Genomic DNA, 62,974 nt, shown 5'->3' on the forward strand with positions numbered 1-62,974 from the left:
AGACAGGGGTTGTTTCTCTTAATCATCTGACTTCTGGCTTATTTAGTCAACAGCATTTGTAAATTAAGACTTTTGAATGTGAATTCCTTTCTTGAGTACAAAGTGGATTGGAGTAGTTAGGCCACGGCAGCCTCTGGGAGCTTTGTTACAAATGCAGAACCTTGAGCCCCAGCCTGGACCTCCTAAATCAGAATCTGCATTTTAACAAGATTCCCAGGCAATTTATATGCATGTTACGGTTTGAGAAGCACGGACTAGAGTATTTATGAAGCTCCTGGAAAGGTGTATTAATGGATAATAAAATATGGATGGTTTCCTTTCAGGTTTGCAACAGATCTTAACCTAAATATTGAGTATAAAAAAATTAAGTTCAATTTAAAAGAATGACACAAATAATAGACTTGTTAATATAATAAAATTTGTTTTCAGTAATCAGTTCTCAAATCTAAATAAATTTTTCTCACCAATAGTTCAATATATATGACATAAGTTAGGCAGCTTCAAACACCCTTTTCTGACATGAAAACATCCTTATTCTTAGAAGTCTGAAGACTACATGCTCTTCCCATTAAGTTTCACAGCTGTACACATTAGAATTAGTGGCATTTTAAGAGGTTGAAAAAGTACTCCATATTATTGACAAAGGCAGATTTTTACAAAAGCTAGAGTTGAAATGTTTCCATGGTCAACAGGGGTTACTTTTGGGAAAAAGAGGGGGTGGGCAGGGAGGAAGAAATATCGATTAGCAGTTAAGATTTGGGTCCTTGCTCAATCTACTGTGCGACTTTATCCAAGTTACTGGACTTCTCTGAGTCAGCTCTCAGTGTAAAATAAGGATAATAGCACATTTGCTGCTGAATTATTACAGGATTAGAAGATATTCATAAAAAGTGCTATCCTAGCATTTGGACACATTAAGTGCTGAATAAGTATAATCCATTAATAAAAAATTAATATCGAAATATTGTCTCAAGGTGTCATTCTACATAATTTGAGAGCGTGAAGACACCAGGATCTTGCTCTGTCTCTGTCCAGTGCTAGTTCTAAGAGCCTGCAGAAACCACTTCATCTGAGCTGTACCTAGAAAGATTCCTATCTTTAGCTAGGCCAGCCTCATTGGCTTAGAGGGAAAATAAAAAACCCAAAGTACAAGCTGGCAAGGCTGAGGCCAAGGTCATAGTTCAGGCCAGGAGGGGGCAGAACAATGAGGAGAGGTGTGCATGAGTCCACGTCATGCAGAATATGCAAGGACAGAGAATATCTTGGGTGGCTGTGTTACGGTGGATATTCCAGCCCTCTTGGCCAGAATCCCCCGTTTCTATCTCCAGTGAAGGGGAGTTGGCAGGCTGGAAGCCTTGGGGGAAGAGAAAGGTATGTGTTAAAGATGAATCAAGAAGGGGAAGGAGAATAAAAAGAGGGAACAAAAGCAGGTGTGAGCACAGAAGGGGCAGGTGTCGCATCATTGCTGAGTTCACGTTCTGAGAACACAAACCAAAGTAGTCTTGGCATCACCACCCAAGAGCTATAAAGGGCAAGTCAGTTAACCACTCTGAGCGTCCCTTCTTTTTAAGTATAAAATAAGGGTAATAGTACTACCCACCTCAAAGATTTGGGATGATAATTAAGTTGAGGTAATATGTATAAAGAACGAAGCTGGGTACTTCACAATGGTAAATGCTCCCTCAGCGGTACCCATCACTATCTATATATGGGCATCCGCAACACGATAATAATACATATATTTACTGTAGGTTCAATCCCTGGAGTCAAGGAATTTGATGTGAATTTCAGATCAGTGGAGAAACTGGGTCTCTTCTGGACCCTTATCAATGAAAGATTATAGGAGCCTTTATTATAACTGCTGCAAAAGCCTCGTCATTCTCCTCAGCAATGAAACAGTGGAAAGAAAAGGCATTAGAAGTTGGCTGAAAAAACACTATAATTTAAGATTCATTAGAACTAGTTGAAAAGTGGGAAAAGACAAATCCTTTCCAGTGTAGCAAAAAGGTTGTAAAAAATATAATGTCTGACATAAGTATAAAGTTTAATTTGAGACCTCATCTCACTAGACTGTACTGGTTGGTGAGTACTACACTATGTAAGAAAGGATAAATCCACAAAAACAAGGCTGAAAAGAACAATTGGTTTTGGTGGGTAGTCAGATTAGAGGTGACTTCTAGATTTGTTGGTTATCTTTGTAAAATCAGGGTATTTTTGTAAACTCCCGGAAGATCAAAGGGAAGAAAATGTATGATGGGCTAACAGTCTCAGGCATCGTGAGAAAGGAGTTGGGGTGTTTACCTAAGAGCATTGGTTTCGAAACCCTCTTTTAACTGCAGAACCTTTTCTTTTTGTAAAGAAAATCTTGAGACCCTGATATATGAAGCAGATAAAATGCTGCTTTTATTAAGTAAATCCATTTATGTGTTCCACTTAGGTCTGTACATGAGAGCACAGGTAACTACACGGCTTGAATGCACATTTGAATAAAGACATTTGATATGTTTTTAATGATTGGAGATATTTGTAGAAGACAAAATTCCAATTAGAAGCTTATAGAGGTCCGTTCCTGGGAAGGTAGTTCAGAAACATCTAGAGAACTATGAACATTGGGGCTAGCCAACTGTTGGGTACTTTTCGATACAGACCCAAGGCTTGCCGTGGATTTCATGCACGAGTCCTTTGTGTTCGTGTGAAGTGGGGAAGAACAGTGAGCAGTGGACACCGCAATGTCCTATGTTTAACGAGCAACCCAGAATAGCACAGAGGGGCATGGAAAAGGGGCGAGCCTGGGGACCCTACGACAAAGGCCACATCTGTGAAAAGCTGCCAGATCCCAAATGAAAGGAGGGGACAGGCAAGTCGTACCTGGGCAAGCTTGGATTTGCAGGGCAGAGGCACAGACACGCAGGCTGAGAACATCTCCCTAGGAGCATTTGGGGAGGAAAAGGAGGCCTGTGACTTTCCTGTTGGGTGGGGCTGAGTGGGATGGTGAAGGAAAGCAGAAAGTAACGTGTTGGTTGACACGGCCCAGGCAAGATGTGGAGAAAGGAAAGGGAGACATGGCCACTGAGAAAATGGCCCTCTCTGCAGTCGTAGAAAAGAGATGTGTAGGAATTTATGATGGGAAAAGGCAAAAAGAGTTGAGTATCTAAGAACTGTGGAAAACCTTGTCAGGGGAGGTGCAGAGAGGCTGGCAACAAGAATAGGTGAAGTAGCAAAGAATTCAAGACAAGTGCAGAAAGAAACAAAGTAAAGGCGGAGAGTTCAAGGTTGCTTTGAAGACCTAAATCCACACACAGATAGTGTACAGCAGATTTTGTAATATAATACAAATGGCCCAAGAAAAAGGGAGACCAGAATTTTAGCAGGTCAAACTCAGGAGAGGAAATGAAAGCCCACTGATTGGATTTACAGAGTTTTGATGTGATGAGTGTTGAAAAATTATTTGCCTCGGGAGGGAGGCTTTGGTTACTTGCTGGTAAAAAATGTGTAATAATCCTTTTTATAGTAATCTGTGAGGATCAAACAAACATGTATATAAATGTAACGTCCTACATAAACATATGATGGTATTACCAGAAAAGCAAGAGGAAGTCATATTCTCGCCTGGGCTGCAGAAATTCAGGAGGAAGAGGGGTATTATTTATGAGGGATGATCTAATGGCAGCCTTTAGGAAAGAAGGATGAGGAAAGACAGAATTTAGGAAGGCTACATGGTCCTGAGAAGGAAACAGAAATGCCCGTGGTTTGAGCTTTTCATGTCCTGCCCTTGGATCCCCTGCTGTAGCTGGTTGCAGAGCGGTCTTCTATGTGCCAGGCACTTTCCCTACATTATCCTGTTCAGAACTAAGATGACCCTGAGAGAAGATATTCTGGTGCACAGGTTAGGAAACCAGAGCTTGGACAAGGCAAGCGAATGACCCAAGGTTATACAGCTAGGAAGGGTTGGAACAAGGGTTCAAACCCTAGCCCAGTTGACTCCTGCTCCCCCAGCCCCCCAATCCGCACCTGGCTTTCAGGTCCCAGACTCACACCTGAGACACTCCCCCCTTCATCCTTCTAGGCTCTCTCAGGAGTGGCTTCCCCAAGTGGTAGTAATCTTTCCTTCTTTGGGGGTATTTTGTTTTATAAAGATCTTTAGTGCCATTCTGGTAAAAACTAGAGGCAGATCATCATAACTTGAAAAGTATGAAAAGCTTCTTCCATCATAACACAAATAAGCCAGATAAAATGATGATATACCATGATTTCTTGGACAGAAAAGCACTTTGTCTTCTGTCTTACTTAACCCTCTCCCTAGACTAGAACTTCCTGGTGGCCAGGGGCTGTCTTGTACAAATCCTGCATACTCTATGGCCAGCACAAGGTGATATACATCGTAATCAGCTAATGAAAATGAAAATTTATTAAATGAAGACCTAAAACAATGACATGCAAGAAGCCAGAGCATTTCAGTTGTGCAATCCACTATAAGGCATAGTACCCATAATTAACAATATTGTATTGTATACTTAGAAATTTGCTAAGAGGGAAAACAATTGCTGAGAGGATAGATCTTATGTTAAGTGTTCTTCTCACCAGAAAAGGATGATGATGATGATGATAATAATAATAATAATAATAATGTAGTATAGGAGAAACTTTTGGAAGTGACATATATTTATGACATAGTTTTGGTGATGATTTCCCAGATGTATATCTCCAGACCCATCAAGTTGTATACATTAAATATGTACAGCTTTTTGTATGTCAGTATCTTAAAGTAGTAGTTTTAAAATAAAGAAAAAGAAAAAAAGAAGCCAGAGCACAAGTATTTCTAACATACAGAAATTACACTTTTCTAAAGTAAAAATTTATCACTCCTAACACAGGTGGTTTTCCGAATTTCATCTGTCTTTCCGAGGGGAATAAAATACTGCAGCTGGAGGTAAAGCCAAGGCCACTTAAGAGTCTGAGGATGGAGGGAAGGTGTCTTGGCTTTTCAGCAGTCTGATGTCACCAAAGCCATGCTCTCAAGTGCCAGCTTGGATAAACTTATGACCTCTGTCTGGCCCTGTGTTCCTAAAAATTTTATGGGAAGGTCACTAATAAACTAAGTGTGTAAATGCTCCATCATCTAGTTAAAAAATAATAACCTCACTGCTACTGGAGCTGACTTATACTAAATATTTTCTGCAAAACACATTTGTTTACCTTTCCTTCTAATAAAACACACCCAGCAATAAATAAAAGGCAGTAAAAGTATCCATGGTTTGCTATTAAAACTTGATATGTTTTTAATGACAATTTTTAGTATGCTATGTTTGGATGGATCAGGTATTACTTGAAAATAAGCACCCAATGTGGACATGATTAGATTGGCACTAAGGTACAAACAAAACAATTTGTCCTAAGTACAATGTCTATACTCAGAGAATTTAAATGTCTCCCCGTGAAAGATCAGATTGCACTTTAAAATGGCCCATATACTTCTACCAATGAGTCACTTGCATTAAAATGCCACCATAAAACACATTGTTTTTTTGAGGATTTTTTTTTTTTTTAAGTTGAAACTAAAGTCTAGTGAATTTAGTTCATCACACTCATATAAATGCTACAGTGAAGGGTGAAAGTCTTTCGGATTTCAGGGATTTTTTTTTTTTTTTTCCTTTTTCTTTTTGTAAAGAAAGCCTTTTGAGAGGGTATCCAATCACTTTTTGGAGACATAATCATATGTAAACAAAAGTGAACCAAATAAGGGAGGAATTTAAAAAACAATCCTTAGTCACTCTAAATTTATTTTTCAATTTAGGCTGATCCTTTTATAGGGGCTCCTAGCAATTAGCTGGTGATCTCGTCCTGTGAGTCTGAGGGATTAAGCTGAAGCAAAGGACAAAAAGCACCGATTTGCTCCAGTGTCCCTCAGCCCTCCTTTCCTATCAGACTCCACTTCCCCTGGGGCCCTCTTTACTCTACCCTTTCTTCCCTTCCATCCAGGGTCTCTTATATTAGGCAATGCCACCTAAACAAAATCCCTTCAGCATATACAAAGGTTTGAAAGTGGCTTCTGAAACTAGAGAGTGGTTTTTTTGTTTTCTCATTTTGGAATTCTGAGTGAAGAGCAACTTTTTTGATCATTGGCCTTGGGGGGTGGACAAACAAACAAATGGGTACTAGTAGGTAATAAGCCACCCAAGTTAGGTTTAGACACACTCTTTTCTCTTTTGCAGACTAGGACAGTGCTCCCAGAAACTCACCACATTAAAGGGAGCACAGCCTAGGAACAGCAGACGTGATAATCTGTCGAACTTACTGTTCCATCTGTCACTGACGCGGGCCACATATAAACCTCTAGAGCTGTTGGGGACTTCAAGGGGCCTGTTAATCCACTCCTTTTCCTTTACCCTTAAGCCATTCCAAACAAGAAGGATCTGCCCTATTTTTAAAGACCTCCAAGAAAGAGTCCACAATCACTCTTAGGCAAATATTTAGAAATTAATTTCCCTATGGCTTTTCCCCACTGCTCTGCAGACACATTCCTTCTCATACTCCTGGTGTAAAGAGGAGGAAAATACTGTAGCCATGGGCTTTGAGAAGACCTACATGAAGACAAAATCATTCTTCATTTTACCCAACAATCAATGCCATGCAAATATACTCATGAAAATCTAACTCCCAGTTTTAAATAAGTTTCTTCTATTCGATCTTCTTCTGTAGAGAGTGAAGATTTGAAATGGGTACTTACCTATTATCCTTACTTGGAAGGTCTGTGGAACTGCTGTAGGAACCAAGCCTGACAATATATAATTCTACAGGATGGGTGTTAGAAAAACACTGATTAAGAAAAAAAAAAGTTTGCTTTTAAGACCTAAATATAGGGAGTTGCTAAATCAAAGAAGGACTTACGGCCCAAACAAGTAGGAGACCTAGTCAGATTAAACCCCATTTCACACACACAGCCTCAGGAACAATGTCTATAACTACCCCAAAGGTACCATGGGTACTAAGGCTCAAGAGTTAGACATAGAAAAACATGGGGACCACTGATTTTGTTTCTTCAGGCCACCAGTGCCCATTTTCTTTTCCTTTAAACAGCTGTATAGTACCAAATGATGCTAGTAATTAAAGGTTTGGTGAAAATATTGATCTACCCAGTGGCTCGCTTAGTAATTTATCTGCAATCCCAGTTAAAATGTAAACTAGAAATAAATCACGGATGTTAAAAATCTTCAGTGTTGATAACTAGAGAAAAAAACATACTAAAATGACATCTAAACCCAGTGACTGACAAATACAGCCTGTAAAATGTGCTGTCAAAATAAAGACGTGAAAATCAGGAAGCAGATGGCAAAATTCTTTCTAAAACCTCATTTAAAGGGAACATTTCAGGCATTTCTGACTGCTGTGCAAATGAAAAGAAGGATGTTTCATCGAGTGTTAACTCTAGCCGAGTTATGATAATAGCTTGCTCCAACACTCTTTACTTGGCTCAGGAAGTAACTGGCTTAAATGGGAAAAACAGCTCTCGGTGGGGGACATTAGACCTTAATGTGCAAGGTGAAAAATCACTGCAACTCAGGATGAACTCCAGAACAGTGAGAAGGCAGCACGCTTCCTCAGTTCTATAGTTCTTAGTTCTACAGCTGATAACGCTTTGTGCCAAGAAATCACTTTCTTTATCTGAGAGATTTCTTTTAGGTTTTTGACCCAATTTCTCACTGCCTAGACTGGGTCTACTACTGGTGAACCTTCCAGTTAACTAGTGAATAACAGTAACTACTCTCGTCTCAGCTCTCCATCACTAATCTTTGGAAGACTTAAAGGAAACCACTAGTTTTGGTGTCTTAAACCTGCAATCACATGTGGCTAGAGAGAAGTTTCTGAAACATTTCAACATAAATGATCAAAACAATCACTTTTGGAGCAGGATGAACAACATACAAAGCCAGGTTGGGGGATGTCTATTTCACACAATTCAATCTGTTTCTGACCTGGATGGAATCCTGCTTAAGTGCAAGAGAATTCTCTATATTCATATATTCTCTGTTCAGGTTTAAGAGCTTTGCATTTAGGCTTACATCTTACTAATTCACCAACTTATGAACTTGAGAATTAAAACTCTCAAAACCAGGAAACCTGCCTTTTGGTAAAGAGGAAAAAATAAAGACATTTAAGTGAAAACAGGTATCAGACCAAAACTTGAGTAATATCTCTACTGTACAAGTAACAAACTCTGAGGATAACTGAGGGCTGAGGGGACCAAAATGCCATATAGTATGATAGATGGAACATTTCAAATTTTATAGACAGGGAAACTGTCCTCAAGAGGACAGCTCTCCACCCATACGGCTTCCATAAGAGCAGGCCTTTCTATAGACCATAATGTTATAGGTGATTCAATGAGCTGGGTTATAAAACAGCCTCTTTTTAAGAATGGGGATGATACAAAATCAGTTTCTGTCACTATCTTTTCCCCCTGAAAACCTTTTACTCTCAACCTAAACTTACTCTCCCCTTTGGGAATTCCTGGTCTATTCCTTTGACATGGCCTCCACTTGGTAGCAGAGCCTACAAAGAACCAATACTCAGAGGCTACCTGTCAAAGAGCATTTTTTTGAGGGTGCTCAAAATGAATACAAATCTACGCAAGTATACAGCTGTATGCAAAAGGGAAACTAAAACAAGAGTACTTTAGTTTTGGCTTAACAAATGCTCTCACTCAATCTGTCTTATCTACCTTATAGAGTATAAATACTCTTTGGGCTTAAAAGATATGCAAAACAAATTTTTAACGATGCACAAATCATCTATGAAAACATATTTTGCATTTTGTTATGCCTCTCATTATTCCTCAAATCAGAAAACCTGAAAAGGTGAAAATCTAAATACAGTAGTCCCTCTCTACATCGCGGTTCACTTATCGCAGCCTCACTGTATGGCGGCACTTTTAAAAATATTATATTTAATTATTTATCGGGGATTTTCCGCTATATCGCAGGATTTTGCGGTACTGTATGCGTATGTTGTTAAAAGTTACGTAGGTTTAAGAGTGTAGAATATGTTTAAGAACATAAGTAGTGTTTATACAAGTGTGGAAAAGGTTAATAAGGGAGTTGGAAAGGTTAATAAGGGACTGGGAACAGTTTATAAGTGTGTGGGAAGGGTTTATAAAGCCTTAAAATATAAATACTAAAATGAACGTAAGGTTCCTACTTCACGGATTTTCACCTATCACGGGGTGTGTGTGTGTCTAGAACATAATACCCATGATAAGTGAGGGAATACTGTAGTTGAAAACACCAGCAGAATCAAAAATTGTTAAACTATGTCTTGTACATGATTTACCTGGATGCATTGCTGGGGCTTTGAGAACCAGATTCGGAAAGGTAATTACCTTTTCATAAAATACTCCTTCATGCTTTATATAAACATACAGTTCTGTCTATTCTTGGCATGTTTTAAGAGTTGATTATTAGTATTTACCAGAATCAGAGCCAACTGATTTTCAGTATCTACCATGCCAACCCTTAAGAAAGTCAGACATTGGAACGAGGTGGGAGGGATGGATTCAAAGCTGAGGCCAGCCTGGGGTGTGTTTTTGTTGATCCTCACACCTGAGAATCTTGATACCTCAGGCAACCAATTAAATTATCACTTCTAATGGTCCTGAAATTCCCTTTCATTAGTTATTTCTTCTTCTAAATATGAATAATTTACACATAAGTGGAGTATATTCTAATATAAGAATATAGAGAAGGCCAAAAGAAATTTCATCTGTGCGTCTAATGACTCATGATGGACCCACAGCCAAGTCAGATCGCTTATACTTACCAAGAATGCCAAACTAAAACTCGTTTTTTCTTTAAAATTCTGAACAGATTTGATCTCATTAGTAAAGATATTCATTCTTATCATTTTTTAACAAGTAAATCTTAGTAACACCTTTTATTCTCACACAAAGCAATCTGATTTTTGGGGTGGGGGGAATAAAGGAATGGCTATGCCGAATCCTTTAAACATAGTTTGTATAATTCCAAATGGTAACAGGTAGGAAACATGAGGAACCCCTGTGGTCATGGGTGAGCACTGGCTGTCCCTTAGCCCAGAGTCAAAAGCCAGGCTATTTGATAACCTTGGGTGAGTAACAGTGGTTCTTCAATGACCCCTTTCAAGTAATTTATTTTAAAGACCCACATTTTTCTGAAAGGGTTGTTCTTAATATTAAGCCTACCAAAGGGAGACAGAAAAGAATGAGAAAGAAGAAATGAAAAGAGTGCAGTATAAACATTTCCATCCTGAACACTAAGGACCATAGGTGACACATGGTACCAACTTCATGTGTGTGAAAAGGCTTTAATTTTTAAAACACTTAAGAGGAAAAAATCATCCTCATAAGTACTTTTAAAGCATATCAAACTATAGGCTTACATTTGACAAAGTCTTATGAACCACCAAATATGTGGGAATAGGAATTCCAAATATTTCAGTTCTCAGAACCAAATAAAGCACAAGGACCTAAAGAATAAATACAAAGTGAGTCGACAATGTTTGCAGTAACATGATTTAGGGCCCTTCTGTTTTGTACTGTAAGACTATTTAAATAGTTCTCTGTTGCACATGTGCACGTTTGTTCAGGCTGTTAGAGATATAGTCATTCTGAAACTTACAACATTATAGGCTACATACTCTTCCAAACTCTATTGTTGATATAATTCAATTCAAAATAAAAAAATCTTCAAAGAAACTTTCATGGAGCCCCTGCTTATCTATTGCAAAATACAACTTTCAAACAAGAACATAATATTCTATTATTTACAATAATCAATAAATTAGTTAGAATGATTATTGCCATGTCAATCTAAGAGGCTCTCCGTTTTCCTGTTCGGCTTTCAAACAAACAACACGTCTGTGCGTTGTTACATGCTTATACCCTTAAGAGACGTCTTGTGCTCACCCCAGATGCTCACCTGCAGCAGGTAAGTGAACATGTGCAGCCATCACACCATGGAAGTGCTGGTTTGTGTGTTATTTGACCATTTTGCTGCATTTTTTCTTTTATATTTTATTTGAGTTAGTGGAAGAAGGAAAAATGTCAAATGGTTAACATTGTAAGAATCACTGGTCTCTAAATTCAATACAATTAAGGTAAGAGTAGAAATCAGGAGGAATGAGGACTCTTTTGCCTCAACTGGGTGCTCATAGGACTTAAACCAGTTGGCTGAGAAAAGAGGCTAATGCAGAGAACATGCAGAAAACATTGAAAATAAGTTATCTAAGATTATGTCTTAAAAATGAAGCATAACTAGGAATTCCAGGATGATTTCAGATCTACAACTCCTCCCTATTTTAGTCCATTATCTTTTGCAGAACCAATTTTCACATACATTTCTAGGAATGTACTGAGTGTCATAAAAAAAGAAGGGAACTTCCTGTGCTGAAAAAAAGAAAAAAAAACTGGCCCAAGACTAATTCATTTTATATTTACTGAATAATTCTGTATGAATCTGTATGAAGATGAGAAAAATATTGCCATAGCAATCAACAAATACAAACTAAAATTAAACCAATCTACAGCAAAGGATGCTACACAAGAGACGTTTATTAATGTTCTGTTGTATTTACAGTTTTAACATAGCAAACCAAGGTGAACCACTTGGCAGAAAGCACATCATTCTACATTTATAACGCATCAGTTTCTGCTAACACATTGTAAAAGCAAGTAGTACATACAGTATGTTAGGGATCATCTCAAAAGTTCCAAGTTAATTCTTTCTTTGCTCCTAGTAGCTAATCCCCTCCCTGTTCTGAGCCCTTGGCCTAATCATCAGGAGATAAGAGAAAAAGAACAGGAAAAAAAAAAAAAGGGGGGGGGGGTATAGGGACTCTAATACAGAAAGTAACAAGAATTGTATTTTAGTAATTAAGCTGTATTTGTCTCTGTCCTTTCTATTTTATACAGTGACAACACATTTACAGTTCCTTAGGTACCCAACAAAGAACAACAGGTACTGCAAAATTTAGAATACAGACTATAAAATTAATGCTTATTATTTACCGGTTAAGAACATATTCTTGACCATACCTTGAATGTATTTTGCACTATGGTTTTGCTTCCAGGTGTTCACAGGACAACTGAATAAATTTCTAGATTAATTTTAACAGCAAATATGAATTATGTGCACAAATGCAGTCATAAGGAAAGTTTTAACTTTTGAGAAAACCCCTTTAGAATGGCCAGCATTACGGGTCTCTTACACTAAAATATTTAATTTCAGTCATTTTGAGATGGACAGTGAATAAAGCAAGACTGCCCCCTACTGACTACGGGGACAAGGTTCATGCTGTTTAAAATGACTACAAACAATAGATAAGGCATTATTAATACATCACAGACTTGATTGCGAGAGCCTTTTCAAACATTAACCACTAATGATTCCATGATTACAGAATTCTGCATTAACTATTAAAATTTTACACCTAAGAACAAATAGAGAGAAATGATCTTTTTCAACAGTTCTTTATTTTTTTTAAGCAGGTGATTATTCATCTGTGTTCTGCATCTTGATTCACTTCCTGCAGGTGTTCTCCTGCTTCTGGAGAGAGAATTCATAAACGCAGGAAGACCTTTGCCAGAAAACATCTGTCGGAGAAGGATATTGAATATTGAAACTCTAGTTAGCTTGCTATTTTGGCTGAGAGAAGAATGTGGTCACAAAAGAAGGCAGGATGTTTAGACACAAGAAGTACATATGAACATCGCTTTAAGATTACCATACACTGACATCACAACATTCAATAAACATTAAATTTTCAGTTCTTCCAGTTATCAAGGACTCTAGAACTAGAAAGAACTTGAATGCTTTCTTTAAAACCCATGAAGTTAAGGGTCTCATTCTCCAAACCTCCTAACAAAAGAATGGAATGCAAGTAGCAATTTCTTCATCGGATACTCAACCTCAACAGCAATGACTGAAACTTGGGGACAAAGAGACAATAAGATCCAAGTGCATAGGTCATTTTCCTAATATACCTGAAGGTACTGTTTACTCCGCCAATTCTGTCAGATTTCACACAAGAAAGGTTTCCAGTAAGGATGCCAATGATGTCATGCTGTCTGAGAGCAGGGCAAAGCTAAAAAAATGACTTGTGAATTCACAAGTATCACATGTACTTTAAAAAAATCAATTAGAAAAAAAGTCAATGTGTTTTTGGGCATGTCTCTCTTTAAAGAAAAAAAGAAGAGAAAGAAATCTGTAGCCCCAAACTATTGCGTTGATCAGAAAGTTTTAGTTTTTTCTGTACATGGCTCTAGTACAGAATTTCACTTGAAACAATTCTGTTAAGATTGTATTGTGACAGCTGTCATATTAGCGTATTACTTTTAAAAAAATCAAAATTGGTGATTTTTGTGCAGCCATTTTAATATTGAAGATAGAAGAATATATGCAACAGTTTTAGCGTACTATGCTTTATTATTTCAAGAAAGGCAAAAATGCAACTCACATGTAAAAGATTTGTGCAGTATACGCAGAAGGTGCTGTAACTGATCGTGTCAAATGTGGTTTGTGAAGTTTCTTGGTATTACTAATTCTTTGCTATAGGGCTGTCTTATGCATTGGAAGATGTTTAGCAGCACCCCTGGCCTCTACCCACTAGAAGCCAATAGCAGGAGATAGCTGGCATACTCAAAATATCCAAATCAATAAAGCTATTGGTGAAAACAAAAATTGTGTCTTTTATTTTCTGGAAAAAAAGAAATGGACTTTTGGCTAACCCAATATTAAAACAAAATGTACATGACTGAAATAAATGCTCTCGAATATAATGTCCATATATTTTGTTAAATGCAGTTTTCATCCAATACTTCAAGGCATAATATAACAGTTTTGGTTCTCATGGAAATAATGGGGGAAGTATAAATAACCCCCTATATTAATGCTTTAAAAAGCACTAATTAAGAAAGTACTTTGTGCTACTCTGCACCAAGTGAGAATTGGATGGGTTCATATACAGGCAGGCTCTTAGCTTACTTTTCCATCTTCCCAAATTACTGTAAAAGCCACAAGCAGCCCTTTTACATCTTTTCTGATAGGGTTACTCTGTATGTCTTTAAAAGGCTGGCAAAAAGCAGAGAAGCTATAATACTGGAGGAAATCAAAATATCCTTTTCAAACTGTTACTATTTCTCCAAACTCAAAACTCAATTGGTGTTTTAATTTGAAGCAAACCAATGATACTGGCACAAGTGCAGCTCTTCTCTAGATTGAGGGACCTCAAATGTTCAGGGACAGAGACGTAAGAATTTAAGGAAATATAAAAAGCCACACAGAAGCTAAAAGAAAACTGGTAGACTGATGTCAAATGGGTTTTTTTTTGCAATGCGCCTAGATCCAATACAAACCTAAGTAACTTCGGTTTTATCAGTTTCCATAGATTTTAAAAAAATAATGAAATCATTATTAGATCAAAACACTAGAGCTTTGAAGAACATGTAATATGGTCCAGATGACTACCTAGCCACTTTCCTTAGTTCATGCTGCTTGCACAGAAGTTGATTACCTTTAATGGATCTCTCAAAATCAGAGCCACCCAACAAACATTAAAATTCCACTAAGAGGACCTAGATGGATTACTGTGGATGATCTTAATCACCATACAGACTCCAAGTGAAAAGGATTGCTTAAAGAGACAGGTTTTAGGGACTGTGGACATCTTTACTATATTGAAGATCATGCTTCAGAAGCAAAAGGAACCCAACAGCCTATAGGTCATTTAATTTCAAGAGGAAGACACCATTGCTTCTTGAACACTGTGATTTTCTTAAAAGCAAAAACTGTACTGGAATCATTTCTGCTGACTGGCTACTTTATATCACAGTCCAATAAATCACACTTTAACTTGTGGTGAATTTTCTCTAACAAGAGAGGTATGGGGGGTGGGTAGTACAGAGAAGGGGAAAAGAAAGCATTTGGGAAAAGTTAAATTACCTGATGCCCAGCATGTACAGCTCACCAGGTCATAGCAATGACTGCCTGATTACCAAGGGCCCTATTATCTCATTAATGCCGGAGCTTACTAATTTTTCTTCTATTTGAGATGTTGCTGAAGTAGCAGAATTTAAAATCTACTATGTTTCATATGCACAAGTGCTTCTTAGATGCCAGTCAACTGTGTTACCATCTTATAGCTACTTAATTACTCCTCAATTACCTGGAACCACCAGAGAAAAGTGACAATCCATAAAACTTATTTTTCCAGTTAACTGGTAAATAAGTAGGAACAGCTTACATTCTGAGCATTTCCGATACAGGTATACAAAGTCTGTTTCTTTTTTACAACAGAAGGAACATTTTGTTTCTTCTGCTCCTTCACAGTCACACCTCCCCTCATGTGAATGTCCTACCTCTAGCTTTTCTGGCTGTAGGGTAGGAAACCAGATTTCCTTTTCTAGCCTTAAATGGGCTGCAAAAGGGAACCCGAAAGCTGCCCCTATGATACTGACTGGCACGTGAGATTAGTGTTGGCTTTTTGTAACATCTACTTTGGCCTGTGTTTGCCTGTGTGCGCGCACCATCTTTTGGGGAGCCTAAATAGAAAAGCACTATTCTTATACCCTTTTTCAGTAAAATGCTAGATCTTAGTACAACATGGAAATTAAGTTATTATTTTGTTATAGTAAAGTTATTTTTTAAATTCCCTACCTGTGTCTTTCTGGCAAAAAGCAAGCCTCCAGCTAGCTTTTACCTAGTGACATCTCCATTAAAGAAAGAAGTCTCAATGAAAGAAAATAAAATCTTTATTCTATACATGATGGTTTTCTTACACATCTTTTAAACTTAATTAAACTAAATTTCCTCTGAACTACAGAAAGAAAACATTCTACATTTGGATCTGGGTGAACAGTTCTTATCCCTGTCAATGGACAAAAGAAATTCAGTCTCATGGGACATTATGGCTTATTCCCTCTGGGGATACTGAAAATTTGTAAGGAAGTCATTAGAATTCTAAATGCTGCTCTAAATCCCCAAACCCTTAATTTAGAGCTCTGAATCCTCTGGGCATGTCAGGAATGATTTCAAATCAACTAGAATAGCAAAGTCAGGCAGAAAGCAAAGAAACCCTACTCTGCCCTCCAATGGGGATGCTCACAGATCGCTGAGTTTCTGAGAATGCCTAAGGCACTGTAAGGCTTCTGACTGCAAAATACAGAGACAGCACAGCTTCAACAGCATTAATACCAAGGACTTGCTTGCCTAGTTCAAACCATCACCCTAAAGATGCTTTATTTTACACTTAGGATACTCCCATGAAATCTTTCAGAAAATCAAAACAAAACTAACCAATTTATAAAACCTTACATAAAGTCCCTAACAACTCAGGAACACTGAGAAGTTCAGGCCCGCTCCCCACCTGGCTGTTACGTGTCAGAAGCAAGATGAAGAAGGTGTGTCATCCCCAGTAAAGATCGAAATCTCTCTCTAATATAAGAATGACGAAAACAGACAGAGGTATGCTCTCAACCCGTTTGGAAATTCAAAGCTACCTTTTGACAAGACTTGAAAAAAATATATTTTTTAAACATTCGTTCCCACAGTATATCCTGGATTAGGGAATATCCAAGTCTGTAGGTGATTTCAGTGCCCTTTGTAAGAAGGCGAGTGGCAGCAACCTCAAAGAATTAACTTCTGAATCTTGGGTAGGTAAGAGTTAAACCCGAGGCTTGGAAGTGACTATAAGAGATAGTAAGACAGAAAAAAGATGGCAATGGCAACTGCATAAAACTACACAGAGCATCTGATAAGCCTCTTACAGTTAACATGCCCCAGACACAAAGAGCGAGCCACCACAGGCATCAGGGTCTAGGCCAGCAGCCTTAATGTGCACCTGTGTCCAGGCTTTGTAACTTGATTCAAACTCTGGACACACCACACACTTTTAAAAATGCAACAAATGATAACCATTCTTTAAAAAAATCATAAAAACACTGGTATTCTTAACTAAAATTTTATTTCAAATAAAGTGCATATTCCCTTGAAGAAACCAACTTTAACCAACACAAGGCTAAGTTCTTTATATACTTTAACTTTTGTAAGAAATGCCTTGCCAGATGGGAGGAGCATGGGGGAGACTGGATGAAGAGGTGAGGGGATTAAGAAGTAGAAATAGGTAGTTACAGAATAGCCATAGGATGTGAAGTACAGTATAAGAAATGGAGAAGCCAGAGAGCTTATACGCATGACCCATGGACATGAACGATGGTGGGGGGTTGCTTGAGGGAGTGGGGGGTGCTGGGTGGTGGGGGCAAAGGGGGGAAAGTCAGGACAACTGTAAGAATATAATCAATAAAATATAATGCCTTATGAATACACCTTACCCTGAATGTATCTGAGCTTATCTATCACTAAAGCCTTTTGTTACTTGCATAAAAGTACATTTAACTATACACATAAAATGCTTAATACAATATCTGATATATGGAAAAGTTGATGTTTGTTACATTCAAGTTCTCATCATATTATTCTTCTGCTTAAAAACTTTCCATGCTATCCCACCAACTGGCAAATTAAATATGATGAATACTTTCTTTTCTAGAAACACACATTCTGAGACATAAACAAATCTTCAACATTGAGAACTCTACCCTTAGCATAAGATTAGCTATATAAACTATGATACCCCAACAGTGAATATAAAACAAATTGACTGATGTTCACATGGGGTTAGCCTTGAATTGAGCCAACAGGTCACCAGGTTTAAATGCTGCTCTATGAATCCTATTGGCTCCACTGCAAATGGGCTTAGTACTCAAGATATTTGAGAACAGGACAGCCAGTTGTTCAACCTGGCTTTCTAGCCTTGCCCACCAACATTCCTTTATGCTACGATCAAAGCTCTGTCCTCCTTGCGCAACCTTCATACCTCTCAGCCTTCTGCTCTCCATTCTGCCTCAGGTGATTCTGAAATTTTTCCCACCCTAGCTAATCTCCACTAAGATAAACTTTACCTATCCTTGAAGGCTTACGTCAACTGCTACACCCTACACAGAGCTTTGCCTGAGACCTTCAAATGTCCTGGGCCCTAGGCATTGCTCAAGATACCTAGGAGCCAGGCCAGGATTGATCCCCGGTCCTCAACAGCATTAAGGAACAAAATGGTGAAGTCTGAGAAGGCCTCTCAGATGTTGATACCAGAGAGGCCTCTCTGGGGTGCTCTTTCCCAAGACTCACTATCTCTTCTTTTTGCAGCTCCTGATGTTAAGATGGAGGCAGCCTCTTGGGAAAAACACCTGCGAATCAGAGAGCCTCTGCTTGGCTTAGTCTTCCTGTTCCTGGCAGAGAAAAGGCCCTTCTCCCCTTCCTTTCACTGGACCCTCCCCACCACCAGAGTGGTAAAATCAGGGTGTAACCCTGAAACAAGGCACCAGGAAAGCCTCCCTATGTTTTAAGAAATGGAAACTGGCGGGCTTGTTAGTAGCCCAGGCAAAAGGAGTTCCTAAAAGCCCTGTGGTCTCTGCCGGCTCAGGGGTTTGGGGGCCCTGCATAATTAGCACTGAGTGATTAGGCCTGGAAGTCTCCTTCCAGATACTGTCTTCTGGACCTGGTATAACCCCAAGTCCCAGCCCAATATCCCAGCTCTCTGATGACTACTCAGACCCCTACCCTGGCATAATGTTTTCTCCTGTGGCAGTTTTCCTACCTTACCTTTCCCCATAGCTTTTTGTAGAACTACCCCTCACTAAAACTGTTAAAAGGCAAGGGCTGTGGCTTCCTTACCTTCCCTATATCCCCTACCAGAGGAGGTAAGCACTACTCTAAACCTGAATAGAAATGTGAAATGTACCACATAATTACACTGAGATTAGAATAAAGTTCATTTTTTCTTTAATACCTTTAATAAATAAAGAGAACTCTGGTCCTGGGGAGATTTGAGAAAGTTTCTGGCATCTTCCGAACCTTTGCATAATTGATAAATCCTCTGAGAAACAGGAGAAAGCCTAATTTAAAAAAGAAAAGTCAAGAATAAGTTTATAATTTCCACATTAAGTACCCTCCCCAAAAATGTCCCTCTTGATAGCACTATTTCATTTTTTTGTGCTAAAAGCTACTAAAACAAACAATTTCCTCCCAAGTTTTCAAAGAATTTCCATACCAAATTTCTTATCCTGGGATTTTTTTCCCCTAGCAACAGTACATAATGTTGACCACTAGATGTCAGGATCTGCTTACCTAATACAGCAATTCTTCGCTTCTCAACTCTAAACTCTATTTCTTTATTCTCAAAAACAATACATACAAATAGGGCACTTTGCCATTTAGTCACCAGGCAGGTAAAAGAGTAGGACTGATTTTGTATGGCTACACCAAAATCTATACTGTCACAGAAGTCTGCACCTCTTAGAAGAGGAAGCTGGAAGGTGGTATGTCCCTCAATAGTGGCTCAGAAACTCCAGGTCCTCCTCCTTCAGAGATGGTCCCTGAGTCTTACACACTTTTTCAAACACCTTTATGGAGATATAATTTGCATACCATAAAGTCCCCCCATTTAATGTGTATGATTCACTGACTTTTAGTATAGTTATGGAGGTCTACAACCAAAACCCTAATATAATTTTAGAACTTTATGACCCCTAAAAAAATCTGTACCCACTAGCAGTCATTCCCTATTTCTCTGCACATTCCTCCCCTCTCCTCAGCTCTAGGCAACTTTTTTTTTGATACATTTTAAAATATATTGAGTGGTAGAAAAAACTCTTTGTACTCAGCTATAACAGATTTTTGGCAGTAACCAAGAGCCATCAGTGCTGAGCTCAATAAACACCATTCTGTTCAGGGCAAAAACAACAATACTATAGAGCAGGGGTCAACCCCTCAATACCGGGTTGGGGAATCCTAGTGACCTGGAGAGCACATAACCTATATAGAAAAGAAGCTACAACTCAGCTCCTGAAAAAGAGTGGGTACCATGTGAGGATTAGACCAGCTTTGCTTGATACTTCAATTAAATAAAAAATCATATGTTTTATGTGAAAACTCATTTTTAAATGATAGCAACTACTTCAAAAAGCTTCACAAAATAACTGTTGAACAAACACACTACAACTAAAGGCCAGACACAGCTCATGAGCTGTCAGCCGAAGGACTCTGTACAGACCTGGTCCTTATAGGAAAAGCTCCAAATAAGTTGGTTCTCCTGCAAGAGAACTTCCAAAAATTACCCAAACATTGGACCCAAGTGCACTAAGCAAACATCCAAAGTCTAACCATTTCTTGCTTACTAGTAAGCAGTAAGATAGCAAGAATGATCAATTATAAAGTATTATAAATTTACCTCCCATAAAACTTTAATGTAAGAAAGAAATCAGTCCATTAAATTTCTTTAAAATTATCTATGCTTCAGTAATCCATCTGAAAGTATGCTTAACGGCACTTCTTTGGTCCATTCAGGATCTGCTTGGACATTAGGCTTAGAGGAAGAAAAGGAGTCAGCTTTTCTCTTAAAGATATAGTTTAGAGGATAAGCAAGCCAAGGAACTATTCCTCCAAAGTAACTCTCCTGTAGATCACTTTTATTATTAAGCTTCTCAATAATCGTGGGGAAGGGATCACTCTCTTTCCTTGGAATTCCAATGACTAATGGTAGAGTAGATGATGTTACTGGGGAGATGAGGGATGGCATGATGAATGACTTGCATTTTCTATATAAAATTTAGGGCCAGCAATGCATGGCTGTCACCCTAGACAAAGAAGGTTGGTCTTGAATGTATCGAGCACCTGCTGGACACAGTGCTACACTGTGCTAGCCAGACCCCTTGGCAGCTGCCACTGGGGATCTTAGCTTAGGAGGCAACAAGAAGGCCCAAAACAGGAAATAGGAGAAAGTGTTGTCACAAGGCAATTATATCTTTAATAGCTATAGGATGGCCCTGCTATCATTTTATAGAAACAATGGTGGTCTGTTATTATGAAAAATATTTTCTTTATGAAGAATAAAGAGGCCAAGAGTATTTACCTCAATGTTCATTTCTTTGCTTTAAAATATCTTGGAAGAAAAGATTTTAAAATAAATGTTTAGAGTAAAGATAAAATCTTAAGACCAACAACCTGAAATATTTGGTTTACAAAAAGAAACCTTTGTGCTCATCACAAAATAACCCTTATTCTCACTAATAATAAACTAAAGAATTCTGGAAATCCAATAGTGGTTCTTCCAGAAGTTATGTCTAGCAGGGTTATATATTTTCTGTTTTCTACTGACAGATCTAACACATATACTCATAAGTAGTTCAACTGGCTACAACATGCTTATAAGCAACTAGGGGTTAAGTCTGTAAATGCTTTATGACAACAATTCACAAAGGGAAAAAAACCCAGACTAGAGTCATCTTCCTATCAGTGTCACATGGGGACCCTGAGAAGTGAATATGAATGGGTTATGAAAAACCTACAGCTACTAAGAGACATTTTATTAACATGCATGTTATTCTGGTGGTGACAACAGCCAGATCTTTGTGAGAAATATTTTTAAAATTATACTTATTGCTGATGAATATATTATATTATAGTAAGCAAGATGACGGTTTATTAAAAGTAACTGTACTTCTAAAAATTAACATCTTTTCTCACCTTTGTCTATATTAAAAGCACTTACCTAAAACCAGGAACACCCACCACAGCCAATACTGACCATCAAAATATCCAGGGAAATAAGTGGAAAACTGAAAAATGAAGCAAAACATTTCATAGAAGCTTAGCAGATACAATTTCACATTTTAACTTACGGGCACACAAAACATAAGATTTTATTTTGTATACAAATGCTGTCATTTAGCTCTTAAAAATCATTTTTTTATATATTACTGGTTTGAAATGCTTACAACATAAATATATTTACGTTTATGGAAAAGCAATCTTGAAATGATAGCTTTCAGCTTTACAGACTTCTTGTTCTGAAAGTATTCAAATCTGGTTTTTAAAGTCTTTTCCCACATAATATTGGTCCTTCCAGAAATACATTTTAATATTTTTACTTTGCTTACCCAGTGCCAAAACCAACTATTTAGCCTCCTTTCTGGTGAGCCCTAATTTTATTCCTACTTCTCCAGCCATGCCTCACCTTGAGACACTTCTAATGTTCATCATGATAGTCCCATTCCTTTACCAGGGACAGGCGCATGATGTTATTCTGGGCAATGGGAACTGAAGGCTGCTGAGAAAGTTTCCTTGCTCTTAAAAGAGAAAAGGAAAAGAAGCAACAGTTCCCTTTATTTCTGTTGAGCACTGTTGTGTTACTGATGCAATGCCTTACACTTCAGGAAGCAGCAGCTATATTGACATGCTGAACAGACATGTCAGTTGTCCCTGATGATGTCAATGAAACACTGATTTAACTCACCTTCATGTCAGGAATTGTTTTCATAGGTGATAAATTTTCCCACTATTTTCTAAGCCATTTTGAACTAAGTTTTCTGTTACCTGCAGAGAAAGCCATCCTAACTAATACAAATTGATTCATTAAATTTAGTTTAAAATTTAGTCAATTTACTTAAAAATTTAGTAAAAAAAAAAAAAGGTAACTAATTTTATTTCTATTTTCTATTGGAGGCTTTGGTGTTCAAAAATTTAACACAGTTTCAGCATTAAATACAGTATTTTATTTCTTAATAATGTAACAATTAAGATTTAGAGAAAGAATGAAAAACTTTTTTAGGGCTTGGGTTCTTAACCTAAAGTCCACATTTTAGATTAGCTATTTAGAGAAAAAGCCTATAACTTTTATCGGACTCTTAAAGGAATTTGGAATCCTAAAAAATGTTAGCAACTTCTTTAAAATAAGTAAGTTTGAAAAACTCCAGTGCTCAGTCAACACCCATTAATTAGTTAATGCCAATTTATGATGAATGTATTCATTTTATCTATAAAGTTCTCAATAGCAATTAACTTATTTGAAATCAGAGGACACTTTAGGAGACTAGATCTTTATATAACTTTAAATTACTTCACACAATTCTAACTGCTAACTTCCAAACAAATCACTGAAGATGTCTCTAATTTACTTTATAGATAAGACCCCTTAATGGAGTGGCCCATGTTATTAAACAGTTTTGACTCCCCCAAACATTTCAGCATAACCAATGATGCTACTGATAGCCAACCTGAAGGGAGAAGGAAGACAGCAGGGAAGAGAGGGATGAAGCAGGGAGGGAAGAAGGGGAGGTGAGATACAGTAAAACTAAAGTAATTAAAGGAATGCCAGCTTTTGATAAGACACCAAAAAGGTGGTAACTTTCCTTTTATTATAAAAACTAATTTCAGAACAAACACATATTATAAACATTAAAAAAAAAACATAGAGAAAGTAGATGGTGAAAAAGCTATAGGATAGATGCCCCTGGACCACCAACGTTCACTAGATTTAACTACAAACTTGTATGCATGAACCACTTGCAACTGATGTGGGTTCAACTTCAGATAACCAGAACAAAAATAAACCAAAAATCATTTAAAATGTTGACATAATGCAAAAAAAGCAAATAAAGAAAATCAAATATTCCAAGTTATTCTACTTATTGTTTCTCTATAGGGCCTATCATTTCTGGTGTACGACTTACCCTGACAATCAGGATCCACTTAATTAGAGAGAGACCAAATCCTGAAATGGCCCCATACCTTCCTGCAGCAGAAGTTGTCAGGCAAAAAGACAGGAAAAACCCAATCCAGTTAAAGAGGAATGCCACTGTAAAAGCAGACAGGAAAAAAAGATGTCAGACATGTCCTGTTACCCACAGAGCAAGAGTGCCCTCTGACTTGCTTCTGTTTCAAAGGCTTTCCCAAGGACGAGAGACAGCCCAACGAGGCCTCCACAAGGCTCACCCCCACATATCCCTGGAGTAAACAAGAAAACATCCTGAGTATCAGGTGATTCACTAATACGTCTACTGCTGTTCACTTTCAAAATGCCTTAACATTCACCAAACTAGCATACTTATGACTTTACTGTATATGTTATACTTCAGTAAATAATACAAATGCTTTAAACATTAACTTAGTGCTCCCAAATAATCTGATTCAAGCCATGTGTCCTCCTGCTTCTATAAATTGACAGCTTACATAACGTCACCTCTAAACTCATTTCATTTCCTTCATATCTTTTTAACTCAACAAATAAAAGAAATGAAGTTGCTCACTTTTAAGTGAGGCACATGGCAAGATGAATGCAAAATAACACCAAGGGGGGACATCATGCTGCCTTTGATCTGTCTGAAAACAGAAGCTTATAAAACAAAATCCATCAGACAAAGGTGCTTAACTTCTATGCGACAGGTCAGGTATGAGTAGGAGCAGGGCTAAGGGGCCCTTACAGACCTGAAAGATGAAGCTTAGCTCACACAAAAATGAGGCATCCAATAACAGCTTTAATTACTTATTTTAATATTTTCCATAGATATTCATAGAAGTAGAGACAAAGAGAAAGGCTATTAAAAGTATACTAAGCTCTGACATTTCAGTAAAAGGCACCAAATAACTATAACGTATTAAAATATTAGTTCAACTAGTTGTTTTAATTCAGTCAGATTCACCCATAATTCAAAGCAGCCTGGTCTGTGGGAAGTGGCTCTGCTATGTGTATGTACTTACTGAAAAAAGTTAACATAAAAATCCCATCGTTTCCTATCCTCAGCTGGTCAGCATCATCAAAATCATCCCGACCCACAAAATCCTCATCCTACATGAAAAGAAAAAAAATAAGGTAAATTCACAACGAATTATTTCTAGGCAAAGACAAGACATCTAGAAAAAGAGAAAAGGACAAAAGTAGTAAGTACCAAGGAGGACATTTACTGCTTTGACTCAATTCAAAACTATGAGCATTAAAGCTCAGTATGTTTTTAAAATTTCACTTTGCACCTGAAACTTACGTTATAAACCTATGTTACCTCAATAAAAAATAAATTTAAAGAGAGACCTAAATTAAAAAAATTTTCATTTTATTGCCTAAAAGGAAGATATATTTAAAGAACAAATATTTCTTTTATCTTTAGTTTTCTGATAATTTTTTTTCATTTTTATAACCCAAGTTCTTTTAAAACTACACTTAAAAAATTATTTAAAAATCACAAATTTCCTTTTATAGATATATATTTTTAGGTATATATACACCTAAAAAAATGAGAAAATTTACTTACACATTTAGCTTAAATTCTAGAATGTCAGCTATTAGTAATCCAGGCCGTGTTTAGGGCCCAGAATATTAGTAACCCAGGGTCTGTTAAGGAGACACAGTTGTGTAGCTCAAGTGTTTTATGAGACTGACAGAGGGCAAAAGGGGTAGCATGGTCATACATGGAGAGTCTGTATTGGCACAGAGGTCTGAAACAACCTCACTTCCAATTTGGAAACATAATACTGCAGGTCTAGAAGGAACACAATCTTGACCAACATTGACAGCAACATACTGTAGCCTACCTTTTCAACTAATGTAGGTATGTGTTGAGATATTGAAAAATAAATGAATATACACATAAATGTGGTAGACATGTACACAGTCCAATAAGAGTTCCTTAAATTAAACACAAAATTTTAGGGGAACTCCGAACTTGCCCTGCACAGAATAGGAGGTTGGAAATCCACAACAAGCTCTTAACAGGGCTTCCCTTGGGGAGTGGGAACTGGAGAAAGGGAAGGGCCATTGGCGGCTTCCATTTCTAACAACACATTTTCTCTGTTGTTCAACATTTTTACAAGAATGTGTTTTATATTTTTAAAAATACTAAATACCTAGAATTCTGACTTCATATTAGCAGGATAAATAAGGCTTTGCCAAGTCAGAAACTAATTCTGTTTTTTGCATAATTACTCAAAAATACATGGAAGTAATGTCCAATACGGACAGTCCCCAACTTATGATGGTTTGACAGATGATTTTTCAACTGTATGGTGGTGTGAAAGTAATATGCATTAACTTAACTGGCTAGAATAAGCTTATTTGTTGATTAAGTGTATTAAATGTATTTTCAACTTACAATATTTTCAACCTTCAACAGGTTTATTGGGATGTAACCCCACCAAAAGTTGAGAACCATCTGTAATATTGCAAATGACTCCTACCAATTGTTGCCAGGTTAATGTTTCTAAAACACCATACCACACCCCTGCTCAAAAACTTTGAAGCACTGGCTGGTGTGGCTCAGTTGGTTGGAGCATCATCCTGTAATTGAAAAAACGCGGATTTGATTCCCGGTCCAGGCGTGTATGGGAGGCAATCAATCCATGTTTCTCTCTCCCTTCTTTCTCTCTAAAAGCAATTAAAAAATGTCCTCGGGTGAGGATAAAAAAAAAAAAATATATATGGAAGGCTTCTGTGTGACCTACACGTAAGTCTAAATGCCTCAGCCTAGCACTCAGGAGATCCTACAACCTACAGATCTGTTCACAAACTTTGCTCAAAGCAAAATCCATTTTATATCCACAGAAACTGCCCTGCACCTGGCTGAATTTACACCTGCTTTATGGGCTTTTCCCTCTGCACTGTTCTTATTTACCATCTTTCTTCTCATGATCACACAATAAAGTCACAGCTCTTATTGCTCACTGCTCCTATGCTGCTGCTAAGATATGAGTATTCGTGGGCCTTCTCCCCAGCTGGATTTTAAGTTCATGTGGCAAGAACATTGCCTTATACCAAGCTTTCTACATACCCACTGAAAAATACATAACACGCACTGTATGCAAGAGTGCTCTATAGAGGTTTGCTGAATAACAGAACCCTTTAAAAATGTTTCTAAATACAGAAGTGGGCAAAAGTCAGGTTACAGTTATGAGTACACAAAAGTTTATTATTGTATTATTCTTTATTAATCATTGTATTACTTATTTGTATTATAACTGTAAGCCTACTTTTGCCCATTTCTATATGTACAGTTGTGAAATAAAAGTATTCTAAAGAGTTCTGGGATTAGTCAGAGCTAATGTTCTGGTCTGTTTCCATAGGACCAACAGGTCTACAGAGTACATACAAGGACTCTGGAGTCTAGAATATTTGGATTTGGCTCTTATCCACATTACTTATTAGCCACATGACTTTGGGTAAACTAATTAATCACTCTTGAGACTCAGTTTTTGCATCTGTAAATGGGGATAATACAATCCCTGCCCTGTGAGGTTACTGTGGATACTGAAAAAATAATATACAAAACACTACACAAAAGCACCAAGCACAGGATCAATCACGTTGTTTGTTTCCAATACATGGTAGTTATATTAAGGCTGTTTTGTCCTCAGACAGTAAGCTCCACAAAGTTCTAGTTTCTTCCTGGAGAATTACAAGAACTGAATGCACATCACCATGCAGAATTATCCTGAACTTATAAACTACTATTTCTTCCAAGTAGTGGTTTTAGGAGCCCCACCCCTAAAGGTGTGGTCTGTAAACAGTTGCTACCCCAAGGCCTGAACTTCTAGGGCCTGTGCCATTGCACTGGCCAGATGAGCTTCAGTTCTTTCTTATCTTTTGCTCTAGTTTTCTGCTGGAACTAGAGTCTGGAGCCCTGTTCCACATTTCTGAGGACACTATCCTGCTCCCCATTCTGCCAAGATCTGGCCCAAGGCCCCACCTGTATCAATTTCAACTTGGATGAGTATTTGAACCACATCTACATCATTTACAGGTCTGATATCAAGCACCAAGAGTGCTAGCTTTCATCACACCCCACCTGCACTCCCATGAATTAACACCTAGCCAGATGGGATCTGAATTCACTATGCCCCCACAGATGGTGTAATCTGGACTGGGAGTGGCCTAAGGGTCATCTTAGATGACTGTTAGGACGCTTTTATGAGTTTAATTCCATAAAGTTGCACTTAGTTTTTATCTCCATAGATCTCCCTAACGGCTACCTAACCAATACCAAAAATTTAAGTGTGTAGAATCAAGGCAAAGTCAGTGATTTCCTAAATCAGCTCCTGCTCTGGGACATTTCCACCATGCCAGGAGACTTGAGCAAGTGGTGGTAGCAGAAAAGATACAAAGAAAACGAGATGGCTTGACTATTAATTTTCTGTTCATTTGTACCTTTTACCTTGTCATTTTATTATCCCAAAAGAACATGTGCTTGTTTTTAAAAATTAGATGTAACTTTTACTAATCAATGCAATCATAATAAATCAAAGTAGATAATGAAAATAACTTGATTCCCATGGACTTACTCTTCCAGGAACCAAAGGGATAGAAGCTTCAGCCTTGGTTCTCTCAGCTTCATCATACGTGGGCAGTGTTGTAGCCACATTGTAAGATGGGGGCTTTGGAAACCCAGACTCATCTTTGTAGTCAAAATATACTGCAGAATAAAAAGTCACAGTTATCAGATAAGTTGAATAGAGGTAAAAAAGGACTCCCACTAACTCTGGCAAACAAAAACCAGGCACTGTAACAGCACATATAAAATAATTAAATCAAAAGATGTTTACTAATAAGAGAGTAGGAATGGTTTTTAAATTGATCTATTTTCAATTATTTAAATTCAGACTCACTTTGCTCTCCTAAGTGCTTTGAACACTTTTTTCAATTGTTACGTGTTACACTCACAAAGACATTTAATACTAACAGTGGCAGAAGAAAAACACTTAAAACTAAAAATACTTCACCTGTGTGTGTGTGTAAGTCTGTACCATAGTTTCCTCCCATTTATAGACATGAAAATCAACTTAAAAAGAAGTTAAAGTTAATTTCTCATGGGTTTGTTTTGATACTTCAATTCTTTCACATTATTTTTTCCACGTATTGTTTTCTATGGTATGCCTAAGGTAACTTAGTTACAGAACCATTATTTATCTGCATTAAATCTTTAATTTCCTCTTCTTAATGATGTATCTTCATTGTTATTGAATTCTATTGTTAAAAATTCAATATTTATTATTATAAAAAATGTATTTACAAATGAATTAAACTTCTATATAACTTTTGAAGAAAAAAAGGATTCTGAAAAAAATTCCTATAGTTCATCAAGATTAACACCCCCCCCCCTTTGGTTAATTGTAATTAACTTCCAATTTTACTATAGTCTGATCATAATTGAAATTATCCATCAATACAATTCACCTCATTAACAGTAAAAAAGAAAAAATTCTATTCTCTTCACATGGGCAGAAAAGGCATTTGATAAAATTCAATACTACCAATAATAAAACACTTAGCAAATCAGGAATTTGTTAAAAAATTCCTTACTCTGATGAAAAATCTCTGAAAAACCTAGTGTAAATGTCATAAGTAATGGTAAATTTTTAAAAGCCTTCTACCCTAAGATTAGAGAATAAGACAAAAATGCCCACTATCACCTCTCTACTCAAACATTATCTCAGAGGTCCTACTAGCTGATGCAATATGGCAAGAAAAGGAAATAATAAGAATTGGAAAGGAAGAAATAACTGTCCCTAATCATGATGACATGATTATATACCTAGAATGCTCATGATTGCCTACAGACAAGCTTTTGGAATATATAAATTTAGCAGTCTCTGAGTACATAGTTAATATAAACTATCAATTGTATTTCCATATACCAGCAACAAGTAGAAAATAAAATTATATATATGTACCATTTGGAATAGCACCAAAATACACTGAATACCTAGGAATAAATCTAACAAAAAATATGCAAGATTTCTATGTTGAAACTTACAAAATATTAGAGAGAGAAATTAAAGGTGATTTTAATAAATGGAAAGCTATGTCATGTATAGACTGGAAGATGCAATATTATAAAGATGATAATTCTCTTCAAATGGATCCATAAAATCAGCGTAATCCAAACTAAAATTCTACAAGGGTTTCTGTTTTGTTCCATTTTATAAACACTGACAAACTGATTCTAAAATGTACACAGCCAACAAGAACCAAAGCAATCTCAAAGAACAAAAAGCTTCAAGGACCTATATTAGATATCAAGATTATAAAGCTCTACAAATTAGGAGAGTAGGGCACAGGTACAAAGATAAAAACAAATAGACCAAAGAACAGACTGCTGAGTCCAGAAACAGATCCCCACATATATGGCCACCTGTTTTATGACAAAGGTCACATTGTGGTACAATGGAGAAAGAATTTTTTTTTTCAAGAAATGGTGCTGGACCAAGTGGATATTCATTTGGAAAAACAACTTAATCTTAAATGCTACCTCACACTATACAGAAAAAACAACTCCAGATGAAATGCAGATCTAAATGGAAAAAATAAAATATCAAAGCTTTTAGAAGAAAATATAGGAAAATGTGTATTGAAACTAAAGCTGCAACCTTATGTAATTTGAGGAACACTCGTGTGTATGTATATATTACAAAATATTCCATGTATAACTTACTATACAATTTTTTTTTTAGTTTTAATCAAATCATACTAAAGTCACATCACAAAGGGAAATGTGCAAGTTGAATTAGCCCACGGCCATAGTAATTTTTAATACATGAATAAAACTGGTATCTACTACCTTACAAGTTGAGGAAAACAAAAACATTTTTACTTATCTATTTCAAAAAGATTTTTTAAAAAGTGGAATCCAGCCCTTACTGATGTCGCTCAGTGGGCTGGATGTCATCCTGCAAACTGAAAGGTGGCCAGTTTGATTCCTGGTCAGGGCACAGGCCTGCGTCGCAAGCCAGGTCCCCAGTTGGGGGCGTATGTTGGGGGCATGTGAGGCAATTGATGACTATTCCTCTTTTCTCTCCCTCCCTTCCCCTCTTTCTAAAAATAAATAAATAAAACCTTTTAAAAATGGAATCTATCCATACAGATCTCATAAAATTTTAAGTTTCCATGAAAAGTTTAATTACAATATTTTCAAGTTTATTTAGTACATTCAAAATTTTAAAAAATCTAGTATTTGTTAGACTACTCAAATTAAAATAGGTAAAGTGAATATACAATTATGTGATTTTTTTCCCTACCAATGTGTTGCATTTTTTGTTCTTCTCAGAAATAGACTAATAAGTACACACAATAAACATTTATCTTTTAAAAAGCCATGTTAACTTAATAAAGGGGAGAAGGCCATTTAAGCCATTTTAGAGGTTTCCTTTTTTAAAAAGTAAAAATGGAAAACCCTAGTTCATAAATAATAAAAAGAATCAATGATTTTGAGTAACTTATGATATCTAAAAACCTATTTCTCTGACCTGGAACTTAAAGAACTCACAGAGACATAGAAAGGGTTTTTTTTTGTTTGTTTTGTTTTTTTTTGGTATGTTTTTTTAAGGCCCCTGGGTAGTCAGTTAAAATGCCACAAAACCCAAAGACTTCATTCAACAGAGAGTTCTTCAGGCTTTATTCTATAGTTTATCTTTCCTTTTTACACAGTCTTAAGAAGTTTTGTTATTTGCTGTTGAGGCCCATAGCAAGATTAACAAAGAAAACAAGCGAAAGAGGGAAAGGACCTCAGGCTGACAGCAAAATGAGATATAATCTTGCAGATATAATCAAGAATTTCATTCTTGAGTGAAAAACAACTTAATCTTAACTCAATGAATACAAGTATCTCTATAGTACAGAATAGAATACCTTCTAGAGGCTGTTTCTGTTGCAATCCCTAAATCATAAGCAAAATTTTAAACAAAGAACAGAACATGTCAGTGAATAAGGGAAAGAAGTGGTTGAGAAAGATTTCTATCTAAAATAGTTTTAAGTTTTTACAAAGAGTGGAAACTAAGATATTCAGAAAAAAATTACCTCTTATAAATATAAAGGACATTTATCATTAATAAAACAGGAATCCAATTTCTTATTAATCAGTTGAAATTTTCACTAATGTATTATATTTAATGGAAGACTAGGCAGAGATGAGTGCATAGGAAATAGTATTGCAATTCTTGCAATTCTTTCCCAAGTCCTGCTGTTGTCATCTTAATTTAATTCTATGAGACAGCTTAGAATTCTTCCAAAGCCATAATTTAGCACTGTTAGTTTCATATACTTACAAATAAAAGTAACTTAACTAATATAAGAAGATAGAGTTCAGAATTTGAAGCTGGAGTAGAGGTGAGAAATTTTCTGTTCCTCCTAATTATAATGGCAGCTTCATGGCCACAGAGACTAACAGATTTTTTAAAAATCCTCACTCCAGGATATGTTTACTAGTTTGAGAGGGAGAGAGGGGGAGGGTGGTGATGGGGTGGGAGAGGGAGGGGGAGGGGGGGAGAAGGGGGAGGGGGGGGGAGAGAGAGAGAGAGAGAGACACTGGTGTGAAAGAAACATCAATTGGTTGCCTCCTACACGTGCCCTGACTAGGGACTGAACCCACCACCTAGGTATGTGCCCTGATCAGGGCTCAAACCCACAACATTTTGGTGTATGAGATGACACTCCAATCAACTGAGCTACCTGGCCAGGGCAAGACTACCCAGCTGTCTGAAGTGCTTGAAAAGCATTCTGAGGTTGTCTGGTATGAATGCTGTCTTCAACTTGCTATCCACCCTGGGAGTAGGTGGAGTTCAGTTGTAGCACCATGGGGCATATACTTGCCACTCTGCCTCAGCTCTTTTCTAGAGAATATGAAAGAAGTTTCATTAGTTTTGGTCAACTTTCAGCAATTAAAGCAGAACTGGTTATCAGGAAGCTCCAGTTACCAAAAGTCCTCAACTATTGAGATTTTCGTTTTTCTTCTTCCCCATCCCTCTACACACATATGAGAAATTTAAAAAGATACCCTGCATAATATGGGAAGATGAAAGGTCAATTAGGGAGGGTTTAAACTATGAGGAATATTTAAATTATGAGAAACAGAATGAAGGACTTAGGAAGCTTCTAGCTTGCTGGGTTTTTTTTTAAAGAATTTACTAGCATAAAAATATGTAACACTCTATATTCCACACCATAGGTACTAGAGTCACATAGAGCAAAAGAGCTAATGAAGAAACTACAGAAAGAACAAAACTCAGGTGATCAGCCGGGTCCTGAATTTCTTCTTCTTTTACTTTAAGAGACTGTTGGAATGAAATTGAGTTCCATAAAAAGGCTACATTGGAATGGGGTTTGACCTGTTTTTCTGAACAGTACCATGGGTCTTTCCCACCTCAGGCTATAAACTAAATATAATGTCAAAGACTACTTAAGGAAGCTGAAACAAAGGCAAACTACCAACAAGCACATACTAGACCAAAGCCCAGGGCTAAGTGCATTCCAAGAGCCCAGTGGTCACCTCGCCAGCACCTACCTGCACTCTCCGCAGAGATGCTGCTGTAAGGAGGAGGAGCGTCACCTACGACCTGTTGCGGCTCTCCAGGCTCTTCCTCATTCTGCAACTAAATAAAAATTTCATATTTTAATGCAAGTATAAAGCTAGTAAGACAGAGAAGAACCTGAAAACTGAAATAGCCTTTCTGGAAAGCTAGTTGGCAATGTCTTTCTAAAGCCTTAAAGTGTAGAAATGCTTTACAAAGTCTTCTACTCCCAGGCATTTATCCTAAAGAAATAATCAGACAGAGGCAAAAAGGTAGATATACAGGATGAGGCATAAGTAGGTTTATGTTGTGAGTACACAGAACATACTTTATTCTCGTTTATTATTTATTAATTACGGTATTATTTTCCATACAAACAACTGTAAACACACCTTGTTCCACCCTATAAACACCATGGCAGCAAAAATTAGAAACCACCTAAATTCCAATCATGGGAAACATTAAACAATTATAGTTCATCTCACGAAACCCTACTAAGCAGCCTAAAAATGAAAATGAAAAAAATTTGATGACTTGAACAGATATTCATGCTATACTGATACATGAAAAAAGCTAAACTTACCAAACACTATGCATCATACAATTTGGTTTTGAAAGACATATATAATGGAAAGAAGGTCTAGAATGATAGACATCTACAGTTTACACTGTTTATCTTCACGTGATAGGATCACAGGAACTTCTAAAAAATTTATTTGTGCGTTCTCATTTTTTGTAATAAACATATATCACTTGTATAATTTTTAAGTTACAAAAATATTCTAATAATAATAATAGTATGTAAGTCACAGCAAAGCAAGGTTTACTGTTATATTCAGTTTGTGCACAGAAATTAGACTTTTAACTTGAGAAATTTATGAAAATACAAATTTCTACCTAATTGTACATAAAACCGCTGTCAATACAGCTCAGCAACTTTCTCACTAGTCACATCTACAGCTACTTGAACTCACACCAAAAGTATGTCTTCCTGCCATTGCCCATATGGCTAGTCTACCCAATTCACCTTTATAGAACAAAGACATTTGATTTAATTTTTCCAGTGTGTCAATAGACCACAGCTCATTTAAAAGATGAACCAGCTGAGAATGAGAAATCAATCTGTAAGTAATAACAGAGTATTCATTGGGCGTCTGGGTCCTGGCTGTATATGAACATAATATACACAGTCAACTAAGCCAATTAAGAAAATACGCAACCTCTAAACCATCTGCTACAAAGAACTCTATCCTGAATTGAGAGAGAAAAACAGAGCCTGACCTTTCATAACATGAAGTACAGCTCCCTAATTCTTTAAATTTTAACCATCCCAGTCTCTATGCTATTCAAAAGCCAATGAACTTTTCTGATTAATACCACAAAACACTCAATTTCAAAAAAATTCCTGTGCCAAATTTCCATAAACATCTACCATCTGATCACACTTTAAAAACCCTTGTAATCTAATGTTAAAGCATCCCCAAAATAATTGTATTGTAACCTAAGGTGAATTTTTTTTAAGGAAAACATATGGGCAAAAGAGCTGTAGTAAAGCCAATGTTCCCAGGACACCAAATTAGTAAATTATTTAAATAGAGTCCCCGAAGCCATGGTTCATTCAGAATACTTTTAACATTATCTGAAGGTCTGGAGAGGGTAGTTTTCTCCACCTGCTCCCACCTAACCATTCTTGTGCCCTGGGAATGTCACAAAAAGCAGCAAGAGCCTGCTGCAAAAAACAGAGGCAAAATGTTCACTTAATATACTCTAGCTAGTAATGTTCTTTAAACCTGGCTTTGATATCTTTGACCTGTTTTATATTTCCTGAGCTTGGTCAAATAATCATGTTGCCTCTGCATAATTTAGGTTTTAGAAAGCAAGCATGACAATTCTAAGAAATACAGAGGTCCAAAGAATAAAGAGCTCTGATATGCCAGTATCTACAAGATCAGTTGCCTGTTTCCTAGCAACCTGGAAGTGAGACATTTGATCATCCCACACCAGGGTAACAGATAACAGAGCAAAGAAATTCCAACCGTCTCAGAAACCCCCATTTTCTCTTTGGTGAGCAAAAAAGAAACATTTACAGGTGACGTTTTTTGCTCCATAAAAATTCACCACTTCAGAATCATGTACTAATATTATTTCCAACTAAAAACAAAAAACACCCACTCTGACTTCATACTGGGAAGACTCCAGGAATTCACTGTACAGGTTTGTTTCTATAATGCTGCCAAGTTTAGACTATCAAGAAAGGTGTTTAAAATACTACAATGTAGGAGGAAAAGAAGCAATCACCTTCAAGAAGTACTTAGTGACCACCATCTGCATAAATAATAACTTGCTAAACAACCAAATCCCTCTCTTTTAGGAGTTTGCTTAGCTGTACAAATTCTAACACTTTTTACACTTTGGGTGTCTCCACGGCCATAATTTTGACTCGACAAGGGGGGCCCATGTGCACTAGAACTGGAGTGGGGGATACTTGGTTTCAAAATGTATTTTTAAAGTTCCCTTCTCTGTTCCCAAGCACCCTTTCGGTACACTCCTTCCTGCCACAGCCCTGGGGCTCTCAGGGAAGCAGCAGCATTGTCACTTTGGTGTTGGACAGATGCCTGGTCTCTTCCACCAACTGGGTCAGTGGGAGCCTGAGTACAAGCTACCTGTCACAGAACCCTGGCTGTAGGGGATAACGTGAGAGGCAGGTCTGAAAAGTGGTGTGACCTGCTTTCGCCCTGCTCTGTGCTGTTAGGTAGGGGGGAGTCCTTATATGTATAACTGTGACAGATAATAAACAATGGCTGGGGGCTGGATTCTTTTGTCACGTTTTTTAATGATTATGATCAATTTTACTTATCCTAAATAAGTAAGATTGACTTTTTTTTCCAAAAAGAATCATACAATTACCTAAGCATGCTATATAAGGTACTATATTCAGTATAAACTACCTATACTTAACCTGTATCTCCACTGCTGAGATAGAAATAATGCAACGATCTGAAAATTCAGATGAGTTTCCCTTTACCACCCCCCAGACTGTGCCTCACTCCCACTTCCCAGGCTCTGTGCAGCTCCCCAGAAGAACCTTAGAACCTGTCCGTGTTCCTACCTTAGATTTATCATAGTCTGCTGTCATACCTCTTGGCCTTGATCATCCTCAATTTATTGTTTAATATTTACCTATAAATGTTTTGTCCTTTAGATTTAGACTATGAAATACAGCACATCTAAAATAACGGATGTTTTCCTTCTTACTACATCTCTCTATAGCCTATCTGTACTGTTGCTATTAGAAATAAATATATTACTTTTTTCTTGGTTGAGTCCTATTTAAACAGCAAGAAAATTCTAAGATTTTTTAGTTATTATTTTCTTCATTAAATTCATTGGGATAACATTGGTTAATAAAACCATACAGGTTTCAAGTGTACAAAATTCTCCTAAGTTTTAAATCCCTTCTGTAAGTAATTATCAGTAAGTCTCAGAAAATCCTGGACGAGTGCCTAAACTCTAGCTTTACGTTATTTAACCACTTCTAATTTTGGAGTTAATTTATAAAACTTTTACCTTAAAATATAATTTATAAACCTCTCATTACCAACCCACTACTTCTGCATACTCTTTAAATCCTACCAAATGGGACAGTGTAATTACCAGAAAGTAAACAGCACATTTACTTAGCCCTGGCTCTGCCACTGCATAAACAACTGAGTATGCTATTTTACTCTGTTCAGAAACAGCCAAAGTTTGTGAAGACTGTAAGTTTTCTATTATATTATATAGACTGTAAATTTTTAATTATATATTGACTATAAATTGTGTTATTCTAACATCACCAAAATTCTTTATATTGAAGAACAGCTCTCTATTAATTGTTATTAATTAGGGATTAACATTTAAAATAAATAATTCTGAAAAAGAGAATCACAATAAAAAGACTATCTAATTTTTAAAAGTAAAAAACAAAAGATATATAAATAGCCAATATACACAAGATCCTCAACATCATTAGTCATCAAAGAAATGCAAATCAAAACCAGAGATACCACTTCACACCCACTAATATGGCCATAAAATATTAAAAAGAAAAATAACAAGCACTGTTGAGTATGTGGAAAAAGCGGAACCCTTATAGTCTACTGGTGGGAATGTAAAGTGGTGCAGCTACTGTGGGAAAGTTTAGCAGTTCCTCCAAAAAAGTTAAACAGATCCAGCACTTACACTACTATATATATACCTAAGAGAACTGAAAACCAATTTTCACAGAAAAACACATACATGAATGTTCACAGAAGCATTACTTGTAACAACTAAAATGGTCATCAGCTGATGAATGGGTCAACAGAATGTGCTACCTCCTTACAAAAGGACAGATAGGAATACTCCATCCTATCTGAAAAGGATGAAGGGCTGACACATGCTACAACATAGACGAAACTTTTTAAAAACACGATGCTAAGCAAAAGGAGCCAGTCACAAAGACCACATACTATTGTAAGATTCCATTTATATAAAGTGTCCAGAAAAGGCATCCAATGAAGACAGAAAGTATATCAGTGGTTGCCAGGTACGGACGAAGAAAAGAAGGGAGAGTGAGCGACTGCTAGAGCAAATGTAAACACTGTTGTGAATTAAGCTTTCCACTCTCTCCACTGCCTCTCTTCTGCCATAACTCACGACAACCCCTTCCCAGGTAGTGAGAAATCTGAATATTTCATTCAATGAAATTTTACCAGGCACTACTACATACCAGGATCACACCAATTTGTGACTATCTTCCTTTAATGTTTCTGAAAGGACACTTCCATTTTTTCATTAATTTACTAGAAAGACTGGTTGTTATTTTAAGCCATAATAGTACCATTTAGGCTGATAATTTTGGGTGTTAAAAATGTAATTTGATTAATTTGTTAAATGATACCTTTATGCACAATTATTAGGATCAATGTCTGTCAATAAGGTCAAGTAACTTTATCATGAAATCTATTGACAGAAGCACTACTCCTATATGCCACTACACGAAAGCAGCAAAGGAAGTCATTTTACATAAAGATCCACCAGGTAAACCTAACATGCCAGTGAGAGGGTGCCTCAAAGGGTACCTAAAGGGAGCTTTGAGTTCTGGTAATCCTGCTTCTTGATCTGGGTACTAGTTAAGTGTATTTTCGGCTTGCGAAAATTTACTGAGCTGTACACTTGTAATCGTACTTCACTAACAATTCAGGAAGGGAGGAAAGGAGCCTGTCAAAGGATTAGTGAGCGATGTAGACCGTGAGCTCTGCAGACTGGGCGCTTTGCCCGGTTTATGGCTATATTCACCCCAGCACTTACCAGTGAGTCACACATCATGGATACCTTATTAGTGCATGTTGACTAAAGCAGGATGTGGAACAGAAAACTACCTGAAGAAATGGCAGTTAATCTTAATGCCATCTGAACTTACCCAATCACATTTATTAAAAACAACCAACTGGCATATCCAAAAAATGGAATATTCTACACTGAGACAATGAAGTCAAATGTACAAACACTGAACATGACAGGGACATGCCTACAACCCAGGGATGCGTGCTGACTGCATGCAGCCTGCCTGGCTTTGCTAGCCCATGAGCTACCAGAGCTCTGTCAGGCTGGGAAGTTCCAAAGATCTGCTTCCTGATGCTGCTGCTGTTGCTGCTGCTGCTGATGGCAATGGTGGTGGTGGCGGTGTAGAGCATGCGAGGGCAGAGGTCATGGTTGGGACAAGGTATTCTATCCAAGAGAGTCCACCTTAATTTAGACCTAGTCATGAGGTCCCCTTCTTCTGCAAGTACAGAGAGCCAAGAGGGAAACACATTAGGCAGTTCCTATTGTTCCCTCCAGCCCATCTTCACAGATGCTCCATTATGCAAGTGTCTAGCGGCTGGATTACTTTACCACCATCCAGTGATCATGTCAGACCATGACTGATATGGGGTCTGAGAACACAACAGTAACCATGACTGGTGTTTTTGACCTCACCAAGTCTGTAATTTAGCCAAAAAGGACAATAAAAAAAAGTAATTACAATATAATTACAACTATAATGTTCCAGTTAAACACACACGTTTGCCTCTTATTCCTTCAAAAACCCTCTTAAATGTAAACGCTAGTGAAGTTTTGTTAATTTTAAGGCAAAAGACTACAAAGACAAATAACAGGAGAGGAAGCAGCAATAAAGTCCTAAAAGCTAGAAGCAAGGTGACAGGTGGTAACTAACACAGCAGACCCAAGAAAACAAAATCTCACACCAGAAAGCAGAACAACCTGTCTTGCACGATACTCTCAATATATCCACGAACTGGTGGCATGAGGTACTGGTGAAAGTAGTCGTAAAAATGAGATTTAAAATCTGTTACCCCCAGAATACAACAAGGATGCCAGCCTGTTAAACCAAGCATGCCGTTGCCTGGAGACAGCGAACTGACCTGGAGTCTACAAGATCCTTCCCCCTGTGGGAAGGCCACCCTCCCTCCACACCCCCACTCTTATTAGGGATTTCTGGAACCAAGGGTAGGTAGGATGACAACCATGTCCAGTTTGAAGCAGCTAGAGAAGCACAAGACCTTCACCCATTGTCCTTTACAAGATTATAAAGGGTCTTAAGTCTGAGAGGGGGGAATTGTTACAGAGTGGGGACACCCCCAAAATAAGTAAGTTAAGTTTAAAAAATTAACAAGAATTAAAAAATAAATAAATAAATACACAATTTAAAAAAAATCACTGGTCAACAGAAGAAAGGATTTGAGAAAAATTGCTGGACTGCAGCTTTTATCTGATTAAGATTTTCCTTGAATTCCAAACCTCTTACCCACTTTTTTTTCTGAATTCCAAACTCCTTACCTACACTTTTTTTTCTCCTTTTAAAAAAGGTCAGTTTGAGATGGAATGTAAGATAGTCTTTTAGGCTACATAACAAACCATCTTTTCAGATCTCAGCCATCTGAATAAAGTGCCCATAAAAATTCAAATAAATAAATAAAAGAAAAAAACGGCTGGAGATACAATTAAACATACACAGCTCCCAGAATTCCCATTAGAAGACTGAGGTTTGTTCTCTGGAGAGAGTCAAGCAGAAATTTCTGGGCTGGAGACAACAGTTTTAGGAGAAAGAGTAGCATACCAGAAAAAAGTGATTGAGAGATTTATGTACTAAATGTTGAGATTTCCCAGCCTTCTTCCCCCAGTCAGCTCCCAGAATACTATCAACAAGGCCTGTCTGTTCTCTGGGGAAACTGATCGGCCCAAGTATAGACCTAAAGATACAAAAAAAGCCAAGTCAGGTTGCGTTACGGCACAGGCCTCAGTGAGCAGCTCTATCAAGCATAGAGAGCAGCTTCCAAACTGCATATAGACCAAGTACTCTTAACCAAGCAGGCAAAGACCACCATGTACCAAAAGATAGCTTCTAAACAAAACAGGTCATAAAAGGCCAATACAAAGAAAGTAAATGCAATGCAGAGGAAACAACTATACTAAAGATGAAAACTAAAGAAAGAAAAAAAACTTTCAAAGCTCCCAGAGAAACGAGAGGGGGAAAAAAAAAAACTATGAAACAAGGACAGGGTGCTATTTAAAAAAAAGAAAGAAAAATAATTATAGAGGACAATTTTGAAAATTAAAAGTGACAACACACCGGGATGGTGAACACACAATACACAATACAATATATAGATGTATTATAGAATTATATACCTGAAACCTATATAATTTTATTAACCATTGTCACTCCAATAAATTCAATAAAAATTAAAGAGATGGTTGGAGGGATTTTAAGATTATATAACTTCAGAGAGATTCACTCTATATAAGTAGTGTTGTAGCTATAGATATAGATTTATACATATTCAATTGGCAAATATCACAATTTTTAAAATACTTACACACTGGACAAATATGTATTAGAAAGGGCCCACAATGTCTCATCTCGAAGTATACATGAAAAATATCTTGGTGAACATAAAATATCAAGTAAAGGAACTACTGACATTTATTAAAAATGACAACAGAAATTAAAATTTTATTAAAGAGAAGATAAATTTGAGGAAAAACTCATAGAAAATAGAGAAAAAGAGATGAAAAATATAAGAGGTTAAAAAAATATAAAGATGGCCTGGCTGGGTAGCTCAGTTGGTTAGAGCATTACCCAGGTAGGCCAGAGTTGCAGATTTGATCCTTGGTCAGGGCACATACAAGAAATGACCAATGTATGTATAAATAAGTGGAACATCGAGTCTGTCTGTCTCTTTTCTCTTGCTCTCTCTCCCTCTCCCCACCCCTCTCTTCTCTCTCTAAAATTAAACAAACAAAAAGACACCAAAAACCCTCCCTGATGTGGCTCAGTTGGTTGGGCATCATCCCGGGAAACAATAGGCTTCTGGTTCAATTCCCAATCAGGATACATGCCTGGGTTGCAGGCCCAGTCCCCAGTCACAGGGGGCATGAGACAGGCAACTGATCTATGTTTCTCTCACACATTGATGCTTCTTGCTCTCTCATTCTCCTTCCTTTCCTCTTTCTAAGAATAAATAAATAAGATCTTTTCAAAAAAATTAAAATTAAAAAAATTAAACAATAATTGAGCTATGTCAAAGGGACACAGGTGCAAACTGAAAGAGCTCCCAATGGCCAACAGTGGAACAATAACAAAATTAAGTAGCATTGGATTATAATTCAAAGAATAAATGAGTCCATACTGATATCATTGAATAAATAAATGAAGGAGACAAATGTCCCATGCAGAACATTTCCAAATAATTTATGTAGATCTTCGGCCCTGAAAGAGGTGGTGGAGTGTAACTCCCCAATCCTTAAGGATGGACTGTGCATAGTGACTTCCTTCCAAAGAGTACAGTATGAAAAAGATGGGGTGGGGGGAGTAATTTTACAGTAGAGAAACCTGACAATCACTACCTCAATCAATCAGGTGACCACGGTCAACATCAACAGTGATAAGTCATGTTGACAGCATGTGCTCTTGGTAAAATGTGATGAAAATGGCACTTTACTTCTATGGTCTTCTGCCCCCAAAACCCACAACCCAGTCTAATCATGAGAAAAGCATCAGACAAATCGCAATTGTGGTACACTTTACAAACATGTGGCCAATACTCCCGTATCAGAAACAAGGAAAATTTGAGAAACTATCACAGCCAAGAGAAGCCTAAAGAGACATGACGACCAAATGTAATGTGGTAACCTGTATGGGACCCTGGAACAGAAAAAAGAAGTTAGATAAAAACTGAAAATCTAAATAAAGTATAGACTTTAGTTAACAATAATATCAATATTGGCTCATCAACTGTCACAAATGTACCACATGGATGTAAAATGTTAACAGGGGAAACAGGGTCTGGGGTATATGAAAACTGTACTATCTTCCCAATGTTTCGAAATTCTAAAAACATTACAAAAAGTAAAATTTATTTTAAAAAGTAAACATTTTTTAAATATATTTTAAAGCAAAGAAAAAAGCCTGAAGAATGCACACCAAACTTGAAGTAAGGGAAATCAAGTTTTCCTTTACAAAGTTGCTCTTTGACTCTAGTGTATGAAAAATGTATCTGTGTACTGTTGTACAAGAAATGCTTAATTTTAAATGCCACATTTAAGCACTGAATGATAAAACTGTTACTAAACAGAACCACTCCCTAAACCCTTGTATTTCTAGTAATAAACTATCCTATCTCTGGAAAGGCCTCCAAATCACATTCAAGCCTCTGATTAACTACTAGCATTACTGCAATACATGAATTTAGAAGAAAAACTGTCAAAGATTATACTAAATTGCTGGGCAGAATATATACAAATATATATGGGAAAGGAACTTCTTTAATTAGTAAGGAAATATTCCACTAGATTCACTCTTAAATTATACCAGTATTTAGAGCTAGTATTTAGAACTTTTAATATAAATTGTGTTACTCAGAAAAAAATAAGTCAGCCTAATGGTAACAGCAGGATGTGCTAAGTGATGTTAGATAACATTCACTCGGTGAAGGCAACAATCATACTGTACTTCTATCTAGACAGCCACTAGCAGCAATTATAACTGGATTATGCTAAAAAAAAAAACAAAAAAACTAGAGAATGTAAATTTGATATACGACACTTACCAACTGCCTAAGCAATTGGCAAAAATGACTTGAGAATAAAGATATTGAGTGGATTTACAGCATTAATCCCTAATTAAAATGTTAGAAGCTGCTTTATCTAAATAGGCATCATCCACTATTACTACAAGAATATGGCTTTACTAAACAATATACTTGTCCAAAGATAACAGTAGAATAAATCATTAAGAAATGAAAGTAATTATTTTAAAGCCCTAAGAACAAATAAATTAGAAGATGTCTCTTAAATCTCTTCAAGCCTTTCTCTTTCATAAAAATACAAAATCACTATAATGGTGGAATTTATTTTATAATATAATTTAACGTAAAGTAATGTAATATAATTGGTGTGTAGGAGAAAGTTATATGCAGACAAACTAGTGGGTGACATCAGTTTGGATGATGCCAGTATTTCCCAGAGCACTTCTTGATTTCTACCCAAGCCAGAAAGTTTTGCCCCATTTCCAGGGCAAATACAGAATGATTAAACCAATTTAATCTTCCCTAACAAGTAGTTGACCAGTAGGACCAGGCAAAAAAATAAGAATGGATCAACAGCAGTCCATCAGTGCTACAAAAACAACACAAAGTATACATAGTTTACCAAGAGTGAGTGAAAAACAGGATAGTTAGACCTGCAGCTCTTGCCACTCACAAATCCTGTTTCTCTATTAGGAACAGACTACTGAAGTGCTCTCGTGATATATTTCTCATGTGACAATATCTGCTTAAAACATCATACCATTATTTTTAGAGTCACACACAATATCCAAATATTTACCATTTCTAGGATTTGCTTCAAAATGGTGGGAAGTATAAATGAAACAAGATTAGCTACTTGTTGCTAAATGCCGAATATGTGATGGATGGCTAAATGTAATTACACTATATTTTTGTATATATATTTTAAATATTCATAGTAAAAGTTGAAAATGCAAATAAATGTTAGGAAATTACTACAGCTCAATAACAAAAAGCAAACAACCCAATTCAAAAATGGACAGTGGAGTTAAATACACATTTCTCCAAAGAGACACAAATGGCCAATAAGCACATTAAAAAGATGCTCAATATCACTAATCATGAGGGAAATGCCAACCAAAACCATAATGAGATACCATTTCACACCCATTAGGATGACTTTATCAAAAAGAAAAACAGAAAATAACAAGAGTTGATGAGTATGTGAAAAAAACCAGGGCCCTTCCACACTGCTGTTGGGAATGTAAAATGGTGCACTGCTATGGAAAACAGAATGGCCAGTCCTCAAAAAATTAAAAATAGCACTACCATATAAACCAGCAGGTCCACTTCTGAATATATATCCAAAAGAATTTCATGTAGGGACTCAAGAGACTTATACGCCCATATTCACAGCAGTATTATTTACAGTGATCAAAAGGTGAAAGGGGGGAAAAAAAAAGAGGTCAAAGCGCCCCAAGTGTCCATCCACAGAAGAATGGACAAACAAAATACAGCATATACATACAATGGGATATTATTCAGCCTTAAAACAGAAGGAAATTCTGATACATGTTACAATATGGATCAACCTTGAGGGCATTACGCTAAGTGAAGCCAGTCACAAAAGGACAAACACTATATGATTCCACTCATATGAGGTACTTAGAGTAACCAAAATTCATAAACAGAAAGTAGAATGATGGCTGTCAGGGGCTGAAGAAGGAAACGGGGAGTTATTATTTAATGGGTAGGTAGTTTGGGTTGGGGAGGAAGAAAAAGCTCTGGGAATGGATGGTGGTGATCATTGCCCCACAATGTGAATGTATTTAATGCCACTAAACAGGCTATACACTTAAAAATGGTTAAAATTGTAAATTTTATATACATATATTTACCACAAATTAAGATTTCTAAAGAAATAATTTTACCCAGCTTCTCAACGTTTTTATAAAAGTTTTTTTTGATCACTGGCCATATATGCCACAAATACAGCAAAATAACCCTAAAATCTTGACATACCATTCTCAGGGGCATTGCATTATATAATTATAACAACTTTGGAAACTGAACAAATTAAACCACATGGGCACTACTTGGCCCTTCCTTCAGGATCTTGACTCTCTCTCAACATGAATTATATTTTGGCCTACCAGAGATGAAATTCTATCTCTTCCTCCACAATCCTGAGAGACCTTACCCATAAAGATATCATTCCCAAAGCTGCTCCACAATGTCATCAAACTACAATACAAACGTAACAGCGATGCTCACAAGCAGGCAACTTCTTTTGCAGACAATGAGTCAGGTCTAAAACTTAACATTCTGCAGTCTATTTTAACACTATATGGCAATGTCATAATTGCCCACTTATACTGGATTCAAATCCAAATATCTCAAAACATTTCAGGACGTATATGGCAAAATTCATGATATAGGCAAAGATCTATTCCAGTGAGGCAAGGAGGGCTTGAAATGGATGAACAGGAATAAATATAACACTTAGGTATCTTCATGATGGGCCTACCTAGATCTTTCTCAAGTGGCGCTTCAGAATGTTTGGACACAATTTCAGTTTCAAAATGCAAGATGTGGTGAAGGTAGATAAAGCTGCAAGAAAGCTATGAGCCCCGCCTTTCTGTGTAGTCTGTCAAGATGCTAAATTCAAGTTGTGCACATACTGCACTACCAATAACAAACTTTTTAAGGAGAAAATTGTGTTTGCATTTATGAATGAATCATATAGTTTTCATTACACTTACTTCAAGAGAAGACAAGCTCAATTTGATTAAAAAGATCAAACAGAAATTCGAATGGTCTTCTGTAACAACCAGTTATCATGCTCCTATCAAGTTGTCTGACTAATTCACCAACATCTTATAATTCAAGTTTTTTAAATACATATATTCTCTGACCAAACATTTTCACATCTAGAAATTTATACTAATAGATGGACATGTATTTAAAAGAAACTATAGTGAATTAAAAAATATTTTTAAACATCCTTAGTGACCAACAATGGGCAACTGGTTAAATTATGGTGCAGCCAAACAATTACATTCCATATAGACATAAAAACATGAACCCATCTTATTATATTGTGCGCCTCTGTACATACATGTGCATGAATACACATGCAAATTTGTGGATGCACGTGTGTCTGGGAACATGAGATACACAGGCACATATGGGCGTGTAAACATAATATGTGCACACATGTACAAAGTGTGTGCAAAGCATAATTAGGGGTCCATGGAATTGCACTTGTGTGTAAAGATGTGCCTGTATATGTATGTGTGGGTGCATATATATCTACTAATGCATATGCCTTTATTTGGATCATAAGCCTGTGTTTTAAGTAGGTGAGTGTGGATTTATCCTTGTAATCACTACTTAGAAGCTGCGACCTTGAGCAAGTTACTAGGGCTCTTGGAGTCTTCACTGTCACCTATACAGTACCAAACCCTGCCTCCTAGGGGTTTTGTAAGGATTAAGTGAAATAATGCATGTAAAGCACTTATTACCGTGATTGGCACGTAGTAAATGCTCACAGTAAATCAATATTAGCTTTCCTTCTCTGTACACATATATACTGATCTATACTTGTATATATTTCCATAGCTATAAATCCATAGGTACACATTAAAATATTAACTTTGGTTATCTATGGATGATACGTGGGGATTTTTTTTGGCTTTCATATTTTCCAATTTGTCTAAGAATATTATTTCTCTTTTCCACTCTCTTTTGAAGCTTATTTCTTCAAAATAATGAGCTCTCCCTGTCATACCTCAATTTGTAGTATGTAAAACCATTAAATACTACACAAAGAAACGCATAATTTTGATACCCCACCATTTTTTTTTTTGTATTCTAGCAGTATGTAAGCACTACCTACTAGCTCAAGAAGATGGCAGTACAAAGAAAAGCCACAGCATTTTGCTTGTTTGCCTCATCCAAGGCAAATGAAAAGAATGAATTAATCAAACTACGGGGTACAGATGATTTGCAAACACCTTGGTGACAGTTAAATGACACCTGTCATTCACATTTTATTGAAGAAGAGAGAAACCCAGAGCCTTGCCCAAGGTCATAGAAAAAAGCATGTGCCAGGCCCCAGGCTGTGAGCGATCTAAGGACTAGACTGCTTTGCCACAGTTTGGGCGTGTTTACGAAACCAAGAATCTAAATTCTTAACCAGTCATTCCAGGAGTCCAGCTGGGGGACGAAGGAAATGACAACACAGGGCTAATGACAACAAAACAAAACAGTAACTGGCCACACCAGGGTTAATGTGAATGTATTAATCATATTTTTTCTTATTTCTAAAATTAGATAGAACATTTCGTAGAAGCACAACTGACATTTTATGCAAATTATACTAAGCATTCGAAACACGACAAAATGCAAGCAGTTATTTGCGGTCCCAATCAACATCAATTACTACCCGGCTCAATTCCACAAAACCCCTGCAGAAGGTCTCTCTGAATTTCCGAAGGAAACCCGGCTATAGATAGTGGCGAGTGAAACAAGCAGCTCTTTTTCCCCTAGGGCCGCAACTTATAAGTCATACCCTAGATAATAATCCAATCAACCCCCGTTCACTTCCTCCCCAGGTATGCTATTAAACCTCGTTGGACATTTCCAAGCTATTAAAACACACACCCAGGCACACGCCCTGCAGTCTTCCACGTAGCGCGACATTTTGGGACATCATCGAAGTTGAACACCGCCTTTTCCTAATTTACTGCAAAATGCGGGCTTGTCTCTCGCCTCGCCTCGTTCTTCACTTTTGTCTTAAGACGTAGGCGAGGGGGATGGGTTTCGATACAGACAAGGCTCTGAAACCCTGAGTAATCGCATGTCGCTGCGGGGAGCTGTCGGCGGCAGTCGCAGCGATTTTAATCTTTTCTCTCCGCCTAGTTTCCTTTTCCATTTCATGCTTGGTTTTTATTTTCCTTCCCAATGACGTCAAAGCAAAGGTGGAAAATGGAAAACCTAATGTCCCCAGGTCCATGTCCCCCGACGCTGGCGGGTTCTGACTTGGGGACCCGTCTGCTGTGGGAAACGTAGGAAACGCAGCGGGGCACAGGCTTTCCCACCGCCAGAGTCCCGCCCAAGGTCGTGTGGGGACGGGTTCGCGGCTCGAATCCGAGCCCGGGACCCGCCCGGCCCGCTCGGCCCGCCCAGGCCCAGCGCGGCCTACCAAGCCACGGCGTCGAGCTGGCCACAGGCCGGGCTGGACAGGCCTGAAGCGGCTGGCGGGGAGGACAGGGCCGGGGTCCCGGGCCTGGGGCGGGACTCGGCGCTGCTCACCTGCTGGTACCCGCTGCCGCAGGCCGGCTCCACCGCAGCCAGAGCCGCCAACGCCAACGCCATGGCGAAGCCGGCCGCAGGGAAAGAGGGCGGACGAGCAAGCGAGCTGAACGAAGGGGCGCGGGCGCCGCGACCGGGGAGCGCTGAGAGACCGAGGGGTCGCGTCCCGAGTGGGTCTCGATGGCCGCCGACGTTTGCAGGCGAGCCGCTCTCCTCCGCCTGTGAGCGCCGCCGCCTCGGAGGCTCCCACACGGCCCCTGGGGAGGAGGCGGGGACCAGGGCGACGACGCTGCGCCGCTGCCCCGCCCCCGACTCGCGCAGCAGCTCCGCGGTGCCCTGTTGGGTGGGAGCCGCCTTCCCCCTCGCGCCTCCCAGGCTGAAGCGTCGAGTTCCAGTCCACTCGCAGGCCACCACCCACCACCGAGAGGGTGACGCCGGGGGTGAGCACCTCGTAGCCAGCACTGAGCTTCCCCTACGCGTTTTTACCAGCCCTCATCACACAGAGGGGCCACCCCCATAAGGTAGAGGTCTTGAACCCCCAGGGAGGTTGACAGTGTTACACAGCGGCGACCTGATCCCTGGTATCTGGCTGCAGAATCTGTCTGGTTCTTACCTACTCACTCCCTTCCTGTCTGCCATCCTCCTAGATCAGGGGTGAGTCAAATACAGGGCAGAGGCCAGTGCCATGACCGTGGAAAGTATATGAAAGTCAAATGTCAGTGTTCGTAAATTAAGTTTTTGGGGGGAACACAGCCACTCCCATTTGTTTAGTATGACATACAAACCCTACATTACTTGATATTGGGCCCTTTGCAGAAAAAGGTGGCTAACCCTAAATCCTGGAAAATTTCTTTAATCTCAAAGCCTGTGTAGGGTGGGTGATCATATTAGAATGCTCATTGCCACACAGTTCTTTTAAGTGTTTTAACAGCGTCGTCCGTGGATACAGACACGATCTTTTCCAAACCAGAGCTCTCTGAGGCAAAACTTCCAAGAGTGAGCCATGCGACAGCTTTCCAGGTAGCAGGTACGTGTGCCAAGGTGGTGAGAGAAGTGAGAGCTTGCCTTGTGGAAGAGCTGAGAGGAGGCAGGCATACCTGCCACCTAGGAGATAATTATTACCGTTTCACACATGAGAAGAGGATGCCCAAAGAGATAAAATATTTGACCCAGGAACACACAGCTAGTAAGGGCTAAAGCTAGAAACCATTCAGTCAGCTTTATAAACCATTATCATGTAACTAAATTATAAACTTTGGGGACAAGAGTATTTGTCTTAAATATTTTGATATCTCCCACAGCATATAGCACAGTAAAGCTTATCTAGCAGGCATCTGAGGTGTCTTGTTTCTTTCTGTCACACCCGGCCTTGTGGGATTGCTTCTACTCCCAGGACCAACACTGAAGAAAACTTGATCTTTGAGGCTTGGTGTAATTTCTTCCTGATTGCCTTTCCACATTGGTAGTCTAGGGTTGGCGTTACTATGGTTATTGACTTAGCTTCTTATTTTCAAGTCTAGCTGACTATATATTTTAAAATATAGCTGTGTTTTGAAACTACTTTGAGGTTTCTGTATAAAGGAACCGATTGTAATCAATAACATTTCTAGGTACTTATCTTCCTAACTTTGAGTTCTCTGCTAGTAAACAAACTCTTTTTCCTACATGTCTGTCCTTATTTCCAGTAACATGCCAACCTGAGAGTCTCAAAGTGGTATGTTCCTTACTCTGTCCCTCAGTTGTTTTTAATCCGGGGGGGGGGGTGTACTTTAAATGGAATAAGGCACAGTGAATCATCCCAAACATAATGTCCTACCTTGTTGTCTTATATAAGAGGAAAAAAGTCTAATCTGAGTTTTTAAAAAATATCATCAGTAGAAAGTAGAAACCCAGACTTCTTTGCTCAGATATTCTAAACTTACATGTAAAAAGGAATAAAGATGTCTGTGCTACCACATGTGGCTTTTAGAACTGCAGCTCCCATCTTTATGCACATCTGCAGCACTGTGGCTTTTGTGGAAAAGTTGCTACCCTTCCCACCTACTTCTTTCCTAAACCACTTTCTCCCTCAATAGCTACACACTCCCTGCGCATGGGACTTCCTTACAGGAATTGTTTCCTCTCAAAAGAAAAGAAGTTGACTGCCAGTTTCCAGTCGTCCTTTCCTGCTCCTTTTCTGATGTCCTGAACCAAAATGTTAAAGACTAGGTCTTTTTTCTCTGAGTTTTCCCCAAAACCTTTAATAAGTAAATTGAGATGACTTGTGTTGATTCGATGAGTGGATATATGCAGGATTGAGAAACTGAGTTTCCACTGTATAAGGCCTCCAGTTGGCAAGCAAATCATACAGGGAAAGGAAAAACTCCGAATCTGACTCATGGGTCCCTGCCTGCTGCAAGCCAAGCAGATGGGAAGGTACTCCAAGGCTATAAAAACTGCACTCTTTGGCTTCATCTCGAGATGTTGTCAGAGAGTTTCCAGAGAGAAACTTATTAATTTCACATTGCTGCACTTAGAAACTTATTTCCCCACAGAATAACAGTGATAATTTCCATGTGCAATACTTTTTATGTGAATTGCTGACTCTGAATCATCCATCCTGAGAGAGAAGAGAAATATTACGGGCAAGCAAGAGCATAGCTCATGTCTGTTTTTCTTTATTCCCCCAGTTTAGATTAAAATTTACTCTGGATAGATGAGGCCTTCTGTCTTTCACATCCGCCTGAGTCCTATGCAGCACTGAGCTCAATGAGTAACCAAGAAGGGTTTGTTAAATTTTAAACAAAGCTTCATCGGTCTGATATTTCAGGCCTTAAATGTCTCCAGCTAATCTCTATAGAGCTCCAACTGAACATGGAGTTCCATTTCTACTGACCTACTACTTGTTTTTATTCTCACTGCATTACTCCAAGTTTCATTAAGGGCAAAAGGTAATATCTTCATATTCAACTAACAAAATTGTTCACTGATGATAACTACTTTTTGTGGAGCTCCTACTGGGCCTTTGACCCCTTAATACATCATCTCCTTAATCCTCTGCCGATGAAGAAACTAAGGAAATGTGCATCCCTTGCTCAGCTAGAGAGTGATCGAATCACAAATGAAAGAGATCTGTTTGACTACAAATCTAGAGCACTGCTCTGGGTGTGAAGGGAAACAGAGGACATGAAAGGAACAGGTAGGTCCACCCTTGGGGTTTTCATGATGTAATAGAGAAGATAGTAAACACATATTCAAGACATTTTAAATATGAAAATTGCAAGTTAATTTCATCTATGTTGAGCTACATTAACTAATGCTGAGAGATGGTGTAGAGAATTATGCGACCAGGTGGGATAATCAGATAAGAACTGAGGAGAAAGGGCTTTGAAGGAGAAAAAGTCTTTGTTGTGATGGGAAAAAGGGAAGGCGTACCAAGTCAAGGGTATGCTTGTACAGAAACTCAGAACAAGTGTCAGCAAACTTTTATGTAAAGGGATAAATAGTAAATATTTTGGACGCCATGGGCCACAAGCTTTCTGTCACAACTATTCCACTTTGCCATTGTATCGTAAACACAGCTATAGACAACAGGAAACAAACTAGCATGGCTATGTTCCAATAAAACTTTATTTATAGGAACTGAAAGTTGAATGTCCTATTATTTTCACATGATGAAATATTATTTTTCTTTTGATTTTTTCAACAATTACAAAATGTGAAACTATTCTTAACTCTCAGATCATACAAAAACAGGCAGTGGGCTGGACTTCACTCCCAGGCAGTAGTCTGCCAACCCCTTAGCTTAGAAACAGGACAAAAAAATAGTTTATATGCTAAGAGCCTGAGTAGGAAGTTTAAACCACAGAGTAATGCAGAAGACCTAATGGAGAGGGGAGGAAAAAAGAGAAGAGGATAAGAGTTTATAAAGAGCTTAAAACATAAACGGCTTGTGCAAAAATATGAGAAGATAAGGGTTAACTGAGTAGGAATTCAGCATGAGTCCGTGCTTTATCTTCTTGTCACTAGAACACAATTTATTCATTCAACAAATATTAATTTAGCACCAATATGGACAAGTACTGTGGCTTTCTGCATAGAAGCTGAAACTGTGAAAGAAGAGTTTCTCATTTATTCTCTAAAATGAAATTAAGAAATGGTAAGGGTGGTTACTTACTTATTTTAGTTGCATATCACAAGTTTTAGTATGGTATTTCATTATTTTCATTCATCTCAGTATTTTTTAATTTCCCCTTTGACTGATTGGTTATTTGGCAGTGTGTGATTTAATTTCCACATATCTATGCGTTCCCCAAATTTCTTAGTTATTGATTTCTAATTTCACTCCATTTTGGTTAGAGAACATGTTTTATGTTATTTTGATTCTTTTAAATTTATTGAGGTTTGTTTTATGCCCTAGCATGTGATCTATCCTGGAAAATCTTCCATGTCCACTAGAGAAGAATTGCTATTGTTGGGTGGAGTGTATATTACTTTTTATTGACTTAAAATGTAATGCAAGTCTTCTATTTGATCTTTTGCCTACTTGTTCTTGCCATTATTGAAAGTGAATTGTTGAAGTCTCCAGTTATCATTGTTGAGTTGTCTGTTTCTCCCTTCAATTGTGTAGGTTTTGCTTCATATATTTTAATGCTCTATTGTTAGGTGCATGTACATTTATAGTATTTATTTATTTTATACACTGTCTTGATCCAAAAACTATTTAAGTGGTTACAAGATAGCAAGAAATCATAGATTAAAAGTAGATGAGAAAGAAAAAGCAAAACAAGAGAGCAAATGCCACAGACTTTCCCTTCTTGCTCTCTGTTGTCTCCATGTGAACAGAGCCTGGCACACGTAGGCCCTTGTAGAATTGAAATAGCAGCAGGAATGAGCTTAACACAAAAGTGAAGTTCTACATGTTGTAAGTGCCCCACAAATTCAGTGGGCAGTTGAAGCGGGGACATGATTGGTTATACAATTAATATTAATCCTGAGGTAAATAAAATAAGAGAAGATACCAAAACCAATGAAAACATTTCTCCCAAGGGCCCTCACTAACATTTAATTACAAAGATGCTGATCCTTATGTCTCAAACAGAATATATTAAGTTTTGGGAATCTCCCCGGCCAGGAGGGCTGCTACAGCTGATCCATGTATTGACCACCACATTTGTGCAATTGTGCACAGCCACATTCCGGGACAGCCATCCATTAGAGTCTATGTAATTAACACCCCCTCACCCTGCCTGTTGGCAGTATACAACCTGTGCAACTATAGGACCTGACCCCATAAAATCTTTTTATGGCTCACATTAACGAATGGTTCTCATTGTATTTAGGGGTGTTGTGATGACATGAGGAACAGTGAAGTGTCCACAAGGAAATCAAGTGTCTGATCCTCATCTTTGGACACAATGTACCAACCAATTGTGATAACTAAGTGCCTTGAAAAAAAGAACAAGGTGAGCAAGGAAAGCTCTTAACTCTCAAACCCTGAGGCTGATTAATGAGGCAGGAAAAGGGTTTCTCACATTCCCCAGGATGGTAGTTTTCTTACTGTGTTTAGGGAGTATCATAAGAAACACAATTACACTAGGGAAATGCTAAAGCTGGGACCTCTGTGCTGCCAGTGGTGTGTCAGGGGACAGAAAATTTGTGCTAATTATGACACAGAAGAGAGGCGGCCCACCAGGGGCCCCGACTGGAAGAAGCTGATATTGGCTTCAACTCAGCAGCAGCTTGAGGACACAAAGGCTGGTTCCTGCAGGTCTTCAGGGACTTGCCCTGGGGGGACTAAAGCAGGCCTCAGGCAATGTACAACAGAGAATCCCCAGTACTAAAGAAGACTGCATGAGGACTGGGCATAAATAATACCTCAGGTTTTAAGCAAAAATCCTGGTCAAATTATTCAAGAACCCCTCTCTAACATTATCCTGTGTGGGACTCTCCCTCATTGCATCGTTAGTAACTAAAGCCCTTGGATGGAAAGACAAGCCCCCTTCTCTGCCAAATCCCTCCCCTGGAGTCAGCAGTGCTGTATATAATAGGGAAGGGGTACAAGGTGGGATGGCACCTTGAGAACAAAGCTTTTCCAGAGCTGAGTGTGATCAAGCAGGTCACAACAACTCAGATTTCGATTTTATTTTTTATTATATTGATTATGCTGTTACAGTTGTCCCAATTTTCCCCCTTTGACCCCCTCTACACAGTACCCCCTTTCCCTCCAGCAATCACCCCCCCCTTAGTTCATGTCCATGGGTTGTGCATGTAAGGTCTTTGGCTTCTTCATTCCTATACTGTTCTTAACATCCCCGTCTATTTTGTTCCTACCAGTTATGCTTCCTAATCCCTGCACCTCTAGCTGTTGCCCTGGTGGTGGTTCTCAGAGTGGGTGGGTTTGCAGACGTTCTAGGACTGTGTGGGCCCTTGAAACAGACTCTCCTGAGAGACCAGCGGTTTCTTCAGCCGCCCCAACCCCTACTGGTGTTTATAGCCAGAAGTTCTGAGGCCTGGTGCTGGGATCACTTGCTCCCCAGGTATCCCTCCCAATTTTTATCCACCAAACATGAATGTGGGAACTCCTGTTCCACCAGCCTCCACAGCCACCACCACACCGAACCCTCGCCCCAGCTCCCCAGCTCCCCACTCCTACCTGTCTGAATGAATATGGCTTCTTTAAATCTTTGGCTGCCAGACTTCTGTACAGATCGACTTTCTGGCAGTTCTAGGTGTTTTTTGCTTTGAGTTTAGTTATTATCCTTCTTATGGTTGTGCAAGGATGTGAAGCATGTCCACCTATGCCTCCATCTTCAGATTTTGATTTTAAATGGTACAATAGACCCCCTGTTAAGTGGCTGAATGGAAGCTGATCTGGGTTTTTGAAACACCAAACATCCTCTTGCCATGTCTTCCCATTTCCTATTAAGCCAGTGTCACTCCATGAGCAATCATGGTCAGTAAACTACACTGCAAAGTATCCAGAATACCAGCTTAAATTCCTACTGATGTTTTTCAGCATAAAAAGCTTTAAAGCACATTGTTCACTGTCCTAACAGAGGTGTTCTGATGTCACTGGCCCCAAGAACACTACTTTAATAACTCACATGCATTGACTACTTACTTTATGCTAGGGTGTGTGCCAAGCAATTTACATTTATTTATTTATTTTTTTTACCACTTGCAGTAAACATATGAAGTGGAGTCTATTTCTATCTCTATTCTATGGATGAGGGAACAAGTCACATGGAGGCTAATTATCTTGACTGTGTGTCGTAGGAAATTAGCGCTAAAAGGGCTTTAGAAGTCCTTTGATGATTCTGCACATTATAGATGAGGAAACTGAACTCAGAGAGGTTAAGTCACATGTCCATGATCACACAGCCAGGAAGAGACAGAGCTGATACCTAACACAAGTTCATTTCATCCTTGAACTGCACCATTTACCACTTTGGGTCAGCAGCACACATCATCCTGGACTCCTAGTCTCTGAGTCCAGTCGTATGCCATCCCTGAGTCTGTTGTCATCATGCAATCAAACTCTGATTCAGAGGAGGCGGGCATCCTGCTCTCTCTGCATCATATTGATGATGTCAAATTTTGTGACTCAGAACACGCAGGAGCTCTCTGGCCCTTACAACTTTCCCCACAGGAAAAACGCCAGGTGCTTGGTTACCTTTTGAGTTTTTTGGTGGGTGGCAAAGAACATGTCTAAAAATAGAGCTGTCCCCCAGCTCTCCCAGAAGAGGCTTGCAGCCTAAAAATGTCCATTTCTTCTACCTTCCAAAACACTGACATCACTTCCTGGAGCAAAGCCCTTCCTTTCCAACCCAGCAGCTACCTAAGAAGAAGCATTCCTCCCACCTGGAGACTAGATTTCCTTCTTGGGGAAGGGAAAGAAGTATCTCCTGACAGCAGAAAGGAAAAACCTTTCTTATGAACTTTGGCAAAAATTGCTCTTCTAAAGCCAAGTGACTTCAAGGAAGAAGGTGTGGGTCTCTGATCTAGTCTTCTACCTCTTGAAGATCAACTAATTGGGACAATATATTAAAAGTGCTTTGTAAATTGCAGGTACTAGGAACTATCACATGCCTGTGCATGTGTTTCTGCAGAGAGCAGAAGGGATGACTTTTCTTGTGATATCTTGGGAGACACAGATTTTCCAGTGCAGAGACCCACAGAGTTTTCCTGGCCTGGGCTTTCCATGGGTAACCAACTCCTTGTGTGCTGAGATGAGGTTAGGACCACCACATAAAATCAGTTCTGAAGCTGGGCTCTGCCAGTTAAAATGAGGTGCAGATGCTAGAATGAGTCAAAATAAGTTTCAATGAGCCAACAGATTGAGTAGACAAGGAGAGAGCCTTGTTCAGCCATGGGAGGACCTCCCAATAGAGCCTTTGCCACTGTGTTAACTTGGAGTTGTTCTCTAGAAGGGCATGTGATGCTTCAGCTCCATGGAACACTGTCATGTTAGAGGTGTTTCCAGTTCCTTCATTTCATTCATGCGTTCATTCACTCAGTAAATAGATATTCAATTCTTATTCCATGGGCAGCCTTCTGTTTAAAAAATTCTTCTGTGTCTGCCCATATACAAAGCCCACACATAGTGAGTATAGCTTGAAGGTAAACAGGCTTTGTTTAAATACAAGAAGTAAAGTTGTGCCTATTTCCACTGCATCCACTCCCTGCCACCCTCGTTGACCTTTACCATAAACCAGAGGGCACTTTTGGGATATTTTCTTTTCCTGGGAACCATTGTCTTCTTGGAAAGTACTGTTTTCAGAATGCCATTGTACTCTTTTTATAGTATTTGTTACGGTAGTATGACATTATTTGTTGGGCACTCTAATGTCTACCTCCATGAGAGAGTCTGAGGGAATATAAGAGCAATAACAATAACACAAATACACACATCATTAAGAAGAACAAGAACTGTTAGATGTGCCTGGGTATTAGGTACTCATAATGGCATGGTCAAGTGAAGGGAAATACTTGAAATAGTTAATGCCCAAAGGCAGGGGACATACATCTGACTCGTCCCCACTATCCATGCTCAGGACAGACAGCAATAATGGATCACAGCACTCACACTGGGAGTAAATGCCCCTGAAAATCCTCCTCAACACAGTGCTCTGAGCATTCACTGCCAGCTGTCTAGAGTTGGCAGGTAAAACATAATCCATCCATCTCCTCTATCCATCCAATGTATTTTTGACCAAGTTCAACAGTTCAAAAAAGGAAGAAATGGCATGGTTGGTAAAGATACCACAGGGGAGGGCAATTTTAGTGGTATCCCAAAAGATCGATCAAATTTGGGTAGAGGCGGTAACTAGAGTAGAGGAGGGAGGAAACATAGTATTTTCTGTAATAAAGAATTTTGCATTTTTTAAATAGGTAGTTAAATCTATGTTTCTCACTCTTTTTTTAATGACTTCTTGGCTTTCATTTAGAGAGGACTTCCTCACACCCAAGATGATGAAAAAACATTCGCCCATATTTTCTACTAGTACTTTTATAGTTTTCTTTTGTACATGAATATATCTGATCAAATTGTAATTTATTTTGGGGTAAGGAATATGGTAGGAATCCACTTTTTTTTTTAATGGCTAGCTAGATCTCATACCATTTACTGCATAATCATTTAAAAAGTCTTCTTTATGATGTATAAAATCGCCATATAAAATCTTGTGCTTCTTTCTGGATCCTGATTCTCTTTTACTCCTCTGTTCATACATGTTATTTGGAGTCCTGCTTTTAAGAAAACTCAAATCACAAAAACCTCAATGTATAAATTAGATAAACTAAAGGGAGAGAATTTTTTAGGTTGCAGACAGCAAGCTGTCACTGAAGTGAGTCCATTTTTTAAAAGCTTAAATTTATACATATATTTTTACACAACAGCTTTATTGGCATACAAGTCTCATGCCATACAATTCATTGATATAAAATTCAGTAATTTTCAGTATATTTGCAATGTGCAACCTTCACCACAATTTTAGAACATTTGCATTACTCCTAAAGAAACCCCGCATTCAATAGCAGTCACTTCCCATTTTGCCCCCTCCCCCTCCCAATCACTAATCTACTTTTTGTCTGTATAGATTTGTCCATTCTAGACATTTCATATAAATGAAATCATACAATACATGGTCTTTTGTATCTGGTTTCTTTCACTTAGCATAATGTTTTCAAAGTTCATCCTTAATTTAAAGTGTATCTGTACTTCTTTCCTTTTTATTTTTAAAGATTTTATTTATTTACTTAGAGAGAAGGGAAGGGAAGGAGAGAAACACCAATGTGTGAGAGCTACATCGATTGGGTGCCTCCTGCACACCCCAAACTGGGGCCTAGCTCACAACCCAGGCAGGTGCCCTGACTGGAAATCAAACCAGCAACCTTTTGGTTTGCAGGCCGGCACTTAGTCCACTGAGCCACACCAGCCAGAGCTACGTTCTTTATTTTTAAAAATTGAGATAATATTCATATTCCATGAAATTATCAATTTAAAAGTGTACACAGCTCAGTAGAATTTAGTACCTTCATTATGTTGTGCAACCATCACCTTTATGTAGTTTTAAAACATTTTCATCACCGCAGAAGCAAACCCCACATGCAGTTACTCCCTATTCCTCCCAGCCCTACCCAGTCCTTGGCAACCACCAATCAACTTTTGGTCTCCATGAATTTGCCTGTTCTGGAAAGTTCCTATAAATAGAATGATACAATATGTGGCCTTTAGTGTCTGGCTTCTTTCACTTAGCATATAGTTTTCAAAGTTCATCCGTATTAGAGCATGTGTATCCAAACTTCACTTCTTTTCATTGTTGACTATTCTGTGGTATGGATATACTTGATGGACATCTTGGTCATTTCAAATTTCTGGCTATTATGGATAACACTGCTATGATCATTCACATACACTTTTTGTATAACTATACACTTCTTTTAAAAGAAGCATTATCTCTTGCATAAAGTTATGTAATTTGTGATACTAGTCCTATGAACCATCTTTTCAGGATGATTACAAAGTTCATTTGTTCATAGCCTTGTTTCTTTAAAGCTAAATGTAATTTTACTTTTGGAGGCCTTAATCCTATCAGTCTACCCTAATTTGAACTACCATCAAGTAAAATTAATTAAGAAAAACTGCAATGTGGTAAAGGTCATGAGTAGGTGGGCACTCAAAACAATCCAATGATAATGATGGAGGTGGTGACAAAGTACAATGAATTACCAAAGCCTTTAATTTTACTTTTGAGTTCTTTGCTCGAATAGGATTCCAATAATTTCATCCATTTGTTTATGGGCTAGAGGTTCCATTTTTAAACTCGCTTAAACATTTAACAGGTTTTGCCTATTATTCCTGTTATTAACAGGATTGCCACAGACAAGGTTCAATGAAAGAAATCAAAGAAGCAAACAAAGACATAGATTTTCAAGCACTCAACTCCCACTCTAGACTCAAATTCTTTTTAAGCAAAACTATATGAAATTTATTGAGTGACACTGGTTAATAAAATTATATGTTTCAGCACTTCTGGCCAAGATGGAGGCCTAGATAGACATGCTGCATCTCCCTCCACAACTAAGAAGGAACACTACTACCTCAAAACTAGAGACAACCAGAAGTCCCAGAAAATTGAGCTGCATGGAAGTCCAACAAACAAAGATATAAAGAATAAATACTCATCCAGACAGGTAGGAGGGTTGGAGCCGGGGCAGAGAGGATGCAGTGTGGAGGCAGCAGTGGCAGCGGCAGGCTGGTGGAAAGCACCGTCACACATTTTAAAAAGTAGGGAGGGACACCTGGGGAACGCTCCCAGCCCCAGACCAGACTGCACAGCTCATGGTTCCAGCACTGGGGAAAATAAAGCCTCATTACTTCAGGCTGTGAAAACCAGTGGGGGTTGGGGCTGAGGAAGAAACTGCTGATCTCTCAGCAGAGTCTACTTGTTTAAAGGGCCCCCATGGTCCTAGAATGTCCACAGACCCACCTACTCTGGAAACCACAACCAGGACAACAGCTAGAGAGGCGCCAGTCCCATATGGGAGGTGAGAGAAGTGCCTAGAAAAGGGATGAGTGCTGAGCAGGTATCATGGTTCCCTCTCTGACCCCTCCCCCACATACAGTGCCACAACATGGTGAAACAGGTCACCCGTACTGACAAATACCTAGGGCTCTGCCCCTAACAATGTAACAGGTGTGACAGCTCTACCTAAGACACAGAGGCAAACACAGGAGCCTATCAAGATGAGGAGACAGAGAAGTATGGCCCAAAATAGGGAACGGATCAAGGTTCCAGTGGGAAAACTAAGCGATAAGGAGATAGCCAACATAACAGATGAGGAGATAGCCAACCTAAAATATGTAGAGTTCAGAACACTGGGGTTAAAGATATTCACAGACTTGACAGATATGTTTAAGTATGGCAAATGCAGAAAGGAAGAAGTGAAGCCTATGCTAAATGAAACAAAGTAAAATCCACACGAAACCAATGTTGAAGGGAAGGAAACCGGGGTTCAAATCAATGATTTGGAACATAAGGAAGAAAAAAACAGTCAACCAGTACAGAATGAGGAAACAAGAATGGAAAAAAATGAGGAGAGGCTTAGGAACCTCTGGAACAACTTTAAACACACTAACATCCAAATCATAGGGGTGCCAGAAGGATAAGAGGAAGAACAAGAAATTAAAAGCCTATGTGAAAAGATAATGAAGGGACACTTCCCAAATTTGGCGAAGGGAATAGACATAGACATACAAGTCCAGGAAGCACAGAGTCCCAAACAAGCTAGACCCAAAGAGGACCACACCAAGACACATCATAATTAAAATGCCAAAGGTGAAAGATAAAGAGAGAATCTTAAAAGCAGCAAGAGAAAAGCAGAGAGTTACCCACAAAGGGGTGCCTGTAAGACTATCAGCCGATTTCTCAAAAGAAACTTTGCAGGCAAGAAGTATTCAATGCGATGAAAAACAAGGACCTACAACCAAGATTACTCTATCCAGCAAAGCTATCATTTAGAATGGGAGGGCAGATGAAGTGCTTCCCAGACAAGGTAAAGCTAAGAGTTCATCATCACCAAGCCGTTATTATATGAAATGTTAAAGGGACTTATTTAAGAAAAGGAAGATCAAAACTATGAACATTAAAATGACAACAAACTCACAACTATCAACAACTGAATCTGAAACAAAATCCAACTAAGCAAACCCAAATAGGAACATTATCTTAGGTTTGGGGGTCATTTGAAGAGTTATCAGCTGGGAGGGGGAAGGGGGAGAAATGGGGAAATGGTGCAGGGATTAAGAAGCATAATTGGTTGGTACAAAATAGACAGGGGGAAGTTAAGAATAATATAGGAAAGGGTGAAGCCAAAGAACTTATATGCACGACCTATGGACATAAACTAAGGGGGATGGGATTACTGGAGGGCAGGGGGGTACTGGGCAGAGGGGAACAGAGGGAAAAGAAATTGGGACACCTGTAACAGCATAATCAATAAAATATACTTAAAAATTATATAGGTTTCAGGTGTACAAGTCTATAATACATCATCTGTATATTGTATTGTGTGTTCATCACCCCAAGTCAAATCTCCTTCTATCACCATTTATCCCCTCTTTACCCTCTTCTACCTCTCTGGACCAGATTCTAAGTTCTTGAGAACAAGCACTGGCAGACTATACATGTAATGTATTTGTTAAATTTTTAAAAAATTCTAGTCATTGCCCCACCCACCCTCCCATCCCATTGTTTATGTTCCCCCACAGACCCACCAGTTCTAAGGGACAAGATGGGCAGGTTCTCAAGTCTGATCTAAGGAAGGTGTAGTTGGAAGATTGTCTTTAGTGGGGGGATGGGAGAGGGTAGAATCAATAGCAGAAAACCAAATGATTCTATTCAGTCAAGTCCTTCACCTGCCATTTACAAAAGACAAGTAATTTCTTCATACTTTGGAGTTTGTACCAAGAAATAAAAACAAAGAGTTTAAATACTAAATCGAATTGACTTGACCAAACCCCAAAGGCAGCATTGTGAACTTCTCACCCTCCTCCCAGTGCTCCCTGACCCCTCAGTGTCCTCTCATTGCAGCTCTGGGAGAAGTAGAATAAGCCACCGTTCACTGCTGCTATTTTAAGCATCGAGTCTGGGTAGTGGATGCTGGCAGCAGACACCGGGCTTTGTGCTGGGAGCATCTTCACGGACCACACAGCAGTGTACTTATTCCCCAGATTTATTAAAGACAAACTGCAGGGAGGTCCAAAATGCCCCCTTTGGGAAAAGGCCTCTTTGCCATCAGTAGTTAAACCTCGGCAGACACTCCCAGGCCAGCAGCGACATGTTCTATCAGTAAGCGCCTGAAAAATCCCACAGAAGACTCAGCCCTGACCAGAAAGCA

At 38.3% G+C, this 62,974-nt stretch overlaps 1 protein-coding gene across 1 annotated transcript; it reads right to left on the minus strand.

The window, feature by feature from the left end:
• Window positions 1–12,483: 12,483 nt before the first annotated feature.
• NDFIP1 (Nedd4 family interacting protein 1) lies at window positions 12,484–48,873 on the minus strand. The gene is made up of 8 exons (XM_090288094.1): window positions 48,593–48,873; window positions 33,179–33,266; window positions 28,185–28,315; window positions 24,618–24,705; window positions 23,591–23,715; window positions 21,631–21,697; window positions 18,871–18,976; window positions 12,484–12,622 (listed from the first exon to the last, which is right to left on the minus strand). Exons 1-7 carry the CDS (start codon window positions 48,653–48,655, stop codon window positions 18,873–18,875), a joined length of 666 nt encoding a protein of 221 aa, XP_090144220.1. The 5' UTR covers window positions 48,656–48,873; the 3' UTR covers window positions 12,484–12,622; window positions 18,871–18,872.
• Window positions 48,874–62,974: the final 14,101 nt, after the last annotated feature.

Source organism: Furipterus horrens, unplaced genomic scaffold, assembly GCF_987537825.1.
Source record: "Furipterus horrens unplaced genomic scaffold, mFurHor1.1.pri manual_scaffold_10, whole genome shotgun sequence".
Taxonomy (NCBI): Eukaryota; Metazoa; Chordata; class Mammalia; order Chiroptera; family Furipteridae; genus Furipterus; species Furipterus horrens.

Excerpts from the sequence above, each read along its gene's own strand:
- NDFIP1 (XM_090288094.1), bottom strand. The coding sequence starts at position 48,655 with ATGGCGTTGGCGTTGGCGGCTCTGGCTGCGGTGGAGCCGGCCTGCGGC. Across the intron at positions 28,316-33,178 it reads CATCTCTGCGGAGAGTGCAG|TATATTTTGACTACAAAGAT; the intron begins GTAGGTGCTGGC and ends TTTATTCTGCAG. Across the intron at positions 21,698-23,590 it reads AGTGGATCCTGATTGTCAGG|TTTTCCACTTATTTCCCTGG; the intron begins GTAAGTCGTACA and ends TTCATTTTTCAG.